The sequence below is a fragment of the Dasypus novemcinctus genome, chromosome 30, assembly GCF_030445035.2.
Source record: "Dasypus novemcinctus isolate mDasNov1 chromosome 30, mDasNov1.1.hap2, whole genome shotgun sequence".
In the NCBI taxonomy this organism is placed as follows: Eukaryota; Metazoa; Chordata; class Mammalia; order Cingulata; family Dasypodidae; genus Dasypus; species Dasypus novemcinctus.
The window spans coordinates 31,145,080-31,217,168 of record NC_080702.1 but is presented as its reverse complement, the minus strand read 5'-3'; the positions used below and the strand labels follow the sequence as shown (position 1 = coordinate 31,217,168).

General features: G+C 37.8%; 1 pseudogene; it reads right to left on the bottom strand.

Moving 5' to 3' along the window:
- Positions 1-16,359: 16,359 nt before the first annotated feature.
- On the bottom strand, positions 16,360-50,427 carry LOC101447842 (vomeronasal type-2 receptor 116-like; annotated as a pseudogene).
- Positions 50,428-72,089: the final 21,662 nt, after the last annotated feature.

Here is a 72,089-nt window from a genome sequence, read left to right as displayed (position 1 = left end):
CATTTTATTACTTCATTTATGGCTAAATTAAGTAATTTTGTTAGGCCAGGTTCGGGATGAATTTAAGAGATTTTTGGAAATTTGTAAGTGTGAATACTTACATTAAAAAATTAATCACAAATCAATATCCTCTCTACAGATTTGCAGAAACTAGAAAAAGAATTGCAAGCGAAACTTAAAGATAGTAGAAGTAGGAAATAGCATAGATTTAAGTGGAGAGAAATTAAATAGAATATAGAAAAGCAATTGAGAGAACTAATAAAATTTGTCCTTGGGAAAGATCGAAAAAAATTACAAGGATTTGTTTATATTGAAAAATTTAAAAAAAGAGAGTATGCAAATTACCAAAATCCAAAATGTATTGTGTGATGTTAATAGATATTACTGACATTAAAAAGATTATGATTGAATAATATGAATAATTGTCTGCCAACAATCTAGACAACTTAGAAGAAATGGACCAATTCTTAGAAACACAGAATTTACCTAACTTGACATCAAAGAAATAGAAGATCTCAACAAAACTATAAAAAGTAAACAGATTCAGTTAGTTATCAAACACCTTCCAAAAATAAGATCAGTTTCCATAATGAAATCTTTGAAACATTCAAAGAAGAATTACTTATAATACTTTTGAAAATATTTCAAATTGATGCCAGGTTATCTCATTAAAAATTATTCTCTGAGCCTAAAGTTAAATGATACCAAAGCTACAAAAAATCATAAAAAAGGAAAGAAAACCAAGCACCAAATCCCCTTATATATAGATATAGATTCAAAGCACTCAACACAAACTAGCATATTCAATCCAAAAGAATGTTAAAGGAAGTATCCACCATGATCAGGTGGAATTTATATCAGGATGCAAGGATGTTCAACATAAAATCAATGTAATACCACATTATCAAAATGAAGAGAAAAATACATGAATATCTCATTTGACACAGTAATGAGAAAAATAAATTCCATCACAGTTTCATAATAAAAACACTCAGAAAAATAATAAGACAAATAACTTCCTCAACATTATCAATAGCATGTCTGTAAAAACATATGTATTCTTAACCTCAATGTTAAAAGAGAGAAAGCCTTCCCCCTGATGTCTGTAAAAAGACAAGGATGCCTGCTTTCACTATTGCTATTCACTATTATACTGTAATTTAGCAAAGCAGGCCCTAAAACTAAAGTGCTTCCAAATTAAAATGGATGAAGGAAAACTGTTTTGAGTGATAATCATGATTATTTATATAGAACATGTCAAAGCTTTCACAGGAAAACTCTAGAGCTCATAAGTGAATCCAGTCAAATGCAAAATACAAGATTAACATGCATAACGTTGTCATGTTTTATACACCAACAAAGTACATTCTTAAATGGACATTTAAAAAATATCTATACAATATGGCCTCTAAAAGAGCAAAACGCCTAGGTATAGTTTTAACTAAGAAGGTTGAACAATGAATACTTCAAAAAATGCTTCAAGAAATTAGAAAAGACCTAAGTAAAGGGCAAGGCATTCTGTGTTCGTGGATAGGATGACTTATTCTTATTAAAGTGTCAGTACTACACAAAGTGTTCTATAGCTTCAATGTAATCCTCACCTAAGTTCTAGGAGCCTTTTTAGCAGAAAAGCTGATCCTGATCTATATGGATGTACACTTCAGGAGGACTCCAGTACCAACTTAGAGTTTTGCAATTATGTATTTCCTTGTCTCTTGCCTTGCAATGTCTGTGAGACATTTGAGAGGAAGCAAAATAGCTGACACTACTCTTCATGCACAGCACATATTTTAGTGTTTACCATACAGCATTGCTGCATAAATACCTGTTGAATGACTGAGGAAACAAATGGTTAAGTGAACTAAACAAATATTGCTCAATATGAGGGAGAAATGCAGTGAGACAAGAAGGAATCCTGTAGAGAGAGGAAAGCCCCATATATGAGAGCCAACTCCAGAGTACAGAGTTTGGAGGTAAGATATTTTAGAGTACTCTGAATGTCTCCCAGAATGAGTGATTGGGAAATCATTTTGGGAAACCTTTTGCAATATTAGACTCACATCTAAAGAGAGGTGACCTCCTAGGAAGGAAGGAGTTCACTGGGATAAGAGATGAACATGGAGCTCCAAAGCTGTCTCTCAAGGGTCAAAATCAGCACAAGTATTCATTGAGTTTTTCTTTCTTTGTAGAGAAGAATGTCTCAGTGGTAAGAGAGACAAAAGAGCACAGATTAATGATGCTTATGGGAATGGAATCCCTCAAGGCATGGAAACTCAGTTGTTCCCTTGCACTGTTTCAAATCTCTTTTAGTAATCTCTGGTGCAGAGAAAGGCAATTTTGTCTTCTATAGACCTTGTGGGTGGTTCAGACACACTTTTCTTCCTGGAAGGAGAACATTCATTTCCATCCATCATTCAAGGAACAATCTGCATTGCTGGACTAGATCCTGCCTTGATAATTTCTGGGTGAGTCACAGAATCTTCACAGGTGCTGGGGGGCATGTATTCAAACTCCAGGGTCCCCTTTTAATGGTAGAAACTTTAGGGACACCAAAAGGTTATGCACATAAAGAAAATTTAAAATACAATGTCCTGCCATTTTAAACAGCCTGATGTGGAGGGAGATAACAGATACAACAAACTGTCTTCATTCTCCAATGTGACTCCTCTGGTGTTAGCTCTCATTCATGGGGCTTTCCTCTCTTGGCAGCATTTTCCCTCACTTGACTACTTCTTCTTTGTCTACAGCTCTTGGAAGCATCTGTTTAACCACATTCATTCATTTTTTTAATTTCAGTCATTAACCAATATTTAGTCATCAAATACCTCATGGTAGTCACAAAATATTATTTTAGGAATAAAGTAATGAGTAAGACAGATAGTCATATATATATATATATGTCTTTCTACTGAGCCCTTTCCATGGAAATTGTAAGCAAATGCATTTGTGTTCACTGCCATGTATATATGCACATACCTGTAAATATTTCTACATGCAAACTTCTGTATCTAAATTCACCTCCATATAAGTTAATACCGATGTGTCTAACTGTAAACTATTAAAACAGTCCAGTGTCCTGCCCTTGTTTATTTGTAAACTTCCACAACACAGGGAGAATCATATTCCCCCATCTTCCCTCCATTGACTTCATTGATTGATACCAGTGTAAATGTATAGGAGTAAAAGAATTCTTAACTCATACTGAAATGGGAGACAACTGCATCAACTAGAGTACTGTATTTATGTACATTGTCCACTGACTTCATTTTACAGACTCGGTTCATATCCAATATTGTTATTTCAGTAAATGTTCCCCCATTACCTTCAGTGAGGACATTTCATGCATTTTCAGAGAGTCAGATCATTTTAGAACACTGCATATCTTGTAAATTAATTTTTATTTTCATACATTAATGTTCCCTCTTTTTGTTGTAAATTTCAATGGGTTTTGACAAATGCATGTCATGTGCCTACAATTACAGCATAATGTAGAATAGTTTCATTGCTCTAAAAATTTTCCCTGTGCCTTACTGATTCAACCCTTCTGCCCCTCCATATGCCCCTAGCAACCAGTGATCACACTTTCTTTTATATGAAGTCTCTGTAAAATTAAGGCTTTGTATGATGATTTTGCCTGAACATCTTGTGATAAATAACATGACTTCACTACTTTCTTTTTTTTCCTTCTGTCTTTTCCTTGCAGCAGTTTTAACAATGAGGAATGCCATGATTTTTCTTTTATTTCCTTATATTCTTTACCCAAAAAAAGATTGTAGACACTTTTGTTTTTATAGTCTATACCCTTTGCTAGACAGTGAAGGGCACCAATGCAGAACCCAATATGGATTCCTCCAATGAATGGATGAATTTCACTTAAAATCCATACAATGTAGAACTGGGAAATTAACTGAAAGTGGGTCAGGGATATTTAGTTAAATAGTGCTCACGGGATCCTCTAAAAGGGGATCAGTTTCATAAACAAAATCTAGAAATTAATTACTTCTCTACAAAATATGAATTATGAATATGTTAGTAAGTCTTTTTTTTCATTAATTCATTTATTTTAATTGTATTTTTTGAAGATACATAGATCACAAAAAATGATACATTAAAAAGCATGAGATTCCTATGTACCCCACCCCCACCCCCCAGTCCCCTCACATTTTTAAAAAAATGTTAGTCATGTCCTTTCTCTATTTCTGGATAGTCACACCAAGCAGATGGAGACAGGAAATGTAACACGGATTCTAGAATTTCTTCTTTGGGAGTCTCAGAGTAACCAGAATTCCAGTCCTTTGACTTTGTCTTTGGCCTCTTCTTGTCCATGTTTGTTGCCACTATCTTTGGGCATGTGTTCATCATCCTGGCCACTGTCAAAGTCTCCCACCTCTGCACACCCAGGTACTTCTTCCTCTCTAACCTGACTTTTTCTGGCATTTGTTTTATTCTTCTACCACCACGAAGATGCTGGTGAGTATCAAGAAGCACAGAAGTATGATAACCTATGAAAGATGCTCACCAAGATGTACTTGTTCATTTTCTGTGGAGGGTTGGACAATATGCTTATTAATACAATGGCCTGTGAAAGCTTCAAGGCCATCTGTCAACCCCTGCAATACATGGTCATCACTCAAACCCAGCTCTGTGTCCTCCTTATTCTGGGTTCCTGGATAGTGAGTGCCTGCATTTCTTGATAGAAAGCTTAATAGTCTTGTGACTATCATTCTGTAAACACTTGGAAATCCACCACTTTTTCTGAGTGTATAATCAGATGACCTAACTTGCCTGATCTGACACCTTCATCAATGATGTAGTGATGTTTTTTGCAGCTGGGCTGCTGGGTGGAGGACCATTGATTGGCATCATTTACTCCTATTCTAAGATTGTTCCCTTCATATGTGTAATCTCATCATTTCTGCAGGAATATAAACATTTTCCACCTGTGCATCTCATCTAAGAATTTTCTCCTTATTTTACTGTATGAGTCTAGGAGCGTATCTTAGTGCTTTTGTGCTGCATAAAGCACATGCAAGTGCAGCAGGCTCAGTGATGTATGCTGTGTTCACACCCATGTTGAACCCCTTCATCTACAGTCTTATGAATAAAGACATAAAGGGGCTTTGAAATTATTTCTGAGTGGAATGCCAAAACTTTTTCTTGGTCCTGGATTGAAGAAATGCTGTGATTTCAGGGCTCAAACCCTCAGAGATAGAAATCATGATTCTTTAAACTTTCTGATACTAAGACCTACATAAGAAGTGTCACATATAACCCTAATAAATATGTTGAAGGAAAAGGTGAAGTCATTCATTTTATTACTAAAGAAAATAGTTGCTTTTGACATCTTTATTTTACACTAATGATTTCCATTTGCAAGTTATTTTATGCAATGGAGTACAGGAATGAGTTGCGTGTTCTGTATTATGTTAATGGAAAATAAATAAGACTCTATTCCTGTAAAAAATGACTGCCTTTTTTTTTTTCTAAATTTCTTAAACATTGAAGGTACTGTTAGTGGGTAACTTGTATACTGATGCTATGATTAAATTTCTAGACTTAATTTTTACAAGAACTTTCAAATTTCATGGCAAAAGGATGACTTAAAAAAGAGTTTAGAATCCTGCTGATTTTTTCCTAGGAATGGTATATCCTGAGTCATGGCACAATTTATTCAAAAACAAACCTACATGTCCAGCCAAGAACTACTGCTTACCCATAATGGAGACTCAGAAATAATCACTTTTTCATACACTTCCTTTAAATCACCTGTAAAAGCAGTGTGATCATGAAGGCTGTTTTCAAATATCTGAAGAAATCCTAGAAATAAGAAGCTGCTGATTCTTCTGATGATATCAGTGAGCTATTACTGCACTTGTATCATCACCTGCCTGGAATTGTTCAAATACAATATCAGGGTTCCAGAAAGAGCAGTAGAAACACTTCAAGGTGTCTTGAAGCTTGCTGATATTCACCATACATTCTCTTTGCTAAAATAAATGTTAATCTATCTGAGTCAAGCTTAGATACAAAAGTAGGAGAGCTAGAGTCTTATTGAAAAAAATGAATTCTGGGAATTTTTGAAAATTGGGCCTATCTCTGCATACTTTCTACCAACATATATAAACCATGATTCAGTAAAGTTCAATTAGAACCTTTGAGACACAAGATTTCCACTTCTGCCTTAACAGCAGAGTTGAGTTCTTGATAAAGAAAGTGAGACACAAACATATATTTAATAAGCAGACATAAAATCCTCTTTCAGAATGTCATGTTTCCCTCAAATTAAAATATTACCTCCATACTCTTTATCTCATATTCATTTTTTCTCAAGCTGAAAAAACTAAGCCAGAAGAATTGGGTAAAAAACTATACCACCCCACTGCCAACAGCTTGCAGCAGTGTGTAAACATCTCTTCAAGTGCCTTTTTTTCTTATTATTTTAAGTATATGCAGAGTAGTGGGATTGCAAGGACATCCAAAGTCTGTCTTCCACAACAGCTGCCCCATCTTACATTCCCACCAGCAATGATTGAATATTCCTATTTCTTCACATCCTCTCCAACACTTGTTACATTCTGTGTTTTTTGCCCCAAATCAGCCCTTCCAATAGATGTGAATATTATATCTTTTTGGTTTTGACTTGAATTTGTGATCAACTAATGACATTGAGCATCTTTTCAGGTGCTTTCTGGACCTTTGTGTATATTCTTTGGAGAGCTGTGTGGCCCCATTTTTAATTGAACTTTTGGTTGGTAAGTTGAGGGATTTCTTTATATATTCTGGCTATTAAGCCCTTTTTGGATATGTGGTTTCTAAATATTTTCATCCAATGCATAAGATGTCATTTGATTTACATGATAAAAATACTTTGAAGCACAAATGTTATTTTCTTTTTAAATTTTGATGTGGTCCTGATACATATTTTTTCTTTTGTTCCTTATGCTTTGGGTGGAAAGTATAAGAAATCATTACCTAACATAAGGTCTTGAAGATATTTCCCCATTTCTTCTTCTAGAATTTTGATAAGTATAGCTCTTATATTTAGGTCTTTGATGCATTTGTGATTGATTTTTGTAGAAAGTGTGATGTAAGGGACTTTTTAACTAGTGATAAAACCTTGGCTAGCAGTTTTTTTTCTTTAAACACATTAATTATTTCAGGTTGCCCCATTCTTGCCTCCAAGGTTTCTGATGAGAAATTGGCATTCCATCTAATTGGGACTTCCTTGTACATAACATGTTGTTTATTTTCTTGCAGCTTTCAGTACTCTCTCCTTGTCCTAAGCATTTGATTTCATGATCACTCTATGAAGGGGTGTATTCTTATTCATATTTATCCTATTTGATGTTCTCTGGGCTTTTGCTAAGTTTAGGAAGTTCTGTGTCCATATTTCTTTGAATATCCTCTCTTTTCCTTCTGGGATTCCCACATTTTGAATATAAGTATGCTTGACAGTGCCCCTGAGATGTCGGGTTATTTTAGTTTTTAATAATTCTCATGTCTTTGTACTTCTCAGACTATCTCATTTTAAATATCTTTAAGTTCTGTGATGCTTTCTTCTGCCAGGTCCAAGCTTCCTTCTGGCATTTAAATATGTAATTTAAATGTCAAGAATTTACATTCTTGGAATATCACTAATGCATATAATTTGTATCTCTTTGCATTTTTCATCAGCTATTTATATAAAAAGGTCTTCTTTGTATTTTTCCTCTCCATCCCTTATGAGGAGGGCAGAGTAGGTTTTTCTTAAATAAGACTTAATTTCAAGATTTTTTTTTACCAAATAAAGCAAAATTTTTATAATATTTAAGCTATATGTCCTCCTAGTAATATAACAGAATGAAAATATTTATATAATCATACAATGGAAACATAAAAGTGTTTATGTAAGCAATTCAATCAAACCTATGAAAATTATTTTACATGAAGGTGCACTTGTGACCCTACTTCCTTTCCTGGCCTTGTATTTTTTTAAAGCCTTGCTCTGGGCTTTTCACACATTTGCAGCCACTATTAAATGCTTTTGACCATACCGTTCCTCAAAATATACTTGTATGTTTATGTAATTTATTCAGAAACCTTAATTCTTGTTTAGTTTTACCATTTTTAGTTTTCTGGTTTCTCATTTAAATCTGCATTAAGAATCTAGAAAAATTGGATGCAGTATTTTCTACTCACTCCTTGCATCTGTATGTAAAAGTCTGGCAAAATGGTATACGGTGCTGCTTGTAAATAATAACATTTCATATTGCCATATTTTAACAAAATTTTAAAGAGTTACCAAGGGTTTATTTCAAGAGATATTTTATATCTAACCCTGCATTATATGACTTCACATTCTATGAAAATCCAAATATAACAAATAAGATAAATTTTGCAAATGCATGTATTTTTATTGTATTTTTTTGAAAATACATATACCACAAAAAAAGTTACATTAAAAAATGTAAGAGGTTCCCACGTACCCCATACCTCATCACCACCAATCCTCCCATATCAACAACCTTCTTCATCATTGTGGCAGATCCATTTCATTTGGGGAATATATAAGATGATTTTTAATAATTCATAAATAAATTGTGATTTTTCAGAGCATTCATGCAGAAAATACAGGACTTCCCTACAGCAACCCACCTCCAGTCTCTCCCATTGGTGTGAAACATTGATTACAACTGATGATAGCACCGTTTTATAATGTCCTGTATTTTAACAGTAGTAATGAGGGAGTCTATGTTCTAGACACCTAAAAAAAATTACATGAATTACTTCGTTTAAAACACCCAATAGGGAGGCAGACTTGGCCCAGTGGTTAGGACATCCGTCTACCACATGGGAGGTCCATGGTTCAAAGCCCGGGCCTCCTTGACCCGTGTGGAGCTGGCCCACGTGCAGTGCTGATATGAACAAGGAGTGCCATGCCACGCAGGGTGTCCCTGCGTAGGGGAGCACCACGCGCAAGGAGTGCGCCCTCTAAGGAGAGCCACCCAGCGTGAAAGAAAGTGCAGCCTGCCCAGGAATGGTGCTGCACACACGGAGAGCTGACACAACAAGATGATGCAACAAAAAGAAACACAGGTTCCCTTGCCATTGACAACAACAAAAGTGGGCAAAGAAGGCGTAGCAAATAGACACAGAGAACAGACAACTGGGGTGGGGGTGGAGGGGAGATAAATAAATAAATCTTAAAAAAAAAAACCACCCAATAAAAAAATGCCTGTGAAATATTTCCCATGGTTATTATTATTAGCAGCCTATAATTTCCTTTTATTAAACATGCCATATATTAGTTATAATTCATGAAAGAACATTCTTATACTTGCACTATTAATTGTAGTCTTTTGTCTACAAAAAGGCTCACTGTGTTCCATGTTTTATCATAAAATCTTTTACTTTTTTTTTTCGAATAGCCTATGCAACCTAAAGTTTTGCCTTTTACCTATATAATTCACTGTTGTTAATTATACTCTAAATCATTATTTGCTACCAAAATGACAGCCTTTTTAACAAACAGCTCCCACTCCTCTTGTCAATTTTCCAATGGCATTCCTTGTTCTTAGCATAAAGATCAAAGCCTTAAATGAACTACACCATCAGTACAATCTGACCAGGGGCTATCTCAACTCACCTCTTCTCCCTCCTCATTAATTTCCAGCGATTTTATTTTCATCCTGTACATGACAATCTCATGGCCTATGCTTAGGATATCCCGATGTTTATAATTATCTTTTCTACTTGTCTTCCCCTTTCCCCTGCCTACTCCTAAGTGCCAGTTTCTGCCCTACTCCAGCTCATTCTCCAGGTACCTTCTCTTGTTTGTCTTTTTCCTTTATTTGCTGTAACTAGGTGTATACATTCCCCTCCATTCTCTCATTGCACCCTCAATTTCCCTTCACAGTCCAATGCCATACATCATCTTTTCAACTAGATACATGAGGACAGCTTGAGGATCTATTGTGTTCACTTATGTATATGCACAAGACACAATACTTTAAAGATACTAATATCATATATGTTGAGTAAATGAAGGAATGTATGCACTCAAAATGCATACATAACAAAATTATTACACATTACAAATTTATTCAACTAATATATTGATGTCTATTATTCACCAGGCCATGTGCGCAGAAAACATTTCCTCTGAAGATTTGGGGATTTATACTCATAATTTCACTTTTGAGAGTGATGCCTTATGATTCAATAATACTGTATTGGGAATATAATCATGTTCACTTAAATTAGATTCAAAAGAAATCTGATCGCAACTTCCATTTTAGTAATTTTTACTAAGCAAATGTATTCATTTAAAAATGTTTCAGGTGAGAGAGGTGTGCAAAAGTGGATTAAGATGATACCTAAAATGAATAAATCTGAGATCTTTACACTGGCCACCTCCACCACCCACATTCATGTGGAAAAACAACTTACTCACCCAGTCCATGCTGGGTTGAAGAGCTACTGATTTCTGCCTGCAGTTGATCACCCTACCTGTAGTGATGGGATCTTGTTCTGGTTCTTGGTGCAGAAACTAATTAATGTTTATTTATTAGCTTAGTCTATATCTCAACTGTGAGAACCTCCAGTGCTAGGAGTGTTGGAGTGCTTATCCATGCACTATCTATACTAGGAATGATTTTTCATTTCTGGGATTATTCGTTTCTATCTGAGTCCAAATCCTGCAGTTATAGAAACAGAGATGAATATCATTGATAAGTGGTTCACAAGTTCCCCAAAGGTGTCAGACAGGAAGCTTTGCTCTAAAATTATGGTGACCTTGAACATATTTGCTTATGATTTGTGACTTTAATAAGAGCCCTATTTTTTTTTAAAGTTCTGTATTTTTCCCCCCATAGAAAACATTTTGCACATTGTGGCACACATTGTACAACAGTGCTCAAAAGAATATAGTTTATCATTTTGGTATAGGCAAAATAGTACATGAAGAAAGTGATAAGACCTTTTGAACCACCTCTTCTTACTGATGATGATGATGAAGGAAAAATGAAGGGATTAATAAATAAATTTCACTCAAGAGTAGATATTGCTTACTGTTCCCACAACTAATTTGCTGTGATTTGGGGACCAGTTACCTCATCTGTAAGACAAAGGGTACAGATTACAGCATCCTTTTGCTCAGATTCAGACCAGTGTTCCTGATACTTGCTGGAAGTAAATTAAATACATAAAATATAGGAGGAAATATACTAAAATATTCCCTGTACTCAATACTTCCTGAGAATCTTAGAAGTTTACCAGATGATTTCAGATATCATTCTACTCTTTCATTTTTAATTCTCTTTATTCTCTTCCCAGAAGCACACATATGGAGATGGATAAAACAGCCAATTCATTTGAAAAAAGAAGTAATAGATCAGTCTAAAAATTATAAGCTGTTCATTGTCATCACCTGGTTCTTTTCTTCATTTTGAAAAGGAAAAGATTTCACTTTTAGCCATTCTAGTGGGTTAGAATATATTGTGGTCATCAAGGCTTTTAATATATTAAGCTAATTTATAAGTACTGTTGGTCATTTTATATGATAAATTGCAAATTTTTTTCAAGTTTTGTCCATTTCTGATGTGGGCTGTTTGGAGGTATTCAGCATATATTAATGCGTCAGGGAGTTTTCCAGGTATATGTATTAAGAATATTTTCTCCTAGACTGTGGACACTTTATTTTATACAGTGCTCTTTGTTTTGTTTTTAGCTCTTATTGCCATAAGGATTTGTTCTTAATAAAACAGACAAGTTATTTAATTTGTGGGTGTGATATAATATGATACATGCAGACATGCTCTTCAACAACATAGAGAGACAGGTAAAGCAGATACAACCCCCAGATATTGGTTCCTTTGAGGGCTAAAGAGACCCATGGGAGTTATGGTCATGGCCGATGGGGTTAACTACCAAGGCAGATGGCCCCTCTTTGGAAATGGTGTTTATGTGTGATGAATCTGGACTCAGATGGGATCTCCCTTCATAAGACTTTCATGCTAATGTGCTGGAGGTGCTGTTAATGTTGGGGTTTAAGATATATTTAGGGGATTTGAATCTCTGGACTGACAATGTGATAGCCAGGTCCTGAGCCTCAACAGACTCCAGCACCTACAATCTGATATATTGGACTTACCACACTCAGCTAAGATGGAGTTGAAGAAGGACAACCACCACACCATGGAGCCTAGAGTGATTACAACTGAAAATGGGAGGATTGCATCCAGCATCCATGTGTAATCTGAGCCTCCTCTTGACATAGAGGTGCAATGGACACAACCAATCCAATGTCCACATAGAAGAGGTGGCATTGGATTGGGAAAAGTGGACATGGTGGACGATGGGTATGGGGAAAGGCAGGAAGAGATGAGAGGTGGAGGCGTCTTTGGCACATAGAGCTGCCCTGGATGGTGCTCCAGAGGTAATCACCGGACATTGTAAATCCTCACAGGGCCCACTGGATGGAATGGAGGAGAGTATGGGCCATAATGTGAACCATTGTCTATGAGGTGCAGAGGTGCCCAAAGATGTACTTACCAAATCCAATGGATGTGTCATGATGATGGAAACGAGTGTTGTTGGGGGGGGGGGGGGGGAGAGGGGGGGTGGGGGGTGGGGTTGAATGGAACCTCACATATATATTTTTAATGTAATATTATTACAAAGTCAATAAAAAAATAAATAAAATTAAAATAAAAAATAAAAAAAAACATATTGGTATTAACACCATGGTTGGAATTTTTAAATGAAATAATGTATATGCTTTTAAAAATCGTTGACTAGCTCCCAATATCTAGGTGAGTCTTATTCCAATTCTAAAACCACAGATTTTGAGGGAATTGTTTCTTTCTCATTGTGCAGAAAATAGGTGATTGGGTGCTATCAAACAGACCTACACACCTGGCATCAGCTCTTTTGTCTTAAACTATTAGAATATTCCTTTCTACCTAGTGCAGTCCATGGGTCAAAAATGAGCATGTGACCCAATTTTAGCAATGGGAGTAAGTACATTTCAAGATTGATGGAGAAGATATAATTTATATATGCAATCAACTTCATTCTTCTGCTAAAGCAAATTTAAGTTCTGTTTTCTATTGTTTGAAACCAAAAGAGATCCAAGTTATGCAGTGACCTTATATAATTATGATAGCATGCATAAGAGCATCACAGGGTCTATCTTTATAAAGACAGTCAACAGTTAGACTGATTTTATTTTAGATATTCTGTATCTTCATCCTCTATTTGCTCACCCGTTCAGTGTTATCATCTCACTCTACCTTCATTCAGTTTCTCTATTTATCAGTTGTACTAATCTCCTTCTATTCCTCTATGTAGTCCTTTGTCCATTCCTCTCTCTTTCCATCTTTTCCTCCATTCATTAATCCATCAAATCATTCCAACTTTTTCCCTTTGACTCTCTCTCTCCATTCATCCATCCCTCTATCCAGTCATTTCTTCCATCCATTCATTTAACAAACATTTTTATTCTCATTTGTATGCTTAAAAATCCAATAAGGATAACACTAGAAAGAAAAATTATAGGCTAATGTAAATTTAAACAAATACAATAACACTTCATGCAAATTTACTCCAGTCTAATAGGAGAACATCTCAGAATGGCCCATTAAAGTTTTTCTCAATAATTCATATTAAGTCTTATTAATGAAATTTTTTAAGTTAACAGGTAAAGGAAAAAATATACACTGTGAGGAAAGTCAAAAATATATTGTCCAAATCATTATAAACATCTGAACAATCTAGAATGAAAGAAATAGTTTTTTTATCTTAAATGGTTATGATAAAACAATTTGCCATAGTCACCGTAGGTGATCATGAAATCTTTGACAAATTTTCCACTTAAGACATGAGAAATAGATGGAGTTCCATGAGGAACTCTAAGACTACACATCATATTAAACAAATAAAGAAATAAGAGAGATAAAGAATTGGAAAGAAAAGGAAAGGAGAATTTGCCTAAAGAAATATGTGAACCAAGAAGTAAGAGAAATAGTGCTTTTTGTATACAATATGAATAACCTTTGAAAATGTAGCAGAGATAAAAAAGACCTTCATATTACATACAACAAATAGGAGAATTTATTACCCTTATATGTATTTATATATATATGCAAAATACACATATATACCTAAATTATCAATGAATGGTGATGAGTAGAGGAGAGAATGGAAAGAGATAGCCAAACCCTGAGAGAGAAAACTTGCCCGTTGCAAATATATGAGCTTTCCCCAAATTAATCAATAACTTAAATATATTTCCAACCCAAATCTAATAGTATTTTAATATAGCTTCTGACAAGCCATTTCCAAAGGTCAAATGAAAGAAAATAAACAAAAACAGTCTTAGGTACCAACACCATTCCTCCTTACTTAAGGAGTTGTTTTTTCCCATCATGATTTCCTGGAGGAGTAGGCTGGAGAATGGATGCAGATGGGCAAACAGAAAGTATACAGCACAGTACTTAATTAATTTTAGTGCTTGTCCTTCCTCTTCCAGTTGCATTTTTTCTCATAAAGCAGTATTTATGTAAATTTGAAAAATTAATCCATAAGACTTTTTCAAAGAACCTCACTTCAAAAGGCAGTCATCAATTTGTTGGATCCACATAGCACTTTATATTAGATAAGCATGACAGGTGGTATTATATTGAAGTTTAGGAGATTAAGAGAATTTTCAAAGACCAAATAGGGTCTAGGCTTATAAAACAGGCCCGTTACATTTATGTGAAATCTCAGAGATACAGATCTTGAAAAAGGCTATTTGAAAATGAACAATCTGAGTAAGATGAAAGGATCTTGAACATCATCATTACCACTGTATTTCCATTGGGCAGAAAGTTGCATCTCCAAAAATGAATTTGATTTTATTTACAAGACTTCTTACCCTACATTACCTCTTTCCTTCCTTCCTTCCTTCCTTCCTTCCTTCCTTCCTTCCTTCCTTCCTTCCTTCCTTCCTTCCTTCCTTCCTTCTTTCCTTCCTTCCTTCCTTCCTTCCCTCATTCATTCCTTCCCTCCTTCCTTCCTTCCTTCCCTCCTTCATTCCTTCCCTCCATCCTTCCTTTCATCCTTCTTTCCTTCCTTCCTTTCTTACTTCCTTCCCTCCTTCCTTCCTTCCTCCCTCCCTCCCACCCTCCCTCTCTCCCTTCTTTTCTCACTTTCTTTCTGACTTTCTCTTTCCTCCTTCTCTCTCCATTTCTTTCCTCAATATTTACATACTTGGCTAATAAAAGAGAAAGAGAAATTCAACACAATGGGGTGGAAAATGATTCAAATCCTTTGATCTACTTGCTAAGGCTGAGAATAAAATTTGATTCTTAGTTAATTGATACTAGAAAGTAATTCAATTCTCAATAATTGCAAAAGAAGAATATGTTATTTTCTCAGAAAAAAAAGTCAGATATTCTTAGAAATCATCTCTAAAATATGTTCTCAATTAGGACCTCTAATTTAAGTAAGATTCTGAATTGCAAAGTGAATCATAAGTTTTACAACTAATAAAATGGAATAATATGCCATGATTATTTCTTGAAATCAGAGTAAACCATTAAACACACTGCATTTCAGAACCTAATGCTCAGCCCATAAAGCTTTCTGCATTCTCTATATGATCAAACCTGGAATCTACAGAAGCTAGAAAGGAGAACACAAATCCCATTTCTTTTAGATCATTCCTCCCTACAATCAGCATTTCTGCCAGACACGCTTTTGAGTCGCTTAGACATATTGAGGTTATTCTCTCCAACAAATCCAGAAATGGTGCAGTAATTATGAAGGAAATGTACTATCAATTATAAAATGCAAGTGGTAATCATACTGAGCATAGTAAAATGTTGTGGTATTTGTTCAAGAGGGGAAAAGTCAAATAAATACATTAGGAAGTTCAGAAAAATGAGTTGTTTATATATAAGAATCTATTATTCTTAAAATCTGGTCATGGAAAACTGGGAGATAATAAGGAATAGTCCATAAATGGTATTGGATCACTAAGACTACCATAAAGAGATGAAAGAAAGGAAATGTTGATAGTGTTTATAAGGGAAATTAGGAAAACAGAAGTGCAAAACAAAGTGGGAGAATATGTGTAAATTAGGTAATTACACACAAAATGAATGCAAAGTACCCATCTTCATGAGTGTATTTGATATGAGGAAACAAAAATATAATTTAAAGTTAAAAATGTAGATGGCTGAAAGAGGTGTTCCTGAACACTTTGAGAGAATGTAGGAAATTCATGTGTTAATTGAGGATAAATTACATTATATTTTTATCTAATACCTGAATGCAAGCATGGAATAGATTTTCATCAGTCCCCCTATATGTTTTAGGAACCAAATGAGATAAAACTTAAGAAGACTTATTTCCCCCAGAATGTGTTTTATTCCATAACCCATGGTGAGTGTTCCTATCTGGCCTTAAGAAAATAATATAGCACTTTGGAGCAAAGATGCAGCCTAGTAATCCAGCATTGGAAGCCAAGATGGAGAAGATCTCCACAGCTGCCATGACCTTCCCCTTGGTGCTGTGGTAGACAGGGAGGAAAGTGACCCAAACACTGCAGAACACCAACATGCTGAAGGTCAAGAACTTGGCTTCATTGAAGGTGTCAGGCAGGTTCCTGGCCAGGAAAGCTACAATGAAGCTCACAAAAGCCAGGCAGCCCAGGTATCCCAGGACACAGTAGAAGGCAATGGCTGAGCCCTTATTGCACTCGATGATGATATAACCAGGCTCAGAGTGTGCATCTTTATCAACAAATGGGGGAGAGGTTCCCAGCCAGATGCCACAGAGTGTCATCTGGATCAGGGAGCAAATGGGAATAACAACGTTAGGTGCCCCTGAAACCAGCCACTGCCTCATTCTTCTCCCTGGAGCAGTGACTTTGAATGCCAGAACCACAGTGATTGTTTTAGCCAAAACAGTGGACACAGCCACAGTAAACACAATTCCAAATGTGATTTGTTGGAGGATGCAGATGGCTGTGTTTGGGCAACCAATGAAGAGTAAGGAGCAGAGGAAGCAGAGCTTGAGGGAGATGAGGAGGATGTAGCTGAGGATCCTGTTATTGGCCTTGACTATGGGAGTTTCTCGGTATTTCACAAAGACCCCAAGAATAGCAGCAGTGAGAAAAGAGAAGCAAAGAGCTGTGCAGACCAGAGCCATCCCCAAAGGGTCTCCATAAGCCAGGAAGGTCACAGCTTTTTGGAGGCAGTGATTTCTCTCACTGTTTGCATGCTCATGATCTGCACACTTCACACACTCATCCATATCTGGTGAGAAAAGCAATGTGTCATCAGCTCATGTTCAGTAATTTTAACTTATTTATAAGTCCCTAAAAGAAACACATTGGGTAATTTTATCCATTTTTGTCAACTTGCATTGACTTCAAGAAAGTGTGTGTTATAATCTGTTTATTTTTCTCCCCTCAAACTTTCTCTTAGAGCTCTGACCTTCTTTCGACATTCAGACCTTCAATTGGAAGGAGTTGCTCTTTTCATTCAATGTTGAGTTTTCGTTCAGTTCTTTTAAAACTTGTACACTGGTGGATAACATATACTCATAAGGGCATCTTTAGACATCCAGTACAAATATGATGTTCCATTACTGGGCCATAAAGCTACTTAAATATTCATCTTTGTAAATAATGCCATCCACTTTTCCAACTAGTTACACTAGTTTAAACTCCAGCAATCAACATTCTTTCTAGTTCTACCATGTTCTCTTAGACCCTTGACGTGGATGTTGTTTAATTTTTGCTATTATGGGGGATGCTTGGAGCTTTTTCACTATGAATTTTGTTTGGAATTTCTTGGAGAGTAATTAATCTGAACACGAGCTCATATGTTCATTGCACATTTCAAGATGTTTTTGAGGAAAGAGATTGTGCTCAAGCCATGCCCTTTTTATTGCTGTATTTTCTGTCTCTCTTGTGCTTTAGTAAAAGCACTCTATATATGCTAGGAATGATTTCTCACTGGCTAGATCTATTTTACAGATTTTATCCAACTTAAGTTGTTCCCTTCTATTTCTAATTTGGTAAACAATGGTTTTGCTATTTATTTTTAAATATTGAATGGATGCTCACTTTTATTCAATGTTTTCCTGAATTTTTTTTGAAATGATGGTTTCTCCTTTTCGAGGTGCTCATGTACCAATTTATTTTGCATAAAATAAACTTCATCACAATAAGTTCTTTATGTTATATAGCTGGATTTGGATTGCAGCTTTTCTTAACGGCAAATGTGAGTTTAGTGTAAAGAGAAAAATTGACCTAAATATTTTATTTCTTACAGCAATGTTATCAGACTTTGGTACCAATGTTAAGCTCTTCTAGTATAATTAAATGTGCATTTTTCCACATTTTCCTAATATCTGGAAAAGTTTGAGTAGATAAGGATTCTTTTTTCCTTGAAAGTTTGGATGCATTTTTCAGTGAATTCATTGGTCCCCCAATTTTTTTAGTAGATATGTCATTTTAAATTATGGTTTAATATCCTAAGTAGATATGAATATTTTCAGATTTTCCATTTTTCTTGGGACACTAAACCTTTATTTTTGGGGAAATTTGAGAATTTCATTTAAATTTTCAAATATATTGAAATGAAGTTATTTTTACTATCCTTTATGATTTAATATTTCTGTACATACATCCCACTTTTAAGTCTTTTCACTATTTATTATGCAACTTTTCTTAATCATTATCTATCAATTTATCATTATCTAACAATGTGTCTTTCATTAGATTTAGCTTTGAGTTTTATTCTTTCATATTTGTCTTTTATTACATTTTCTTTTTATACTTATTATTTTCAGTCTTCCACTATCTTTATGTTTACTCTAATGTTATTATTTTAGCCCGTGATACTTAAACATCAGATTTTTTTACATTTAAATATGCATACTAATAATACATACATAGGTATATAAAATTTAACATTAAACATCATTCTCTGAGGATACCTTTAGCCTTATCATATAAGACATGAAATGTGGCAATTTTAATTTTAAACATTTCAAAAATCCTATCATACTATTTACTTTAAACCATGGGTTATTTAATAGTGTATTTCTTAATCTCCAAATGTGTGGGAATTGACTTTGTAGATATACTATTCTTTTACATGTGCACATGGAGCATTTACTCAAACTTGCTTATAACCAATGTGTACATGAATCATTTTCCCAAGTTGACTAAATCCAGGTTATATCATTAGAACAACATGTTTCAAAAAGCTGAAACAACAGTAACCATTTCAGGGAATTAAATTGCATACTAATCACCAAAAGAAACTTAGAAATTTACCACCATAGAAGTGATTCTATAACTTAATATCATGAAGATGAATAATTTCAAGATGTTAATTATATTACGAAAAGAATATTAAAGACTATTCTACATCATATCTCAAACCCCATCCTCAATATTCTGTGTGATCCTGTCACATTGAAACTCTTTTCGGGTACTCTGAATCTCTGAATATTATATGCAGTGGTGGTTTCCTTTTCTTCATTTATAATAATTTGGCCAAGATTTTATTCCTCCCTTCACACATATTTATATAATACTAAGTTCCTACCTCTCTGAAGAACCCATGAGACCCATCCTCTCAATGCAGGTACGGGTCAATAGGTTCCTGTTCAAACATTTACTGCGTGCTTTAAGCATGGACCAAAAAAGTCTATGTTTTTCTCCCCAATTACCTGGGAACTTGAGGAGAGTGGAAACCAAAACTCCTCTTTAAGGGTACGTTAGATCATCCTCATTTTGTACACAATAGAAATAAATATTTCTAAAATCATTCCCAAACATTCTGAGCAGCTGCTCTGTGTCATGAACAGTTTTAGGCACAGAAACTGAGGAAGGTCTAAACACATTACTTAAATATAATCTAAGCAAGCTTTCACTCAATACGGAAATCAGGTACTTGTAACACCATGTACTAAATTCCAAGAGAGGGAGGAAAGGTGTATTAATTTGGTGGCATCAACAAAAGGGATTCCTAGAGACTATTTGGCCTTACATGTGTCTGAACAATGACTCAAATAAGCTAGTTCTGGGCAGAGAATTGGTGTCATTTCAAAGGGAAATATTTTTTATTGTAAAAATGAAATTACTATACAAAGGAAGGAAGAATTTTGTCTCTGTAGTTGTCCTCCAGATTCTTTCTAATACCTTGTATGAATTGGGGATATAAAGGAGATTTGGGGACTTTTTGTGGGTATAAACTTACCTGTCTCATTGGAAATCTCATTCTCTGGGCAGGGGATGCAAAGAAAACAACAGGCAGCCTTTCCCTCCTGAAAGGTTTTCCTGAATCCAGGAGAACACTTCTCACTGCATACAGATTTGGGAGTCTGGGAAGAAATCAGATACATGCTCTTAACAGTGAACATTTAATTCACCAGTATTTAGAAGGTTGAAGTATTGGAGCACCAACAAATTTAAATTTCAAATACCTAAGTCAAATTAATTGATAAGATATCAGGTTTATTACATGATATGAAATATAATAACTTAGATATGTATCTTTAAATAAATATTTTCTTTTTCCATCTTTAGGACTGTAGGTGAGAAAATTTATCAAGTGAAAAGGTAACTGGTTAAACTAATAATTTGGTTATTTACTCAGCAGCAAGGAGGGTAGACAGTCTCTGTGTTGGTTAGGTTAATGTGTTAACATGGTCAGTGTTTGGTCAAGTAAACTCTGGGCTAATTGTTATAAAGGATATTTATGGACATTAGTCATCATGTAATAAACTGCATAAATGGCTGGTTACATGTACAATCGACCAGGGAGATTTCTGTCAGCAATGAATGAGGTTTTATACAATCAGATGACTAACTTAAAACAGGAATTGATTTCAGGATTTGGAGAGAATTTCCCAGCTCCTGTTTGGACAGGCAACGTCTCCTGGGAACTGATCAAGGGCCTTCATGGGACCTTCATTGGAGCCCCTGTTTTCAGCCTGCCTGCAGAATCTGGACTAGGCCATCCCCGTGGTCACATGAGAGAACTTTATTAAATCTCTTTCTATTCACAGATATCTCCTGTTGATTCTGTTTCCTTAGAGAAACTTGACCATTACAACCTCCATGACAAGATTTTTGATATTTTATTGTAATACTATGCATGGTAATTGGGTCCTACCCACCTCTGAAAATGCTGTGGCCCATTCTATCACCTCCTCAGATATAGACAATTGTTGATCCCATGGCACACCTGAGTCGAAATGTCCTACTTTAACTTTAAGTCCAAAACCTTCTGGAAAATTCCAAAAGTTGAGAATGTCATAACTGGCTTCCAATTTCCTTTCATCATCAAAATACACTGGGTCACCAGCAGGATTGTTAAATTGGACGTTCTTCAGAAATGGGTGCAGCTAAAAGAGACACACCTGTGAGGAACTGTGTCCTCTGATCAAGGACAGATCACCAAGGTCGGAACATCCCTGATTCTCTGTCATCCCTACTTCCTAAGGCAATTTTATTATTAACATTCAATTAAGTAAAAAAAAAAAAAAGAAACCTTAAGGAGAACTAAAATTTCATAGCATAAAATATTAAGTTTCAGGGGAAAACTTCAAGTACAATGAGATCAAAACAATCTGTGAGTGTGGGATACAGACAAACCTTATTAGAAGAATCATATCTAAACACTCTCAATTGCTAACTGAATTCTCCCCAAGCAAGGTCATCAATATCTGAAGAGCTTGCAGAATTAAATGATATAATTTATATACAGTATCTAACAAAGTGCCTAAAGCTAATTCAAAAACTAGTTTGTCCCTGCTGTCATGCAATTGTTCAATGGAAGAGGTCTAGGTATTTTATATTAAAACTTTAAGTGGGCAGAAAGTTGAGGGCCTTAGTAACAAGAAGCATTGCCATTGACTAATAACTCCTTCCCTCCCTGCCATTGGCACCTTCCTGTTCGTTACCATTTCTGCATAGGGCTAGATTTACCTCCTAGACAGTGAACAAGCAAATCATCTCTTGCACTTTTCAAGAGACAGCCCTAAAATTCCTGACTTGAGCATATGCTGCATTCCAAGAAATTTATGATTATGACATGTTGTGAAACACACATGCTATTCAATGGAAGAGGTATTACCTGTCAAGGGTAATCCACCAGTCCAAATCCATTTTCCACTGACTGTATTTCTACTCGTTGAAGAAGAATTTCATGAAGGCTCTGAGCCACAGCATACACTGCATTATAAACATTATAACTTCCTTCATTCATGTCCTTGTCAAATAGCCACCAAGGCAACAACTCCAAGGAGGCATTGGGAGGACAATTCTCCAGAGTGTTACAGTCAGATTCAGAAACCAAGCAATCAAAAGAGACGTACCACAATTTAGTGAGGTAAAAGTCTTCCGGGTATTTTGAAGGTTTAACTGTCTGGAAGAAAGTTTTGAAACCAGGCATATCAGCAGTGTGGTGTGAAAAAATGAGGGCCCCATGGAGTGAGTCAAGTAAAAAGTTTCTCTCACTGGTGGTAAAATCCCACTGTGAGGTTGTAACCCAAACTTTCCCTAAAACTAAGAGTCTCCATCTCCAAAAGCTCAATCCCATTAGGGAGTCGGAATCACCGTAAATGACAGTCACATTCACTGCTGATTTTCTGATGTGGAAATGATATTGCCAGTGTTTTGAAGAATATGCCCTCTCAGTGACAGGGATCGTTTCCAAGAAGGCTGCACAGACTCCATTTTTGTCCATTTCTGCCCTCAAGTCCCAAAGAAACTTCACACCTCTCTTGTCTTCTGAGATGACTAGTCCCACCCAGTTCCAGCTGAAATGGAGCATCACTGAGACCATTGCAAGGGCCAGAGTTGTGTCCTTAGGGGCCATCTGATAAAGAGATGACCGCTTGCCATCATCACTCAGTTGTGGGTCATAGAGGCCAAAAGCAAGCTAAAGGTAGGCGTGAAAGAGCCGGTATGAGAAAGAAGATTGGTCAGAAGCACAAAATCAGCCCTGATGAATATTAAACAATGTATTATTTTTTATTAAATTGTCTTTTGTTTTTAAGATACATAGATCACATAGAATGTTACCTTAAAAAATATGAGATTCCCTCATACCCAACACCCCAATCCACCACTACTCCTACATCAACAACATCTTTCATCAGTGTAGCACATTCACTGCATTTGGTGAATACATTTCGGAGTATTGCTGCACCATGTGGATTAGAGTCTACATTGTAGTTTACGCTCTCCCCCCAGTACATTCAGTGGTTACGGCAAGATATTAATGTCCAGCCTCTGTCCCTGCAATATAATTTTGGGCAACCCCAAGTCCCCAAAATGCCCCTACATCCCATCTCTCTTCCACTCTCCCTGCCCTCAGCAACTATAGTGCCCACATTTTCCAGATCAATGCTACGTTTCTTCCATCACTAGTAAGAATATTTCTGTAGTAGAATACCAGTAAGTTCACCCTAATCCATATTTTACCTCTCCATCCTGTGGACCCTGGATTGGTAAAATCCACTCCACTTCTATATCAGGAGGGCACTCAGATCTCACATGGTTGATGGATGTGATTCTCCTACTTTGAGTTGTAGGCACTCTTTAATTCCTAGTTGTGGTGGTTGACCAACTTCAACCTCCCTGTTAGCTGACCTGGGTAAGTAGATACAACTCCAGGTACTGGTGCTCCTGAGGGCTATAGAGACACACAGGACTATGATCATGGCAGCTGACTCTGGAGTTCAGTGCCTTGCCAGTGGACCCTATTTTGGAATTTGTGTTCCTCAGTGTGATGGAGGTGGACTCAGATGTGACCTTTCTACACATGCCTCTTCTGTCACTTTTACTGCACCTGTGGTTGGCACTGGGGTTGGTGTATATCCAGGAGACTTGAACCTCAAGAAAGACCAAATTGCAGCTGGGCCCTGAGCCTCAGCAGAGTTGTAAATCCTACTCACTGGTTCATTAAACAATGTTTTAAACAGGAGAAAGGAAATATTTGCTCTTCTTACTTTCTAATAATCTCCCAATCCCTGAGAGCATATTGGAAGCTACTTGACCAGTCTCAATGGTCTAGGAAACTCCTTTGGCTCTTACTCACTTGGTTTCACATATGTTCTAGAAAATGATATGTGAACATCCCATCATGTCACTGTGTACTGGCTGTACCCTTTGAGACATGAGTAAATACAATTCCTTCATTTGACCTTTTCTTTTAAGGTCCCTGAAATTAGCAAAGGAAACATTAATTTATCTTCCCTCCCATCTAATGAGGCTCACCTGTGGAATTTTGTAGAGTTCCAGCAGTGTCCCAATCTGGGCAGAAACTGCCCATGTTGTTCCTGTCAGGGCTGCTACAGACTTGCTCTCTTTCCTACAGGTGTAATTAGGAATGTCCTTGCCCAGCCCTGATTGCCATATGATGGGATTCTCCAATGTCCTCTGTTCACTGTGTAGTGAATTGTACAGATCAAATCCCAAAGTAATGTTGGGTAAAAGATGGGGGTTCCTGTTGATCTCTTCAATAGCAAAAACCAAGGCCAGAACATACTGGTAGTTCTTGGTCTGAAACCTGTATGGAATGCAAAGTTATATTTAGGCAGAAGACTCAAATCATGATTCTATTCAAAGTCAATAAAATGACCAAATTAAGGATGAACGCAAAAATGGACTCATTCTAGATTAGTGCTTCTGAAGCCTTGGAAATCAGCTAATCCTAAAAGAGTTAAAAGACATTTGAAGGTTATGACTGAATTTTGCATCTTTGGAAGAAGATGATACTGTTTACAAAGGAAAGTGTAATGAGTGAAAAAATTCATAAAGAATTTTTAATTTATTCTTTATATCAGGAAACAAGAATTATTTTTTCACATTAACACATTATTAAATGGTTTATATAATAGCAGGATAATTGTCATGAGTTTAGAATAATTCCAACTGAAGGGTATATCTCTTCAAAAGTTCAGGTCCACAGCATAAGCAGAATTGGATGAGAGAGGCAGAGGGGCGTAACATCTGTTTGGTGAGAAGTGTCCACAAGAAGACTGATAATCAATTAGCCTTAGATTCTACCCCATCAAGTTGTGGACATGCCCTCTTCCAATGGTGACATACTGGGAAGAATGTCAGAGCACCGAATAGGAAGAATCATGCAAGGCAGGAATATATGGGAGAAGAAAACTGATGAAGTGGAAGGTGATCCTTACCTATACCTAACAGGACTGGAAACACTGTAGTGTACTAAAGGGAAAGGTGTCATGATGTCTAGGAAGTCTCTTAAGCATTTCTTAAACAAAATATTACAATCCTAATAACATTAACAATTAATCTCAGATCTTCCTTTGTACTCCCTTCATATGACCCTTACTCTTTTCATCTTGTTGATTTGTGCACAGTTCCACTTCCTTTATTAATAGCCCCTTTTGCAGGACAAATGAAATTCCTTTCATATTTTTACCTGGCAACTGAATTTCCAAGAAGAACAAAAGTCTCCTGCATCCATTACAAACAGTCTTTTTCACAGGCTTGATTAACACACTAATAGCTATCGCTTACTGTACATTTCAACAGTTGGACACAGGTTTCCACATATGCTCAATCAATCAAACTTGTCAAATTTTTCAAACATAATTTATGTTTAGTAGATATATGTTGTCATTTTAGAGAGAAATATTGAAATTTTTCACTATGATGCCTTGTTTATACCTTGTTTCATTATTTGTTTGAGGATATTATATATTTATAATAATTGCTATTTGTTTGTGAAGATTTGAACCTTTTTTTATTATGAATGTACCTACCGCTCAATTCCTAAGGATGCATTTTATCCTCATCCAGATATACATATACTTACCTCTGGTTAATTGTGGATTTAACTTTTGTAATCTAGGGTATCTTTAGAGCTACACACTTTGGCTTTCAAGTTTTCATTTTTCTTTATATGTGTCTTATAAACACATTTGACAAGGAAGTAGGATGGTATAGTCCCTATGGAAAAAAAATGAATTATCTAGTAGGAATCTCTTCCACAATATAGAAAAAGAAGGAGCACCATAGCCGTGACAAATCCCAAGCAGAAAATAATATGAAATAATCGTAAAAAAGTACTATTAGCGAATTAGGTAACAGTTTATCAGTCTTCACTTTTCTGCAATGATAAAAAAGTACACACTCAATAAGTAGATGAAGCATTAAAGAACATTGAAGCATCTAACTGAATGTATTTGTTTAGGAGAAGAGTATTTTCTTAATATTATTAAACACAAAACAAAAATGCACTTAAATTGAGAATTTAGACTTTGCTTAATGCAAAGATAGTGAATCAAAATTGGAGGTGGCTGAAGGTCAGGCATGGAAGGATTACCCCCACACAGGGGCTGATCTGCACAGTCTAATACTCTCCCCATTCAGGATCTGAATGAGCCAAAACCATTAGCCAAGTTTGCTGATGCAGAATGTCATATGCGTCATGTATTGTGGGATGCCCTGTGCTTGAAGAATCCCTGAACAAAAAGCATTACCTTTAAAATCAAGGGCAGGATGAGGTCTGTTAATTCCAGGATTGCCTTGTACCTTACTGGCATTGACAGCGTATTACTTAATGCAAGAAAATAACAGGCAAAAAAGAATGGAAAGAAAGGAGCAAACCACAATCTTGCTGGAAGCAAGAGGTTCACATGGGAAACCCAAGAGAAAATGTGAAAAGTATTTGTAATTGATAAGGAAGTAGTCAATCATATATAGACAATTCTTAACAATGTTTAAATATAATATCAATAATTTATTAAGCTTTATAGGAAACAGATATGGTAGCAGATGATTAATAAAAAATTCTTAATATTAATAATGGTATAATATTGGACAATTTCATTTATATATTTTAATACAAGTAAAAATTAATATAATTCATAATTGATATTATTAAGACATATTTTAACAATAAATGCACTGTAAATTTACCTGTAAATCAATTTGTCTGTTACCTGTGAACAAGACCACAAAGCTCTACTGAGGAATGTAAATGTATAACAAACAGGGAAGTGGGTCTAATTCAGTGGTTGAGCACAAGCTTTCCATGTAAGAGGTCCCACACACAATCCCTCGTACATCCCCCAAAATATTACACCTACGTCAATAGTCTACAAATATTCTATGAAAGTTTAGTAGTATTATTATTGAATTAATGAAGTTTTCTAATAATGATTGAAGTAATGAGTGCAGAAATATGTGATGATAACAAATATCATTGATTGCACACTTTTGATGAATTGTATGCTTCATGAATATGTATCAATAAAATTGATTGTTTAAAAAAAAGTTAGCACAATTAGTAGATTCCCAGTTACCAGGGCTCAGAGGATGAGGTGAAGGAGAAGGTGGAATTATTTTTTAGTGGGCATGGATATATTCTTAGAGATGATGTACACATTTGGGTAATGGATGTTGGTGACGGCAGCACAATAATCATTTGGAATATTTGAGTGGTATATAAAACTATTTTTAAAAATCATTGAGACATTTATAAAGTTAATGTTAATACAGTTTGAGGTTTCTGGAAATATGGTAAGTTCAGGAAATTATTGAAATAATTGAGAACACTAAGGGGAGAATATAACAGAGAAACCAATAATTGCAATATTTAATTAGGCACATTATTTTAAACAAAATGGGAATGGCATTGGAAGACATGGATATATCAACAGGACAGAACAGAAAATAGAGAACCAATCTGTGTTTAAGTGACTATTTCACGCATTATCAAGCTGGTCTTGGAATAATGAACTGTTTCATTAGTGATGAAAGTATATAATTTTGGAATATAAAACGAAGTAATCTACTACATACTTGAGGCAAAATCTTTCCAGTTCTCAAAGGAACCACAAAGTAGTAGAATAAGCACATCTATTTATCAACCTGTAGATTAGGGAGACATGGCCAGAAAGGCACTCAAAATAAAAGAAAATATACCTAAATTTTACTTTAACTGAAATTTCATGTTGTTTTATATTTAAAGATATGTTATGGAAAAATATTTAAAGCTAGCAACAACATAATGATGAAATGAATTTTTAATGAAAATGCTCTTGTTAATTCCACTAACAACAATATTCTTAAAAAGTGAGAAGCCCTAGATGTGAATAAAAAAATGGCCAAAGCCCTGAAAGGCAAATCGCCACCCCTGAGGTGGTTTGAGTGGATAGCAGAGTGTAAGAAGAAAAGCAGTTAGTGCCTCCTCTTCTGTCAGGCATTACACCACTCTTTCCCTCAGCCTTATAGGGTTCTTTAAGCAAGTTGGGACAGATGAGAAAATCTGGCCTTCTACCCCAGGAAATTCAGCTCAAAATGTCCCTGAATGAGCCAAGCTCTACTCCTGCATTAAAAGGCAGCAATCAGCAGCATCCTTCAGAATGAGGTGTGCGCATCAGTCATTGATGACAATGGGATAAATATATTTTGGAAAATTATGGAGAGGAAATAAGCAGGGAAGCATTGGAGGAGTATTAAAGAATGGAAGAGATAGGCAGACAATATCCAGAAATGTAAAGACAGAAAATTTAGTTGCAAAGTCCTTCGAAGGAGAAAGAGGTCCCAAATTTCTAACCCTTCCATCCCCTGTCAAAATTTTGTGGAACTGCTTGCAAATTATATGCTTCAGGCACTTTCAAAAAGCATTAACACACCATTTTACTGAGTGAAGTCCCCTCTTCTCACATGAGCAGAAACTATCTGCTGGAATCTCCTCAATTTCTTTTTATCAATTTTTTTGAAACATGATCCCTTGAATTGTCACTTTATCAATTCATTAATTACACCATCAGATATAGAACTGGCAGTCACAGAAATCTAAAAACGGAGGTAGTTTAAATGCCCCCATGAATCAGAATCAAGCTGCAGTTGAAAATAGCTCACAAAGCATTCATCTCTTATACCTGGTCAGGCAGCCTGTTCGAGGAGGTATGAATGAAGCATGAGAGGTGATGATACAGAGATATTTCAAACAGTAGCCAGATGCCGACAGTAAGAAGTCTGACCATGCATGGGGGACACAGATACCTGGGTCATTTTGGTAAGAATATTAGTGACTATCCTCATGGGGAAAGAATAATTAGCAAACCCTTGTTTGGGGAACAGACATTTACCTGAAACCTTTTAGCCAAACTCTAATGCCAAAGGATAGGTCTTCTAAGACATAACACTTGATCCACTGCTTGTGGCAGCAGAGTCAGGAGGAAAGGCAAGGAGAGTGGAGCTTTTTGGAGAGGGCTGTCTCACTTGGATTTCAGCACTGGAAAAGGGAAAGTCATGGAAACTGAAAGAAAGAAAAATAGAATATTCTCATTCCCCTTTCAAAGAAAAAATAGCAGTGGGAAGAAACAAAATAAATTACTCACATTCTGGGATATGGGTAGCAGGTGCGAATGGGAGGGCAGGTAATGTGGAGAATGTTGATCGAGCCATCAGCAAATTGCCTAGGCAGCATTCAACCAAATAACAATGCAGAAAATGAATGAAAAATCACTTACTGCTGTAAATAGACTTCCTTTGTAGGCTGGGTGATCCCATCATTTGTTAGAAATGTATAAAGGGGGAAAAAGCCACCTATAATCAGATCTCCATCCTTAAATACACTGGGTTTCATTCTGATGAAGCAGGTAGGATCAGTTAATCGCCATGCAGAGAGGGGAAGCTGAAGGAGCAGGAAAATAAAAATCAGTGGGTACATCGCAGAAGTGTCTCCATGAATCACAGCCAAAGCTTTACATGTGTGCAAAGTATTCATCAGGCAGAGCTGAAATAGAACCTGTAGCCACAAACAGATATGTGTATAGATATAGATATAGATATAGATATAGATATAGATATATAGATAGATATACCCATATGTGTGTGTGTGTGTGTGTGTGTGTGTGTGTGTGTGTGTGCAGGATATTATTATGACCTGGAAAGGGGAATCTGATTTCTCCAATGACCTCTTTTTGCTAAGCTTTTCCATATCTTCAAAAACAATAGGGTGAACTGAACATATTTTGCCCTTAGGCTCTGCATCTGAGGTCCTGTGCCCAGGTGAAAATCAATGGTTGAAAACATGTTTGGATTATCCTCTTCACCCATAGGTGCTATGATTTCATCAATAAGGCTCCAGGGGCCACCTCCTCTCCAGGAAGTTTTAGCCTAAACCTTGTCAGTGCAGCAGGTATAGTCAATGAACTAGTGTCGATCCCATCAGAAAAATGCTGTGTCATGAAGGACTTATGCTGGTCAAGTTTTAGGAAGAGCATCCTGGGATCATGGACTCCAGAGTCCGTAGAGATGGGCATCCTAGAATACATAGGTCCCAGTGTAGCCACACAACATATACTATATGGCAGACCCAAGTCTGCCTGCCTTTCATTTGATCAGTGTCACCCACATGGCAATGTGTCTGTGCCTGGATAAGAGACAGTCATGCTAAAATCAAAACTCACAAACCAGTACCTTAAGAACAATGTAGAAATAAATGTGCATTTTGAATTACTAAAATTGACACATGTATTTACACCTCAGTCCTTATAAACCATCTTAAACCCATAGATCAGCAAGTTATACTGATCCATTCCTCCTACGTCCTGATTGATTTCCTCTAATATTTGCATTTTTGTGGGAGCATGGCCTTATATTGGAAACTCTTGTCTTTTCTCAACATAAGACAGAGAAAAGTAGCTGGAAAGCACCCCACATACTCTACCACATTGAAGATCTATGGCACATGCAAAAACTATAGATTTCTATTATCCTGGTATTAAAAAGGGGGGGGGGGTATGGGAACTGACTTTAAAGGGAATTTAAAGATGTGCCCATTAGGTGGGCACATCACTTACAAGTGAATCAATGGTAAAGGCGAGGAGTTCTAAGTTGTGGGAATACACATAAATTTATGGCCTACCACACTCAAGTTTACCTTCTCTGACTAGAGATAGTTAATGACCCCTTAGGCTATGGTTGCTAGAGCTCTTGTAACCCCAGAAACAAACAGACAACAAGGACTTATTCTTTTCCTTTCAGGTAGGAGTGAAGGTCACATGTCACTGTGCTCCACTGTGGCTATTTTGCAGTCTTAGATGCTGGTAAGTTCCTTTCAATATTTGAGGATATATAGGGATGAATATTATTCCAAAGATTAATGGGAAGTTTTTGGTCCAAGGGTTCAAAATTGGCAGAAAGAGCTATCAAAATGTAAATGCAGTCATATCCAGGTGGCCCTGCCCTGGTGATATTGAGGAAAAATATCCCCTTTTCCAATACATGATGGACTAAAGAAGACCTACCTTGTAATATAATTTTTCCCTTCTTAATTCCTGGCTTTGTAACAGAAATTTCTACCATTCTAGTTTTCCAAGAAATTGTTGTTTGATTCTAGTTATGATAAGGAGGCTAATGTGGAATAGTGTGGGGTCAGGAATTGAGACTCCAACTTTTGACGTGGGACTTTGGAAAATGTTTATGAATGTAGAGCAATGCATTTGCTCAGAAAGGTGATAAGTCTAGAATCGGAGAGGAAGGTGAAAGTGTTGAAATTTTCTGAATTAGGTATAAATACAGTTTTCAATGAGCTTGTAGTTTTTTAACTTTATCTTTAAAGAAGTTTTAGAGTATAGCAATGTTAGAGCAAAACCATAGGGGCTATCAATGGCTCTTCTACCTCCCCCATTCATATTTTCCCCTATGAATAACATCTTTCATTAGTGTGGAACACTTGTGTCAATTGGTGAATGTATATTGAAGAATTGCTACAAACCACAGGCTATAGTCAGCATTATGGCTTACACTTTGCGCCATGCAATTTTATGGGTTTTGTCATTTATAATGGCTTGTATCTGTCATTGCAAATTCATGCAGAACAATTCCAATGTCTCCAAATTGACCAATATTGCACCTATTCTTCCCTCTCTCTCCCTTCAGAACCTCTGGTGACAATTCTCTTTATATCACTGTTACAAGATGTTCATAATAGGGGAAAATGTGAGAGAGGGAAGGGTTGGAAGAAATGGGAATTTCCTATATTTTCAAAGAGAATTTTCTGTAACCTAAAAGTTCATTGAAAATAAAATGAAAAAAAAATAAGACACTGGGGGACCACACAGAACAAAATATAAACATACGTAAAAGATAACAGTATATTCTATTTATAAGACAGTTTTACAAAACATAAATACAAATATAATGAAAGAATTAAAAAGAAGAGTAGCTGTGTATGACGGGAAGCATAGAGAGATGGAGAGGTCATGATTTTGCTTTTTGTTTTTATTTTTTATTATTATTGGAATAATGAGAGTGCTTAAGAATGAATGAAGTAATGGATGTGCAAATATGTGACATTAAATACCATTGATTGTACACTTTGAATGAATTTAAGTTTTATTAATACATGACAATACAATTGATTTGTTTAAAAAAATAACAGTTCACAGAGGACTGAGATTATAATTTAAAAAACTATACTTGAATATTTATGAAAATCCTTCTTCTGTGTTAAAGGTTCATAAGAGTTCATTGATGCACACAGGAGTGAATCCTCAATGGAGAGAGAAGAAGTTTTAATACTTAAGATAGCATATTAATATTCCAGTGCACATGAGGAAAATTATTAATAATAAAGTTAGTTTGGCAGCCAACAAATGGGAAATTAGTTCACTTAGGAAAAATATAACTAATGTGAATTTAAACATGAATCTAAATGAAATATAAGTAAGCTCATTATGGAGGCATGTGATAGAGGTGTATGCCTTTTATTTCATATGATTTGTTTCTTTTCACACATAACATTCTTTGCTTCTTTGAGTTATGATTGGGGACATTTATGGGACTTGGAGTTGTCCTAAATGATATTGCATGGGCAGGTGCTGTTCATTATGCATCCTGCCATAACCCACTAATTGGACTGGGAGAGAGTGTAAACCACAATGTAAACTATTATCCATGCAGTGCAGCAATGCTATGAAATGTATTCTCCAAATGCAATGAATGTGCCACAATGATGAAGTTGTTGATGTGGGAAGAGTAAGTTAGGCTGGGGTGTGTGTTATATGGGAACCTCATATACTTCTTTCCCTTTTTTATTTATTTTTATTTTTAATGTTATATTAAAAAATATAAGTGGTTCCCGTATACCCCAACCTTCACCCCAATCCTCTGACTTCAACAACCCCCTCAACCACCGTGGCACACTCATTGCACTTTGCAAACGCACCCTGGAGCACCACCGCACCACATCGATAACAGTCCACATTGTGGTTTACACTCTCCCACAGTCTACACAGTGTGTTGTAGCAGGATGTATAATGTCCAGCATCTCTCCCTGCAACATCATTCAGGGCAACTAGAAGTCCTGAAAATGCCCCCACATCACATCACTTCTTCCCTCAACCCCCTGCAACTACCATGGCTGCTTTCTCCAGATCAGTGCTACAATTTCTTCCATTACTAATCACAATATTTCCATAGTAGAATATCATTAATTCCACTCTAACCCATATTTTATTCCTCCATCCTGTGGACCCTGCGATGGTGATGTCCACTCTACCCCAGTATCAAGAAGGTCTTAGATTCCACATGGATGCTGGATGCATTTCTCCTGCTTGCAGTTGTAGGCACTCTCAGTTACCCTGTTTGGTGGTTGAACATCTTCACCTCCCTGTTAACTGGCCTGTGTAAGTCCAATAAAGCAGAGGGTAGGAGTTGCAAGACTCTGGATTTACAGAGGCTCAGGGCCCAGCTGGCACATGGACAGTCCAGAGGTTCAAGTCTTCTGAGGATAAACCAACCCTAGCACGAACTATCGGTTAAGTAAAAGTAACAGAAGAGACATGTGTAGAAAGGCAACATTTTTTTGTGTTGTATGTTTATTCAAAAAAAACAATTAAAAATAATTTTAAAAGGCATATACAATTCATGAACAAATAAATATGATAAAGAAAAAGTAGAGAGCATGAAAATAATGAATATTCTGGTCAAAATAAATTATCGAATTAAAATATGAAGAGCAAAATCTTTACCTGAGCTGAACATACTCATCAGATGTTTGACAATTGAGACATATTTCTGTGGAAATTATCAAGACCTCACAATAGAGTATGAAAGAGATGAAAAATTTTAAGAAAATAAGATTTACAGATTTTCTCTAGAGTAGTTCCAGCACTAAAAATGTTTGAGCCGGAAGAAGCAGAGTGAATAACTGAAAATCCACATTTGAAGAAATAATGTAGGAGAAATTTCCAAAACATATGATAGAATTTTTTTCCATTTAAAATATAGCCAATGTGTGATAGGTAGAGCCAATAAGAATCAAGCCACCCATGAATACATTGTGGTGAGTTTGTAGACTATGAAGGATTTATTAGTTTCTCCAGGAACCATAAAGATCAGATTACTGACAAAGTGCCAAAGTATAACACAATAAAACAAACAAGAAAATATTAGCATTGAATTCAGGATTTATTGAATTTCCAGAAACACTTGTGAAGGTACTGTAGAAGAAAATTATCATGTGATGCTGTTTCTCTTAATTGTTAGAAGTAACACATTCCTGGGCTTTGTCACTTTTCTGGCACTAATCCTTTTTATTCCTTGAAGTGGCGGTCAATGCATCATCCTATTTTGCTTTGCCTTAATTCTTGTTCCTTTCCCTCCCCTGTTGGATTCCAAATATGCTGCTTCAAAATAGTTTGTTTTTGCCTTCTATTTGAGATAAAACCCTGAAGTAGCTGCCAAACACCAGCCAGTATTCCTCTACACAAAACTTCCAATAATTCAGATCACTTCTCTTTCCTTTTACTTTTCTACTAGGGTCTGTGATCATTCTGCTTTAAACCGCACATGGATACCAGATGAAGGTCATGATTTAATGACTTCCAGAGGAAATACATGCCTCCTAGGCCAGCATTAAAAGACCTTCAAGATCTGGTCCAGCCTAGTGACTCTTTTCCTCTGCATGAACCCAAGTCTTAATAAAAATGGTGTCTCTACCCCTGGTACTTAAGCCAGTTCTTGAGTCAACCCTGGGCCTAATTTATACACTCAACCTCATATTAATATAGCCTGTGCATAAATTCAAACTTATTCTATATTCAAGTATGCCTAGTTCCCTGGAAAGCCAACTGAAAAGAATAAACTCTAGAGGTTTTGGATATTCAGGGAGGTGTTAATTATAGATTAACTGGAATATGGAGGGTTCATGCTAAAAGCTTACCTGGAATGTGGAGAATATGTGTTAATTGAAGTTCACCTGGAGGATATAACCTATATGATACTCAGATAAAACACTTGAAGAAACTAACAAAAATTCCTTTTGCATATAAGCACCATTTGACTCCCCACTCCTACATCCTCTGTATAAAAAGAACACAAAATTCTTATTCAGGGCTCAGTTTTTATTAGGACAAGTGTATTCCAAGTTTGGCAAGTTGTAACACATCTTTCTTCTCAGAATTCTTGCCTCCTGTCCTTCAATATCATGCACACCCGACTTCTCTCTACTACAACATCTCTGGGGGCTCATCTTGGATACACTGAGAAGGTCAGAGGCAGCAACAGTTGTTTGACCCCCAGGACATCTCTGAGTAGCCTGGGAGAGCTCAGGTGAACCCTGCCCTGGGTGTCCCTGAACTCTCCTTTAGTTTCAAAAGAGGTTGGGACTCCACTAGAGCACTCCTGGAGAACCGAGAGACACTGGAGAGTTCAAGGGACCTTGAGAATGAAGCAAAGAGTTCTGCACACCAGAAATGTCAGACACGCAGGGGCAAAACCCAGGAAAAGCATCATTCTGAAAAAAATAGGACAGGAATCTGATCAGCTCTCGAGAGGAGACCCCAGTACTCCTTAGGAAAAGAGAGGAAGCCATCTTCTCTAGGTCCAAGAAAAGAAAGGGATGGTTGGGTGTGTGTGATTGTGGAGGCTGAGGGAGATGCAGAAACACACTTCTGGAGGGCCATCACAGAGTCCTGATCCATGGTTCTGTGGTGAACTCATCTAGTCAAGGGTGGTTTGGATGGCCTCCCTGCAAGGGGACCCTCTTCTGAGTTGGGGATTTATACCGACCTGCTAAGGCTAAGAGGTACCATAAGTTCCTGAGAGGCCGGTAGCTGGAAATGGATGAAGCTTTAGGCTGAGTGAGTGTTGTGCAGCATGGGCACAAGGTGGAAACATGGGAAACACACAAAGTAGGATCACATTAGGTTGTATGCTAAAAAACTTTCCCCGAGTATTCCATAGAGAAGTATTTATCATAAAGTTCCAGCCAGGAAAGCTTAAAATACTTTCTGAATTAGAATGGCCAACTTTTGGCATGGACTGGCTCCAGGAGGGCACTTTTGACCCCCAGATCATCCATAAAGTTCACAACACAGTAACCAGAAAACCAGGGCACCCTGACCAGTTCCCCTACATTGATGCCTGGCAATATGTTATAAGTCAAAATCCACTCTGGTTAGGGAAGGTACAAATAAAGAAGCCAGGATTTGCCTAATACAAAAACCCAGAAGAGCTGTCCCAGGGACCAAGCCAAAAAAGCACTGTGCAAAGTTTCCAGAGGAAGTATGCCCCAAATCCAGTGCCAACCCACCCATTCTAGAAGGGCCAAATGAAAATTACCTCCTGCCACCCTATGCAATTGCTCCTACATGGGCCATGATAAGGAACGAGGTGAGCCAATTTCCCTAAGTAATGCTCCCCTGTTGTCATCTGTGCTCAGAAGTGCATCCCCCACACCATTCCCACAGGTGCCTTTATCGCCACCCACACCAGGGAATGCACCTACACCATCCCCACAGCTGCCTTTATTGCAATCTGCATCAGGAGGTGCACCCACTCCATCATCACAGCTGTCTTTGTCATCATCTGCACTGAGAAATGCAGCACAGCTGCCCACACAGACATTTGTCCCTGGCAGCCCAGTGCTGACCATCAGTCAGGAAGGAGTCCCTGAAAAACAACAACTCAGATCATGGGGAGCCTCAGAGGAAGGAGGAGCAGGGAGAAGGTCATTCCTACTCCGTGAAGCCCAAACTCAAGTTTATTATGATGCAGATGGCCAGATTCAAGGGGGAAACCATATATATGTGTACCAGCTCTGGACTACAATGGACTAATTTAACTGGAAAAGCCATACCCCACCATACTTGGAGAAGCCTCAGTTCAGGGCTGACCTTGTCCAGTCCATCAAACCCACCTGTGCTGATTGTAAACAACTCATTATGACCTTACTTAACTTTGAACAAAGAATGTGGGTCACACAAGGGGCTATAACCTGCCTCAAAGAGCACCCACCTGAGGGAACCTTGGACAGTGACCAAAATGCCCACACCCAGTTCCCAGTCAAGGACCACCAATGGGATCCCAATCACACGACTGGCCTCAACTGACTAGAAACTTTCCATAGGACATAGTTGAAGTTTTTAGAGCTGGGAGTCAAAAAGCAGTAAACATGGCAAAAACCACTGAAGTCCTACAAACTTTCAATGAAAGTCTGGCTCAAATCTATGAGAGACTGTGGTAGGCATTTTGTGTCTACACAGCCTTTAACCCAGATGCTCCCAAAAGCCAAAAAATGGTCAATGCAACATTTGTGGCACAATCACTGGCTGCCATCCCAGAAAGCTACAAAAGTTGGATGGCTTCACTGGAAAGAATATATCTGAGTTCTTGGAAATAGCCACCAAGGTTTGCATCCACCGTGATGTAGAGACCAGGAGGGAAGTGAACCGGAAGATGAAAAAAAGTAGGCTTTCTCCCAGCAACAATCGTCAATGGATGCAATCCTGTGTCAAGCGAAATAAACTGGGAAACCCCTACCTCAAGAAGAGAGAGGCGCCCACCCCTAGGGTGAAATCACTGTGCATACTGTGGGGAGGGGGTCATTGGTAGCAGGAATGTCCTAGCTGGCCACTCTACCACATTGTTGAAAAATAAGCAGCCAAAGCGTTAGCCAGGAGAGCTAGGGGAATGTCACAAACTAAATATTCAGTTAGCAAAAATTCAGAAGGAAGACCTGCAAATCACTTCAATGGACTTGCAGGAATACAAGACTCTGATTGTGATTATTAGGACAGACCACGCTCCTATTTTCTCTGCCCCACAGAGCCTATGGTTGGAGTCCAAATTGGGGGTTTCTCCATACATATGATGGTCAACCCTGGGACTGAGCACTCTGTAATGCCCAACCTAGTCCAGGCATTATAAAAAAGACAAGCCACTATCATAGGGGCAATTGGTAAAAGTTCCCAGCAACCATTTCTCCATACCAGGACCTGCAACATTGGGGGTTAGGACATCATTCATGAATTCTTATATCTCCCAGAGTGCCCCCTCCTGTGTTGAGACTTGCTGTCTAAACTACAGGCTCAAATTATCTTTAATGCCATGGGGCAATCCACAGTAACACTGGACCACCAAACCCTCCAAAAATAGTGCTAACCCACCCTCTGCAGGAGGAATGAGACTGTTTGGCCTCAGGGAAGCTCGCCAATCTATGGCCACACAGCTCCCCTTCAAAGATGTGTCCAAAACATGGGCAGAGGGCAACCCAAAGTGGATGGCACATGACATTCCTCCAATTATTATTGAAACAAAGCCCACACACAGTCCAATTAGCATAAAGCAATATCCAGTTTCACCTGAAGGGCAAGAAAAAGTCTGGTACATGTTTAGAGATTGCTGAATGAAGGCATCCTAAGACCATGCCAATCTCCATGGAATACTCCACTCTTCCCAGTTAAAAAGGCTGATGGGGATTACTGCCCAGTCCAGGACTTGTGAGCAGTCAACTCAGCAGTAATAACTCTATATCTTGCAGTCCCTAATCCATACACTCTCCCCAGCTTGATATGCTCAAAGGAAATCTACTTTTGATGACTGAATCTTGAAGATGCCTTCTTCTGCATTCAGATAGTGCTCCAGAGTCAAATGATTTTCATCTTTACCTGGGACAATCTGAACTCCAGCAAAAACCAGCACCTAAGTTGCACACAACTCCCTCAGGTATTTTAAAATGCACCCACTATTTTTGGACAAGCCCTGGACAGTGATCTCAAATCCTTTAAACCAGAAGGCCATAATTGTTTTCTCCTCCAATATGTAGATGACCTCATCCTTGGAAGTGCCATCTACGAAGACTGTGCTGGTGGAACCCATGTCTTTTTAAAACATCTGCAACAAAAGGGCTATCAGGTGTCCAAGAAAAAAGCCCAAATCTGCCTACCTCAGGTCAAATATCTAGGTTATAAAAGAGTGCAGCGGCTCCATGAATGGGGACTTGAAAGAAAGTAATCAATCTGTTGCCTCCCTGAACGCAACAACCACCAAAAGTTGTAAGAATTCCTTGGAGTAACCGGATTCTGCCGCATTTGGATCCTCAAATTTGGGATCCTCACATGCCCTTTATATGAAGCCAAAAGAGGGGGCGATAATGACTACCTGCTCTCACTAATCCCACAGAAGGATGCTTTCAATGCTCTTAAACAAGCTCTGATGGAAGCACCGAGCATTGGACTTCCAGATCTCAGAAAACCTTTCTACATATATGTTCATAATCACCGAAGTATTGCACTAGTACTCACTCAATACTCGGGTTCCTGGCAAAGACCTGTAGGTTATCTATCCAAACAACTGGACACTGGAGCCCAAGGATGGCCCTCATGCCTGCAAGCTTAGCAGCTGCAGCAATACTAACACTAGAAGTCATAAAATTAACTCTTGGGCAACCTATACATTTTGTTTCCACATGCATTAATCACAAACTTATAAGCCAAAGGAACACACTGGCTGACCAACAGTGGCCTGATTAAATATCAAACCCTATTTTGTGAAAATCTATCCATCCAATTGGAACTTGTAAAAGCCCTGAACTCTGCTATTCTGCTACACATCAAGCCGGGAATTCCAACCGAAAACTGTTTGCAAACATTGCAAGAAGTTTATTTCAGCCAGCTGGACATTCAAGACCAGCCACTACCAAATGCCAACATGGAGTACTTCATGGATGGGAGTAGTTTTACTCACAGCAGTGATCAGTAAGTGGGATATGCTGTAATAACATCTGAGACCACAGTAGAGGCCCAGCTTCTCCCGTGTAACACATCAGCACAAAAAGCCAAAATAATTGCCCTTACCTGAGCCCTACAACTTGTGGCTGTGATTCCAAATATGCCTTTCTTACCCTGCATGTACCCAGGTCAAATTCAAGTTCTGAAAATGTCCCCACATCATATCTCTTCTTCTTCTCCCTACCCTCAGCAGCTACCATGGCCACTTTCTCCACATCGATGCTACAATTTCTTACATTACTAATCACAATAGTTCCATAGTACAATATCAGTAAGTCCACTCTAGCCCAGACTCTATTCCTCCATCCTGTGGACCCTGGGATGTTTATGTTTACTCCACTTCTATATCAGGAGGGTTCTTAGATTCCACATATATGATGGATGCAATTTTCCTGTTTGCAGTTGCAGACACTCTTATAAGTGCCTACTTACCACGGTAAGTCCAATAAACCAGAGGGTAGGCTTTGCAAGTCTGAATAATTTTCTTATGTTAAGCAATCATGCATCCTGGAATAAATACCACATGCTCATGAAGGATAATTCTTTTTATCATCTGTTGAATTTGATAAGCTAGCTTTTTTTGAGGGTTTTTGCATCTTTATTCAAATGGGAAATTGTCCCTTGGTTTTCTTTACTTGTGAGATCTTAAAGTAGCTTTGGGTTCACAATAACTTTAGCCTTTAGAATAAATTATGAAGAGATCCCGATTTAGAAGAGTTTGTGAAGTATTGGAAATAATTCGTCTTTGTTTGTTTTTTTATTTATTTTATTATTGATTCTGTAAAAATATTACATTAAAAAAATATATGAGGACCCATTCAACCCCCCCATCCTCACCCCACCACTCCCCCCCCCCCCCCAGCAACACTCATCCCATCATCATGACACATCCATTGCATTTGGTAAATACATCTCTGGGCACCTCTGCACCTCATGGTCAATGGTCCACATCATTGCCCATACTCTCCCCCATTACATCCAGTGGGCCCTGTGAGGATTTACAATGTCCAGTGATTGCCCCTGAAGCACCATCCAGGGCAACTCCAAGTCTCAAAGACGCCTCCACATCTCGTCTCTTCCTGCCATTCTCCATACCCATTAGCCACCATGTCCACTTTTCCCACTCCAATGCCACCTTTTCTCTGTGGACATTGGATTGGTTGTGTCCATTGCACCTCTATGTCAAGAGGAGGCTCAGATTCCACATGGATACTGGATGCAATCCTCCCGCTTTCAGTTGTAGGCACTCTAGGCTCCATGGTGTGGTGGTTGTCCTTCTTCAACTCCATCTTAGCTGAGTGAGATGAGTCCAATAAATCAGATTGTAGGTGCTGGAGTCTGTTGAGGCTCAGGACCTGGCTATCACCTTTTCAGTCCAGAGATTCAGATCCCCTAAATATATCTTAAACCCCAACACCAAATACAACTCCAGCACAGTAGCATGAAAGTCTTATGAAGAGAGATCCCATCTGAGTCCAGATTCATCACGCATAAACACCAGCTCCAAAGAAGGGCCATCTGACATGGCAGTTAACCCCATCTGCCATGACAATAGCACCCATGGATCTCTTTAGCCCTCAAAGGAACCAATACCTGGGGGTTGTATCTACTTTATCTGTCTCTTAGTCTCTGCTCAGTTGTGCATAGGGGCAATCCTTTTGACAGCCTCCAGACTCTTTTTTTTTAGAGACTCGTAGCCATATAAATTCATTTCTCCTTTCCATTTCCCCCTTACATTAGGTCAAACAGCATTTTAAAGACATGTTATTTTATGTAGACAGAGATATTCTGCTGATCTGCATTGAACTTTCCTTTCCAGGTCATTTTCCAGTTGCATCATCAGTTGGTAGCTGATAGTGATCCCTCGGTGCCAGGGAGGCTCATCCCCGGGTGTCATGTCCCACACTGGGGTGAAGGCATTGCATTTACATGCTGAGTTTGGCTTCGAGACTGGCCACATTTGAGTAACATGAAGGCTGTCAGGAGGAAATTCCCTGGCACAATGCTGCTCTAGGCCTTGTTCTTATTTCAAGCATATCAGCTCACAAGCATAGTCATTAGGGTCAGGGGCTCACTGTTGGACACTCATTCCTTCCCGGTCCTTGCTGCTGCACCTGGGAGACTGTTGCTGCTCCCGTAGGGACCATGAGAGAGCACCACCGGCCAGGAAGCCAGTACCCCCCCCCAGCTGTAGTTTTTAATTGTTGCCACTATGAGTATATCCAAACATTACCATGCACCCTGGACATATGTCCTGTATAGCTCCCTGTCAGCCATATATCATCTGTCAATAGTATCCTATACCAGTATTCCTCCATTGCCATCGTTGAACCACTCTGTGATCCAGAACTTCCTGAAAATTGAAGCCCAATATAATGTCAGGATCCCTTCGTAGCAAAATGGCATATAGTGATGGGTTTAAAGGTTAGATATAGAATACGTGTTGACTTAGAAAAAATTCTACATCCTATCTTTTTCTTCCCCCCCCAATTATTGAACTTCTCTTAACAAGAGCCCTAGACCACAGCAATTCATATATATAATATACAGCACTCCCACACATCCATCACAAAACCTTTTCCCTTCCACAGTGATACTCTTACACCCTATTCACATCATATTTACTTAAATTGATGTACAGAGTCTGAGACAATAGCTTTCAAACAAGGTGACATCTGTGCTTACATTGTGGTGCATACTTTAGGATACACAGTTTTCTAATTTTTTAGTTATCCTATGTTTTACATTATGGTTTACATTATCAGTCTGTTGTCTCCTATATGTTATGGTGTAATATTACATGTTTTATATCCATCCTTGTGTACTCTCGCGAAACTCCTCTCTTACCCGCCATTTACCTTGGTTCCACACATTTAACATCCATTTTCCCATCCACCTTGGTGCCCATGGTGACAGCCAACCTCCATTTCCCGAGAAGCCATGTCCAGAGATAGTTGGAATAGTGTTCAGGGCCTAACTTGCTCAACTGTCCCAATGCCCTGGGAGCCACCCTTTCTCTCGAGAGATACAGTTCCCTCTATTTGATGGCATTAGTCCTCCGCAGGATGTGGGATTTCTATGTATATGATGTTTTTTACCTCTTGTTCCTGAGTTCAGATATATGGTTGCCAAATATTTTCTCACTACTTGGGTCTCTACCCAATGGTGCCACCCACTCTGGCAAAATGAGCATTCAGACATTCCCCAGGAGCCCGTCCCACATTGGACCATCCCCTCTGAGCATTCTAAATAGGTAACCCTCTTAATTATATTTTGGTATGATTTTCTCACCATTTTACTCTCCACCAACACCTGACACTCTCCTATGTTCATATGCTACCCCTCTCTCCCCCCACTTTTGGGCAATATTACCCATCCGCCCATCCCCAGCCACCCTCAAACCCACAAAGCCCCTCCAAAAGGCAACCCCTTGCCCCCATTTTATCTCTTCTTTGTGTTCATACTTACCACCAGCTCGTCATAAATTCCACCCCTGCAGACGTCGGCTCACTTCCTTCCTCCACCCCCGATTTCCTGTAAGCCTATCGTTCAGTCTCTTGCTTTCTGAGGCAGCTTGCTTATTTCATATCATTGAGGTCATGTAGTATTTGTCCTTCAATGCCTGGGTTGCTTCACTCAACATAAGGTTCTCAAGATTCATCCATGTTATCACGTGTGTTAGTAGTGTATTTGTTCTTATAGCCGAGTAGTATTTCATTGCGTGTGTATACCACATTTTATTGATCCACTCATCTGTTGATGGGCATTTGGGTTGATTCCAACTTTTGGTAATAGTGAACAATGCTGCTATGAACATTGGTGTACATATATCGGTTTGTGTCCTTGTTTTCAGTTCTGCTGGGAATATACCCAGCAGTGGTATTGCTGGGTCATATGGCAAATCTATGGCTAGTTTTTTGAGAAACAGCCATACTGTCCTCCAGAATGGTTGGCTCCTTCTTCATTCCCACCAGCAGTGGATGAGTGTTCCCTTTTCTTCACATCCTCTCCAGCATTTGTATTCTTCTTTTTTTTTTCATAGCTGCCAATCTAATGGGTGTAAGATGATATCTCATTGTAGTTTTGATTTGTATTTCCTTGATAGCTAGAAATTTGGAGCATTTTTTCATGTGCTTTTTAGCCATTTGTATTTCACCTTTGGAGAAGTGTCTGTTTAAATCTTTTTCCCATTTTTTAAATGGGTTGTTTATCTTTTTATTTTCAAGATATAGGAGTTCTTTATATATGTAAGTTATAAGTTTCTTATCAGATATATGGTTGCCAAATATTTTCTCCCACTGTGTGGGCTCCCTTTTTACTTTCTTGACAAACTCCTTTGAGGTGCAGAAGGCTTTAATTTTGAGGAAGTCCCATTTATCTATTAGTTCTTTTGCTGCTCGTGCTTTTGGTGTGATATTCATGAATCCATTTCCTATTACAAGGTCCTGTAGATGTTTCCCTACACTGCTTTCTAAGGTTTTTATGGTCTTGGCTCTCATATTTAGGTCTTTGATCCATCTTGAGTTGATCTTTGTACAAGGTGTGAGACGGTAATCCTCTTTCATTCTTCTACATATGGATATCCAGTTCTCCAGACACCATTTGTTGAATAGGCCACTCTCTCCCAGTTGAGAGGGTTTGGTGGCTTTATTGAATATTATGTGGCTATATATGTGAGGTTCTATATCAGTGCTTTCAATTCAATTCCATTGGTCTGTGTGTCTGTCCTTATGCCAATACCATGCTGTTTTCACGACCATAGCTTTGTAGTATGTTTTGAAGTCAGGTAGTGTGATTCCTCCAATTTCATTTTTCTTTTTCAGTATGTCTTTGGCTATTCGGGGCCTCTTTCCTTTCCAAATAAATTTCGTAGTTAGTTTTTCTAGTTCCCTAAAGAAGGCTCTGTTGATTTTTATTGGGATTGCATTGAATGTGTAGATCAGTTTTGGTAGGATAGACATCTTAATAATATTCAGTCTTCCTATCCATGAACAAGAAATATTCTTCCATTTACTTAGGTCTTCTTTGATTTCCTTGAAAAGTCTTGTATAGTTCTCAGTGTATAAGTTTTTTACCTCTTTAGTTAAATTTATTCCTAAGTATTAGATTTTTTTACTTACTATTGTGAATGGTATTTGTTTCTTGATTTCCTCCTGATCTTGCTCATTATTGGTGTACAGAAATGCTACTGATTTTTGCGCATTGATCTTATAACCTGCGACTTTACTAAACTCATTTATGAGTTCTAGAAGCTTTGTTGTAGATCTCTCAGGATTTTCTATGTATAGGATCATGTCATCTACAAATAATGAAATTTTGACTTCTTCCTTTCCAATTTGAATGCCTTTTATATCTGGTTCTTGCCTCAGTGTTCGACCAAGTACTTCTAAGGCAATGTTAAATAGGAGTGGAGACAATGGGCATCCTTGTCTTGTTCCTGAGTTTAGAGGGAAGGATTTTAGGATTTCTCCATTGTAAACAATGTTGGCTGTGGGTTTTTCATATATACTATTTATCATGTTCAAAAAATTTCCTTGTATTCCGATCTTTTCAAGTGTTTTTATCAAGAAAGGATGCTGTATTTAGTCAAATGCTTTTTCTGCATCTATAGATATAATCACATGATTTTTTTCCTTCAGTTTATATGGTGTATTACATTGATTGATTTTCTTATGTTGAACCATCCTTGCATACCTGGAATAAATCACACTTGGTCGTGGTGTATAATTCATTTAATGTGTTATTGAATACGATTAGAAAGTATTTTGTTAAGTATTTTTGCATCTAAGTTCATTAGAGAAATCGGTCTGTAATTTTCCTTTATTGTGGTGTCTTTGTTTGGCTTTCGTACTAGGGTAATTTTGGCATCATAGAAGGAGTTTGACAATGTTCCTTCTGTTTCGATTTTTTTTAAATAGTTTCAGCAGGATTGGTGTTAGCTCTTTCCGGAATGTTTTGTAGAATTCACCTGTGAAGCCCTCTGGCCCTGGGCTCTGCTTAGTTGGGAGATTTTTAATGACTGAATCTATCTCTCTGCTTGTGATTGGTTTGTTAAGATCATCAATTTCTTCTTTCATCAATATGGGTTGCTTATGTGTTTCTAGGAATTTATCCATTTCCTCTAAATTGTCATTTTTGTTGGAATATAGTTTTTCAAAGTATCCTCTTATGATAGTCCTTATTTCTGTGGGGTCAGTGGTGATATCGTCTTTCTCATTTCTTATTTTGTGTATTTTCATCTTCTCTCTTTTTTTTCTTTGTTAGTCTCACTAAAGGTTTGTCAATTTTGTTGATCTTCTCAGAAAACCAGCTCTTGGTCTTGTTTATCTTTTCAAGTGCTTTCTTATTTTCTCTTTCATTTAGTTCTGCTCTTATCTTTGTTATTTCCCTCCTTCTTCTTCCTGTTGGTTTACTTTGTTGTTGTTTTGCTAATTCCTTCAAATGTGCAGTTAGTTCTTCAATTTTTGCTCTTTCTTCTTTTTTGACATATGAGTTTATGGCTAAAATTTACCTCTCAGTACTGCTTTTGCTGCATCCCATAAATTTTCATATGCTGTGTTATCATTCTCATTTGTTTCAAGGTAGTCAATGATTTCTTTTCAGACTTCCTCTTTCACCCATTGTTTTTCTAAGAGTGTGCTGTTTAATTTCCAAATCATGGTGTGAAATCTTGGCCTCTGTCCCTTGCAAATTTCCAGCTTGACTCCACTGTGGTCAGAGATAATGTTTTGTATGATTTCAATCTTTCTGAATTCATTCAGCCTTTCTTTGTGGCCTAGCATATGGTCTATCTTTGAGAATGATCCATGTGCACTTGAGAAAAATGTATATCCTGCTGTGTTTGGGTGTAATGATCTATATATGTCTATTAGATCCAGTTCCTCTAATATACTGTTCAAATGTTTTGTTTCTTTAGTGCTTCTCTTTTGAAATATTCTGTCCAGAGTTGTAAGTGGTGTATTAAAATCCCCCACTATAATTGTAGATGCATCTATTGTTTCACTTAGTTTTTCCAGCGTTTGCCTCACGTATTTAGAGGCGCCCTTGTTAGGATCATAAATATTTATTATTGTTCGATCTTCTTGACAGATTTTCCCTTTCACTAAAATGTAGTATCCTTCTTTGTCTCTCACAATTGTTTCACATTTAAAGTCTATTTTGTCCGATATTAATATAGCTACTTCTGCCTTTTTTTTGGTTATTGTTTGCTTGTATGATTGTTTTCCAGCCATTCACTTTCAACCTCCATGAGTCTCTGGGTCTAAGATGTGTTTCTTGTAGACAGCATACGGATGGGTCATATTTCCTTATCCAATGTCGCAGTCTGAATCTTTTGATAGGTGAGTTTAATCCATTGACATTCAGTGTTATTACTCTCAAGGAATTGTTTGTGTTAGCCATATTTTGATTGTATTTGTGTTTGTCATATTTTGTATTTTTTCCCTCTATTTTTGTCTTTTTTTGTTGCTCTTATACTCTCCTCCAACTCTGCCTGTCCTGTTTTTTCCATTCTTTCTACAGAACTCCCTTTAGAATTTCTTGAAGGGGAGGTTTCTTGTTGAGATACTCTTTCAGTTTCTGTTTATCTGCGAATATTTTGAATTCTCCATCATGTCTGAATGCTAGTTTAGCTGGATAGAGTATTCTTGGTTGGAAATTTTTTCCTTTAGTACCTTGACTATGTCATTCCACTGCCTTCTTGCCTCCATCGTTTCAGATGAGAAATCAGCACTTAATCTTATGGAGCTTCCCTTGTATGTGATGGTTTTCTTTTCTCTTGCTGCTTTTAGGATTTTCTTTTTGTCTTGAGCATTGGATAATTTGACAAGTATATGTCTTGGGGTGGGCCTGTTGGGGTTTATGACTAGTGGAGTGCTCTGTGCTTCTTGGTCTTGTACATCTGTCTCTTTCAGTAGATTTGGGAAGTTTTCAGCCATTATTTCCTGCAACACTCCTTTTGACCCCTTTCCGTTCTCTTCTCCTTCTGGAATGCCTATAATACGTATGTTTGAGCGTTTTGCATTGTCATTCAGGTCTCTGAGTCCTAGCTGGATTTTTTTCTATCTTTTTATTGACTCCTTCCATTGTCTGATTTCTGATGTACTGTCTTCCACGTCACTAATTCTCTGCTCTGCCTCTTCTAGTCTGCTGATATTGGCTGCAAGTGTATTTTTGATTTCTTGAACTGTGGTGTTCATTCCCATCATATCTGTTATCTTTTTGCATATGTCTGCAATTTCCCCTCCAAGTGTTGTCTTCATTTTGTTAACCTCTTTCATTACATCATCAAATTTGTCGGTCATAAATGTTCTGAGATCTTTCATTGCTTGTGCGAAGTTCTGTTCCCCTTCCTGATTTTTAGTTTGTTGATTGGATTCAGCCATGTTTTCCTGATTACTGGTTTGATTTGTAGTTTTTTGTTGCTGTCTGGTCATCATTTTATCTTGATGGGTTTATTCAGTTCCTTAGCTTCTTTGTCTACTCTTGGAGATTAGTTAGCTGTTGTTTTTGTGTAAGTGTTATATCTTCTCTTTGTCACTTTTTTCTTCTTATTCTAATTTCTTGTTGCTGGTTAAGTTCACTTTAGAGGAAAGTGTTAATGCCAGGGAAAGACAATTGTGTAAGCAAGGAAAACATGTAAAGTAGTATTGGTGATATATGTTAACAAAGCAAGAATATGAGATCTGGGAGGGTGGAGGTTAGATTCGTGTAAATTGTGTAGAGTTATAGCAGTAGGCAGAGTACCTATTATGAGGTAGATGACAGAATATGGGAGGAATATGGTATGCGCTAAAAGGCCATTGTTTTCGTGAGAGAGGGAAAGAGAAAAGAAAGGTCATAGTTTCAAGAGTGGATAACAGACAGAACAAAAACAGAGGTATTAGAAATTAAGAGTTAGACACTTTGTGGATCAAAGAAAGGGAGGTGAGAGGTGGAATATAGCAGAGACAGTAGATGATGGCGGATATCAAGATATAGGGGAAAGGGGATTGTGTTGGTAGCCTAAGTCAGTTCACACAGAAATGAGGCAGTGGAGGATGTGAAAACCCAGCAAATGTGAGGTGTTCCCTGCAGCACTTATTGTATAATTGAGTTAAAATGAAATATGTAGAAAAAAAAATTTATAAACCCTAAATAACTGAATAAAAAAAAGACTTTACGGGATACACTGGGAGAAAAGACTAGGAGATAATGCAATAGTAGCAATCAGGACATTAAAAATAAATAAAAAAATAAGGTAAAATGAAAATAAAAACAAAACAAAATGAAACAATAAAGAAAAAACGCAAACGTTGAAGGCTAGGGCATTCAGGGATCTCAGATGGACCTCAGGGCGTGATGGGTTCAGGGGTGGAAAGTCTGAGTTATTGAAGACTCAAGAGGTGTGAGGCTCAGTTATGGGCCACCAGAATTTAGGGGATTCAGACCTGGCAACGTCAAATCTGGTCAACAGGAAGCCTAGGAGCCCTGCAGTGTAACACAGCCCTCAGGGAACCCCGCAGCTGGGTGTCAGCCCTAAAGGAGAAGTCAGATCCGCAAACTCTATATTATGTCTGAACCCTGCAATTCACTTACTCAGTAGGGTATTTTTTTAGTAGGTAAATCGACAATTCAGCTTTTGGACAGCTCCCACCCTGTGATTCCAAAAAATGGCCAGTTGAGGGTGCCTCTACACCGCTGTAAATTTCCTGAAGCAGATCCGAAGCCCGCTGTGGGTTGGGTTCCAGTTGGAAATACCGAAAACGGATTCCAAAACCGGAATTCCCAAGCTTCATGAAATATTCCCCTATCGACTTCCTGACGTGTCCCCCTCCCTCACCGCACCCTGAAACTACATCCCAATTACTAAGAATCTAATTTCATTGCATATCGGCAGCCGGGCCTGGGGGGTGGGGCTCCAGGCAGAAGCGCTATTATTTGTGTCCGCAATCAAAAACTCCCCCGCTTCACAAAACACTGTCTGTCTCCCCAAATTGATTTGCAAAGGCGTCCGTTACTTCAACCTCCCAACAGCCCAACCAGGATTCGTGAATTCCCTAGCACCACAGAGCTGCCAAAAGCGCAGCCGGAGTGCCGATACCGTGGTTCCCCCGCCCCCTCCAAGGAGTGAGCAACCTGTCAGCCCGGTCTCACCTCTGGGCAATAGAAGCCAAATTATATCTTATACACCAATCCTCTCCATTACCTTTCCACCAAATCGATGTCCAGACACTTCCTGCCCTGCAAAAATCCTGAAAAAGCCCGGCCTCGGAGAATCTCCAGCGGCGCCCAGCCTCTTTTTCCCACGAGAGACCGCAAGGCAAGTTCACTCAGCCACCATCTTGGCCCCTCTCTCTTCTTTGAATATTTGATAGAATTCATCTTTGAAGCTGGCTGATCCTGGACTTTTCTTTTACGGAATGTTTTTACTTACTGATGCAATCCCTTAACTTGTTATAAGTCTGTGGAGACCTATTTCTTCTTGAGTATGTTTACATAAGTTGTATGTTGATAGGAAGTTGTACATTTCTTTTTCTAGATTATTCCCATACCATTTTCTAAGCTTTCACTTATAATCCTTTAATATCTGCAATTTCTAGCAATGTCCTCAGTTTCAATTTAGATTTTATTAATTTGCCTCTTCCCTTTTTCTTTTTCAATGTATCTAACACTTTGAAATTTTATTGATCTCTCCCAAGAACCAACTTTTTATTTTATTTGATCTCTCAATTGTTTTTCCATTTCATGTGTCTCCACTCAAGTATTTCTTATTTCCTTCCATCTACAAGCTTTAGGTTCTGTATTCCCTTCTTTTCATAGTTCCCCCAGATCTGTAGAAAGACTAATGACTGTTCTTTTCTATTTTTAAATGTAGACACTGATAGCTATAAATTTCCTTTCAACTTTTAAATCCACCCCTAGAATGACCTAACATAAGGAATTCATCACCTGAAAAATAAATAATAGTAAGGATCTTGATGGGTAGAGGAGTTCATATGCCAGCTGCAGTTCTAGTGAACTGTCAACACTGAAGTCCTTGAGATTCTATATTAGTGAAGTGGGTTCATAAAGGGTTGAAGTCCAAAGTTCTCCTATGTAAAATCTCTGAAAAGTACATTTCACTGTGGGAATGACTCAAAATCAGGGTCTGATCATGTGGGATGATAAATTAAAAAATAAGATGAATTCAAACTTTGCCAAAGCACATGAAGTGGGTACTAAATAATAGGCAGATCACATTTTTTATCAAGATTAGACACTAGCTCACAGCAATTATTAATCTCAAAATGCCACTCTGGTTTTCAAGTCAAAGCAATGGATGGCTCTGGAGTCAGGTGATGAAGGGGGTATTGGCCTTTTTCTAGTTCACAGAGAACACAGTAGGTTATATAAAAAACTCTGGTATTATTTCGTAATATCAGGGAAAACTAATGGTTGGCAGTGGACAAAATTAACACATGACTCTGCTAAATCAATTTTAATGAAACATATCCATAAAACATAAAATCCCTCTAAAATTTACAATGGACTTTGGTATAATTACAGAGTTGTGCATTCATCACTTCAATCAATTTTAGTGATTTTTCATTTCTCCAAAAAGAAAAATATCTATAAACAACTACAAAAAAACACACAAAAGAATCAAGCAAAAGAACACACAAAAAGCCTACCCCTTGGTAGTCACCTCTCAATCATGTTATCCATCTCCTGCCATACATAATTGCTATTCTATTTCTGTCACTAGATTTTATTTGAATTTTCATTTTGTTTAGACCAAATGTAACAATAGGTAGTAATTTATGCCTACATTCTTTCACTTATCATTAATTATTATTAATATAAAATATATTATTATACTTTACAGTCCATAGGTTTTTTATTCTGTTTTTCCCCAAATCATCCTGATACAAACATCTCAGAACATCAACATATATTTTTTACATTTCATAGAAAACATCCTTATATATGCACTACTAGCAATATTAATTTTTCACAAGAAGGTTCTCTATGCTACAAAGTTCTAAGTTTTATATTTTCTTCAATTGACATAATTGACCTTGGAATTCCCTTTCAAACACTACTTTACTCATATACCAGGACTGCTAATTACAAACACTATGATGTGCTTTCACCATTTTTATGCATTTCCAAATGTTAACAAATACACTTTTACCAAGTCTGCACATATTAAAACTCACCTTTCAAATATATAAACTCATTCTATTTTCTAATGACTTATATTCTATTTTTTAACTCCATGAATTTGCTCTTTAGGCTCAGTTCATAATATCAAACTCATACAATGTTTCAGTTTTTGTGTCTGACTTGCTTTACTCTGCATTATGTTCCCTTGGTTCCTCTAGGCTGTAATATGCTTCAGGATTTCTTTCTTTTCAGAGTTGAATAATACTCCATCAGGTGTATATACCACAATATTTTTATGAGTTGCTTACCATAATTGTGAATAATGATGCTATGAACACTGCAGTGCAGATATATGTTCATATCCTAGCTCTCGGTTCCTCTGGGTATAAACCTGTGGGGAGCCGCCCGGAGCTACGTGCATTTGCGGTCTCCAGTAACATGGCGGTTTTCATAAGTACGCCTACTCCACCCCTGTGCTTCCGCCTTCTTCTTCCCCTTTCCCCAGTTTCATGGGCAAAAAGTGTCGCACCTGCGCAACAAGATGTTGAAGCCATGACCAGCATTGAAGACTCGCATCCTATAGCAAGTGGTGTAACAGCATTTTATTGCCTTATATGGAAGAGCCGCTTCATCAGGCTATCACCCCCTGCTAATATCCTCCCCTCAGTATATATTCTGATGCTCTGCCCTCAATAAATGGAGACTTGATCAGAATCCTGTCTTGTCTCCATTTCTCTCACCTCTTGTCCCCCAATTCCCACTCCCTCTTTCAGGTGCCAGATCGTTTGACCTGCAGGCCGGGTCATTAACCTAGTAATGGCAATGTCAGGTCACATGGCAGATCTATATCTGACCTCCTTAAAAACTTGCAAGTGGAATTACAGAGCAGCTGTGCCATGCTACAGTTCCATCAATAGTGAATAAGCATTCTTATCTCTCCAAATTCTCTCCAACACTGGTGGAATCCTTTTTTTTTTTAAATCAAGACTTTCTATTAAGTGTGAAATGACAACTTGTTGTAGTTTTGATCAGCATTTCAAAAAAACTAGTGATACTGAACATTTTCTCATGTTTTATCACTACTGGATCTCTTCTTTAGAAAACTGTCCATTTAAGTCATTTGCCCCCTTTTTAAAATTTGTGTCCATTTATCTTTTTATTGTTGAGCTGTCAGACGTTTTTATATGTCATGGATATTAAAGCCTTGTCATAAGTGTGGCTTCCAAATATTTTCTCACATTAAGCAGGCTGACTTTTGACCTCCCTCACAAAGTCCTTCAGGTGCAAACATGTTTAGTTTTGAGGAAGACTCATTTATTTATATTTTCTCTCATTGCTCAGCTTGGGGAGAAAGGGTTAAGAGAATGTCACATACCTAAAGACTTGAACATGTTTCCCTATATTATCTTCAGGAAATTTCCTGAACTTTATATTTAGATATTTCATTCATTTTGAGTTGATTCTTGTGTGGGGAGTGATTTAGGGTTCCTGTTTCATTATTTTGGTTAGTAATAGTCATTTCTTCCATGACCATTTGCTGGAGAACCTGTTCTCTCTTAGTAACATGAACTTGGTAGGATTATCAAAAATCAGTTGAACATAAAGCAGGGAGCCTATTTCTGAATGATCAATTCTATTCCAGTGATCATTTTTTCTGTCTTTATGCCAATGCCATGCTGTTCTGACCCCTGTAGCCTTGTGATGCAATTCATCATCAAGAAGCATGAGCCCTCCTACTTCATTCTTCTGTTTTAGGAAGTCCCTGGCTCTTCGGGGCCACTGTTCCTTCTAAATAAATTTGGTAATTGACTTTTATATTTATTTAAAGTATGCTGTTGCAATTTTTTAATATGATTATGTTGAAACTATAAATCAGTTTTGGTAGAATTGATATCTTCATGGTATTTATCCTCTAATCCATGAACAAAGAACATACTACTAATTGCTAAGGTCTTCTTTGATTTCTTTTCACATTGCCTTTTTTTAGATTTATTTATTTTTATTTATTTCTCTCTCCTTTCTTTCCATTGTCTGCTCTCTGTGCTCATTAAGTATGTGCTCTTCTGTGTCTGCTTGCATTTTTGTCAGGCAGCACCAGGAATCTGTGTCTCTTTCTGTTGTATCATTTTGCTGTGTCTGCTCTCCATCTGCGTGGTGCCACTCGTGGGGGGTAGGGGGCAGCCTTTTTATCACGTGGGGCTGTTCTCCTTGTGAAGTGCACTCTTTGCATATGGGGCTCTCATACATGGCACAATACTCCTTACCCACAGCAGCGTTCACAAGGGCCAGCTTACCACATGGAACAGGAGACCCTGGGTATCAAACCCTCGACCCTCCATATGGTAGGTGGACACTCTAACAGTTGAGCAATGTCCGATTCCCTCACATTGCCTTTTATGACAATGAAATGAGGACTATTATTGTAGGAATCACCAAGAGAATTTTCCAGAAAACTTCCTGCCTATCAAAAAATTGTTACACAGCAAAACTGCACCTCTGGAATAAAAATGTGATTAGTGATATTATCAGGGTTTGAATAATCAGGTATTAGTATAGCCTAACCTAACATTTGCTGAATGTGCAGGAGAAGGCACATGTGGCTTATGCAATATGAATTGTTGCAAACATAATCAGATACTAAGTCACGTTCCGTATGTGATCTCTTTCTGGAACCAACTAACAGAAATTCTAGCAACAATTGTAAAGACTTTGATATAACAGATTTTTTCAACAAATTCATATAGTAAATGACCTATAGCTTTCATCTGGCTGATATTGCAGTTTGTATTCATTTCTCCAACACGTACTATAATTCTAAATGTATCAATTACCTGTAGTAAATATTTTACTGCTGAAATTTAAGGCTGAAGATTTCCACTCCAATACTGTATTAGGGAATAAAACTTAAAATTCAAATTATTCAAAAGAAATTACATAAAAAGAGGTGTTATGATGGACAAAAATTAAAGGGAAATAATTCTGGAAATTAGATCTATAGCAGATTATCTTTCTATGCATGAATAAAAGTATCTAGATTTATCTCTCTCAGTATTTGATTTCTGTTAATCATGAGAAAATTTCTAATTTGGAGGCAAATGATCCTTTTATAAAGAGAACTTTTCTCAGCAGGAGAGATTGTTTAAGGTCTGCTTATATACTTGTTTCTAAGACTGTAGATTAAGGGATTCAGCATGGGAGCGTTCACACAATATGTCAGTGAGGGTATTGTACTTGCCCTTGAGTTTTGGGTAGCAGCAGAACTAAGATACACTCCAAAACATGTATCATAAAATAAGGTGACTACTGAGAAATGAGACCCACAAGTAGAAAATACTTTATTCTGGCCACCAAATGATGAAATTCTCAAAATGAAAGAGAGAACTTTAGAGTAAGAGAAAAGGATCCTTATGAGTTGGATAACATCAAGAAATCCAGCTGCAAAATACCTCACTTGGTCATTGCGGAAACGGTCAAAATAAGCACATTGGAATACTTGATTAAGTTCACAGAAAAAGTGGGGGATTTCCAAATCTTCAGAAAGAGACAATCTTAAAACTATTAATCAATGGAAAAGAGAGTCCATAACTCTGAATAATAGGCATGCCAGCAGCAGGAGGTCACAGAGACAGCGGTTCATGGTGACTGTGTAGTGCAGGGGGTGACAGATAAAAATACATCTGGTGGAGGTAGTTTTTATAAGCCATGATTTTTCTTTCTCTCTTGATATTCAGCAGCATTTTGGGGACAATAAAGGAGGTGATGATATCTGTAAAAAACAGGTGAGACAGGAAGAAATATGTGGACACGTGGAGGTGGGAGTCTGAGATGGTGTCCAAGATGACGAGCAGGTTCTCCATGAAGGTGACCAGGTACATGGGCAGGAGGCGCTGCACTTCAGTGTCTTCTGAGAGGTCTGGGAAGATAAATTCTGAAGCATTTGTTTGGCCTTCTGGCTCCATGTAGCTAATGAAACGGCTGGAAAAGGGACCAAAGCAATGCAAATTTAGCCACAATCAGTGGTCTCCAAATTATCATAAATGCTCTGATTTGTAAACACATTTTGCTAATAATTTCTTCTGATAGCTAGTAGGAAGATTAGATAGATAGATAGATAGATAGATAGATAGATAGATAGATAGATAGATAGATAGATAGATAGATAGATAGATGATAGACAGATAGATAGATAGATAGATAGGTAGATAGATAGATAGATAGATAGATAGATAGATAGATAGGTGGCTAGATAGAGAGATAGATGTATATTGGGAAAAATTAGTAGAGTATTGCTCAAAACTAAAAGTGAAATATCATGCATGACACTTTGTTAATTAGCAATGTTTTACTGGTCAGCAATTTTCATATTTCAGAAGGCATAATGAGAACTAAAGTAGTGGGCATATTTGGGGAATGTCTCTAACAGATAAGAACAAATGCGTTCGGGGAATATTGTGCTCCTCCCTGGGAAGGTTGGCCATATCTTGGGGATGAAGCATAAACCTTGGAATGTGCTCCCTGGGAGTGTTGTGTTCTTCCCTGAGGAGACTGGCCACTTCCTTGGGAATTGATGGAGTACTTTCAAGTTGGTATCCATATTATCCAGTTCATTAATTATGACCTCAGTAAAGGAGTTAATCTCTGATGGAGCAGGTTGAAGTCCCACCCAGGGAGAGCATGCTCTGCACAGGTGTTATTTCCAATCAAGACATTGGCATTGGCTGCTGCTTCTGGTCTTCCTAGCTGTGAGCTGGATGGTGGTGAGTTTGCACATACAACTATTCTATTTTATGTCATTTTGTGACTCTGATCAATATTGCTTTAATCATCCAAATGATTATATAATTCTTGTTTCTCACACTAATTATCAGTAAAGTCTTTTTAAGCTAGATGTTTGTTTGTTTATTTACTTATTTATGTATTTATTTATACTGCATCCAATTGGGAATTTGGCCAGAGGTGGGCTAGGTATGTCAATGTGTCCCCCAGTTTGGTGAGCTTAGGAATGTTTGTATGCATATCGTGAGGGACTGGGATATTGCAGTTAAACCCTTGTTTATAGAAAATTCTTCACTTATTTTGTATACTTTCAATGAACAAAGATTCACTATATAGATCTAGCCATATATATTTACATTTCATCCAAACAGGACTCTGGTCACAAGTGGGCCAAGTATGTCATTGTGTCTCCCAGTTTGGTGAGCTTATAACTATATGTATGTATGTCATAAAGAATTATGATGTAGCAGTTGCACCCCTATTTGTAGACAATCCTTTCCTCATTTTATATTCTTCCAATTATTAATAGAATGTTAATAAAATAAATATATGTCTTTGTATTGCTTTCATATTGTTGAGTTATTATATCAAAGAGTTATTATATCAAAGTGTTAGCAAAGCTCTTCCTCTGTCACATCAGTTCCCTTCTATTTTGGCTCTCATTGAGCTTGAGGTCTGTTCTCCTCCTAGGATTTGATCTTAACCTGGTTTCCAGGTACTAGGTGAGGGAAGGTTACACATAGACCACCTTAAAGGACAAAGCTGAAGTGCATCCTAGCAACCTCATTTGCTGTTTCTGTTGTAGTAGGAAAAAACACTTAGTTTTGTAGGTCTGCCATTGCTCCCCAGGGTATGGAGTGGGCAGGTTTAGGAATAAGAGCTAAGAAGGAGCCCTGGGTTAAACATGTCTTTCACCTGGTGTGGGGTGAAGACTGTGAGAGGTCACCCCTGAATTAATTTGGTGGTCTTACTAATTAAAGGATTTTTCCCCCTACTGCTCTCAGGCAAGGTGGCTATTCCTCTATCTTACAAGCATGTTTATTAACTACTTAGAAAATGAAGATTACTAGAACATTTAACATATTCAATTTCCCCTTGCATATTATTTAGAATAGACAAAATATTATCATAATCATCAAGTATATAAGTACAATACTTAATATTATTTAATGCACAACATAATGCCTAAGTTTCTCTTCGAGTTGCATTTTTTTATTTTTTGTTTTTTATTTACTTATTTTTAATTCATTTTTAATATAATATTAAAAAATATGAGGTCCCAATATACCCCACAACCCCCTCACCCCACTATTCCCCCCATAGCAACATTCTCCTCCGTCATCATGAAACATTCTTTGCATTTGTTGAATACGTATCTGAGCATCGCTGCACCTCATGGTCAATGGTACACATCATCGCCCACACTCTCCCACGTTCCATCCAGTGGGCCATGGGAGGATCTACAATGTCCAGTAATTGTCCCTGCAGCACCACCCAGGACAACTCCAAGTCACGAAAATGCTTCCACATATCATCTCTTCCTCGCATTCCCCACACCCAGCAACCACCATGGCCACTTTTTCCTCACCAATGTCACATTTTCTTCAATTACTAACCACAATATTTCATGAATAGAATATCAGTAAGTCCACTCTAATGCATATTCTATTCTTCCATCCTGTGGATCTTGGGTTGGTTGTGTCCATTCCACATCTATGTCAAGAGGGGGCTTAGATTCCACATGGATGCTGTTTGCAATCCTCCTGCTTTAAGTTGTAGGCACTCTTGGCTCCATTCTGTGGTGGTTGACATTCTTCAACTCCATGTTAGCTAAGTGGGGTAAGTTCAATAAACCAGAGTGTAGGAGCTGATGTCTGTTGAGGTCCAGGGCCCGGCTATCATATGGTCAGTACAGAGATTCAGATCCCCTGAGTATATGTCAAACCCCAGCACCAACTACAATTCTGGTAAAGAAACAGGAAAGGCTTGTAAAAAGAGATCACATCTGAGGCCAGCTCCATCACACAGAAACACCAACTCCAAAGAAGGGCCAACTGACATGGCAATGAACTCCATCTGCCATGGCCATAAATCCTGTGGGTCTCTGTAGCCCTCAGAAGAACCAATAACTGGGGTTGTATCTACTTTATCTGTCTCTGGGACTCTGCTCAGGAGTGCATAAGGGCAACCCCTCTGTTAACCTCCTGAATTTTTTTAGGGACTTATAGCCACATAAACTCATTTGTCCTTCCATTTCCCCCTTGATTTAGGTCAAAAAGCATTTTTAACTCCTGTTATTATATGTAGATAGAGATATTCTCCTGGTCCAAATAAAAATTGAACCTTTTATTCAAGGTCATTTTCTAGTTATGTCATCAGCTGGTACTTGGTAGTGATCCCTCGGCGCAGGGAGGCTCATCCCCAGGAGTCATGTCCCAAGCTGGGGGAAAGGCAATGCATTACATGCTGAGTTTCACTTCGAGACTGGCCACATTTGAGCAAAACAGAGGCTCTCAGGAGGGAACTCTTAGGCACATTGCTACTCTAGGCCTTGTTCTTATTTCAGGTGCGGTGCACAGGCTCACAAGCATATCCATTAGTATCAGGGGCTCATTGTTGAACCTTCATTCTTTTTTGGTCTTTGCCATTGCACTTGGGGGATTATTGTTGTTCCTTTAGGGACTGTGATAGAGCTCCCCTGGTTAGGATCTCAGAACTCCCTCAGTTGTTGTTTTTAATTGTTTCCACTATGAAAATTTCCAAACATTTTTATGTACCCTGGATATATGCCCTGTAGAACTCCCTGCCAACCATGTGTCCCCTGTCAATAACATCCCCCACCTATATTCCTCCACTGCCATTGTTGAACCTCTCTGTGATCCAAAACCTCCTGAAAGGTGAAGCCCAATATATTGCCAGGTTCCCTTAATAGTAAAATGGAATATAGTGATGAGTTTAAAGGTTAGATATAGAATACATATTAATTTGGAAAAATTCTACATCCCTTTTTTCTTTCTTTTTTCTAATTATTAATCTTATCTTCACAAGAGTCTTAAATCACAGTAATTCATGTATACAATATACAGTACTCCCACATATCCAACATAAAACCTTTTCCCTTCCACAGCAATAATCTTTTAACATATTCATACCATATTTACTGAAACTGATGTACAGATATTGAGACAATAGCTTTCAAACAAGGTAACATTTGTTTACTTTTTGGTTTATATTTTAGACTATATAATATTCTAAATTTTTAGTTATGTTTTACATTATGATTTACATTTTAGCTTATCAGCCCCTATATATTTTTGGTGTAATTTTACATGTCTTATATCCATCCTTGCGTACTCTTGTGAAACACTTCCTTTTGCCCTCACAGTTACATTGGTTCCATCTATTCAATACCTATTTCCCCCTCCCTTTAGGGCCCACAGTGACAGTTAATGTTCATTTCTTGAAGAGCCATGTTCAGAGATACTTGGACCAGTGTTGAGGGTTTGACATGCTCACAAGTGCCTGAATGCCCTGGGAGCCACCATTTCTCTTGAGATATACAGTTCCCTCTATTTGATGGCCTCAGTCCTCCCCAAGATGTGGGTATACCTTTACTCTCATTATATGGTCTCTACCCATGATATAACCAACTCTGGCAAAATGAGCATTCACATATTCCCTAGGGGTCTGTCCTGAGTCAGATTAACCCCTTTAAGTATCTTAACAGGCAACTTTCCTTATTATATTTTTGAAAAGGTTTTCTCAGCATTATACTCTCAACCAAATACCTGACAATCTCTGTTTGTATGTTGCCCCACCCTCCCCCTAATTTCTTGGGCAATATTACCCATCCTCCCATCCCTAGTCCCCTCAAGCCTGCAGAGCCCCAATTAAAGGTGACCCTATTCACCCATTTTATCCCTTCCTTGTATGCATACTTACCTCCAGCTTATCATAGATTTCACCCTTGTAAATGTCGCCTTACATTCTTCCTCTAACCACCCCCCCCAGATTTACTGTAAGCCTATCATCCAGTCTCTAGTCTCTGAGGCAGCTTGGTTTACTTATTTCATATCATTGAGGTCATGTAGTATCTGTCCTTCAATGCCTGGGTTGCTTCACTCAAAATAAGGTTCTCAAGATTCATCCATGTTATCATGTGTGTTTGTATTGTATTTGTTCTTAAAGCTGAGTAGTATTCCATTGTATGTATATACTGCATTTTATTGATCCATTCATCTGCTGTTGGGCATTTGGGTTAATTCCAACTTTTGGCGATAGTGAATAGTGCTGCTATGAACATTGTTGTGCACATATCAGTTTGTGTCCTTGTTTTCATTTCTGGTGGGTATATACCCAGAAGTGGAATTGCTGGGTCATATGGCAAATCTATGGTTAGTTTTTTGAGAAACTGCCAAACTGTCCTCCAGAATGGTTGGATCCTCCTTCATTCCTACCAGCAGTGGATGAGTGTTCCCATTCCTCCACATCCTCTCCAGCATTTGTAGTCTTCTGTTTCTTATCATAGGTGCCAATCTAATGGGAGTGACATGGTATTTCATTGTAGTTTTGATTTGCATTTCCCTGATAGCTAGAGATTTGGAGCATTTTTTCATGTGCTTTTTAGACATTTTATTTCTTTGGAGAGGTGTCTGTTTAATTCTTTTTTTCCATTTTTAAAATGGGTTGTTTGTCTTTTTATTTTCAAGATACAGGATTTCTTTATATATGCAAGTTATAAGTCTCTTATCCGATATATGGTTACCAAATATTTTCTGCCATTGTGTAGGCTCCCTTTTTACTTTCTTGACAAACTCCTTTGAGGTGCAGAAGCTTTAATTTTGAGGACGTCCCATTGATCTATTTGTCTTTTGCTTCTCGTGCTTTTGGTGAGATGTTCATGAAGCCATTTTCTATTACAAGGTCTTGTATATGCTTCACTATACTGCTTTCCAAAGTCTTCATGGTCTTGGCTCTTATATTTAGGTCTTTGATCCATCTTGAGTACTGAATGTGTAGATCAGTTTTGGTAGGATAAACATCTTAATAATATTTAGTCTTCCTATCCATGAACAGGGAATATTATTCCATTTATTTAGGTCTTATTTGATTTCCTTGAACAGTTTTGTGTAGTTTTCTCTGTATAAATTTTTTACATCTTTAGTTAAATTTATTCCTAGTTATTTAAATTTTTATTGACTATTGTAAATGGTATTTGTTTCTTGATTTCCTCCTGAGCTTGCTCATTATTGTTGTAAAGAAATGGTACTGATTTTTGTGTGTTGTTCTTATACCCTGTGACATTACTAAACTCATTTATGAGTTCTAGAAGTTTTGTTGTAGACCTCTCCGGGTTTCCTATGTATAGCATCATGTCATCTGCAAATAATGTAATTTTGACTTCTTCCTTTCCAATTTGAATGCCTTTTATATATGGTTCTTGCCTCAGTGCTCGAGCAAGTACTTATAAGGCAATGTTAAATAGAAGGGGAGAGAGCGGACATCCTGGCCTTGTTCCTGATCTTAGAGGGAAGGATTTTAGGATTTCACCATTGTAAACGGTGTTGGCTGTGGGTTTTTCATATATACTCTTTATCATGTTCAAAAAATTTCCTTGTATTCCACCTTTTAGAGTGTTTTTATCAAGAAAGTGTGCTATATTTTCTCAAATGCATTTTTCTGCATCTATAGATATAATCATGTGATTTTTTTCCTTCAATCTGTTTATTTGGTGTATTACATTGATTGATTTTCTTATATTGAACCATCCTTGCTTATCTGGAATGAATCCTACTTGGTCATGAGGTATAATTCATTTAATGTGTTGTTGAGTATGGTAGCAAGTATTTTGTTGAGTGTTTTTGCGTCTAGGTTCATTAGAGAAATTGGTCTGGAATTTTCCTTTCTTGTGGTGTCTTTGTTTGGCTTTGGTACTAGGTTAATGTTGGGGTCATAGAATGAGTTCGGTAATGTTCCTTATGTTTTGAATTTTGGAAGAGTTTTAGCAGGATTGGTGTTAGTTCTTTCTGGAATGATTTGTAGAATTCACCTGCAAAGCCATCTGGCCCTGGGCTCTGCTTAGTTGGGAAGTTTTTAAAGACTGATTCTATCTCTTTAATTGTGATTTTTTTTGTTTATGTGTTTCTAGGAATTTGTCCATTTCCTCTGAATTGTCATTTTTGTGGGAATATAGTTTTGCAAAGTATCCTCTTATGATAGTCTTTATTTGTGGGGTCAGTGGTGATATCTCCTTTTTCATTTCTTATTTTGTGTATTTGCAACTTCTCTCTTTTTTTTTTTTTTTTGTCAGTCTCACTAAGGGTTTTTCCATTTTATTGATCTTCACAAAGAACCAGCTCTTGGTCTTGTTTATCTTTTCAAGTGCTTTCTTATTTTCTATTTCATTTAGTTCTGCTCTCATCTTTTTATGTCTTTCTTTCTTCTTCCTGTGGGATTATTTTTCTGTTTTTTTACTAATTCTTCCAAATGTGCAATTAGTTCTTCAATTTTTGCTCTTTATTCTTTTTTGATGTATGAGTTTAAGGCTATAAATTTCCCTCTCAGTACTGCTTTTGCTGCATTCCATAAGTTTTGGTATGTGGTGTTATCATTATCATTAGTTTCAAGATAGTTATTAATTTCTTTTGAGATTTCCACTTTGACCGACTGTTTTTCTAAGAGTGTGCTGTTTGATTTCCATATCTTGGTGTGAAATCTGGGCCTGTGGACCTTGCAGATTTCCAGCTTCACTCCACTGTGGTGAGAGATATTATTTTGTATGATTCTGATCTTTCTGAATTCATTGAGCCTTTCTTTGTGGCCTAGCATATGTTCTATCTTGGAGAATGATCCATGTGCGCTTGAGAAAAATGTATGTCCTCTCTATTCGGGTGTAATAATCTGTATATGTCTATTTGATTCAGCTCATCTAAGATAATGTTCAAATATTTTGTTTCTTTAATGATTCTCTTTTGAGATGTTCTGTCCAAAGTTGATATTGGTATATAAAAATCATCCACCTAATTGTGGAGGCATCTATTATTTCACTTAGTTTTTCCAGTGTTTACCTTGTGTATTTGGATGAGCCTTGATAGGAGCATAAATATTTATGATTATTTGTCCTTCTTGAGAGTTTGCCCTTTTCACTAATGTGTAGTATCCTTCTTTGTCTCTCACAATTGTTTTGCATTTAAAGTCTATTTTGTCTGATATTAATATAACTAGTCCTGCCTTTTTTTGGTTATTGTTTGCTTGTAAGATTGTTTTCCAATCATTCACTTTCAACCTCCATGCATCCCTGGATCTAAGATGTGTTTCTTGTAGACAGCATATAGATGGGTCATATTTCCTTATCCAGTGTTCCAGTCTGAATCTTTTGATAGGTGAGTTTAATCCATTGACATTCAGTGTGTTTACTTTCAAGGAATTATGGTAGCCATATATTGATTGGACTTGCATTTGTCATATTTTATTTTTTCCTTCTGTTTTTGTCATTTTTGTTGCTCTTACACTCTCCTTCAAGTCTGCCTCTCCTGTTTTTTCCTTTCTTCCTGCAGAACTCTCTTTGTATTTCTTGAAGGGGAGGTTTCTTGTGGCATACTCTTTCAATTTCTGTTTATCTGTGAATATTTTGAACTCTCCCTTATTTCTGAATGCTAGTTTAGCTGGGTAGAGTATTCTTGGTTGGAAATTTTTTTCCTTTAGTACCTTTACTATATTATATCACTGCCTATATTATATCATTGTTTCAGATGAGTAACCAACACTTAATCTTATGAGGCTCCCTTGTAATAGATGGTTTTCTTTTCTCTTGTTGCTTTTAGAATTTTCTCTTTGTCTTGAGTGTTGGATAATTTGACAAGTATATATCTTGGGGTGGGCCAGTTGGGGTTTATGATGTTTGGGGTGCATTGTGCTTCCTGGATATTTACATCCATCACTCTCAGTAGATTTGGGAAGTTTTCGGCCATTATTCCTGCAACATCCCTTCTGTCCCCTTTCCCTTCTCTTCTCCTTCTGTGATGCCTATAATACGTATGTTCATGCATTCTGCATTGTCATTCAGGTCCTTGAGTCCTAGCTGGATTTTTTCTATCTTTTTATTGACCAATTCTACTCTCTGTTTGATTTCTGATGTACTGTCTTCCATGCTGCTAATTCTCTCCTCTGCCTCTTCTAATCTGCTGCTATTTGCTGCGAGTGTATTTTTTATTTCTTGAACTGTGGTGTTCATTCCCATCAAATCTGTTATCTTTTTGCGTATGTCTGCAATTTTCTCTCCAAGTGTTTTCTTCATATTATTAAACTCTTACTCTACTTCATTAAGTTGGTCTCTATTATATGTTTTGAGATCTTTAATTACTTGTCCAATGTTCTCCTTTTCTTTCTGGTTTTTAGTTTGTATTTGGCCATCTTTTCCTGATTATTGGTTTGATTTGTAGTTTTTGGTTTCTGCCTGGTCATCATTTTATCTTGACCAGTTTAATCTGTTCCTTAGCTTCTTTGTGTAGTCTTTGTGATTTATTAGTTTTTGTTCTTGCATAAGTTTTATGTCTTCTCTTTGTCACTTTGTTCTTCTTATTCTAATTTCTTATTGCTGGCTGAGTTCACTTTGAAGGAATATATTAGGGCCAGGGAAAGGAAATTGTGTAAGAAAAGAAAATGTGTAAAGTAGTATTGGTAGTAAATGTTAGCAGAGCAGCAATGTGATACATGGGATTTCTGGCTGAGTTCACTTTGAAGGAATATATTAGGGCCAGGGAAAGGAAAGGAAATTGTGTAAGAAAAGAAAATGTGTAAAGTAGTATTGGTAGTAAATGTTAGCAGAGCAGCAATGTGATACATGGGAGAATGGATATTAGATTCATGTAAGTTGTGGAGTGTTATAGCAGTAAGTAGAGCAGCTATAATGAGATAGTCAACTGAATATAGAGAGGAATATAGTATGAATTAAAAAGCCAGTATTTTCATAAGAGAGGGAAAAAAAAAAAGAAAGACAATAATATCCAGTGGATAAAAGAAGGAAAACAGAAGAAAGGTATTGGAAATTGAAAGTTGGACAGTTTGGGGACCAAAGAAAAGGAGGTGGACTGTAATAGAGACAGAAAATGATGGAGGATATCAAGACGTGGGTGAAAGGGGATAGTGTAGGTGGCCAAAATCAATCACACAAAAATGAGGAAATGGAGGATGAGGAAACACAGCAAATGTGAGCCACTCCCTGCAGCACCTATTGTATAAATAAAACAAAATAAGAAGAAAAAAAAGAGAAGAAAAAAAGGGGAGTGGGCCAAGCAAATGAGGGAAACAAGCAAGAAAAAAAAGAAGAAAGAAATAAATCCTAAATAAATGAAAAAGGACCTTGGGGGATACAATGGGAGAAAACACTAGGAGATAATGCAATATTAGCAACCAAGACAAGAAAAAAAGAAAAAAAGGTAAAAAAACCACACAAATGTCAAGGGCTAGAACAGTCAAGGTCCTCAGATGGACCTCAGGGCATGGTAGATTCAGGCGTGGGAAATCTGTGATATTGCAAACTCAAGAGGTGTGAGTCTCTGGGGTGTGGGCCACCAGGGTTTAGGGGACACAGACCTGGGAACCATGCATCCAGTTAACAGGTAGCCTGGGAGCGCTGCAGTGTAACACAGCCTTCAGGGTTCCCTGAAGCTCAGCGCCAGCCCTAGGGGGAGGGGTCATGCCCACAAACTCTCACCTCTGTGTCAGAAACCCAAAATTCCACCTCTCACAAGAGTCTATTTTTTTTTTTTTGGTTTACATTATGGTTTATATTTTAGACTTTTCAATTTTCTAAATTTTTATTTACTTTTTAATCTATAGATTTTTATACATTTTTGGTGAGATTTAAAATACCTTATATTCATCATTGCATGATCTCATGGAACACTTACATTGCCCCCAGTTACCCTGCTTCCATCTATTCTTTTTTTTTTAAGTTTTTTATATCAATTTTATTTTATTTTATTTTCAAATTCTATTCAATTTATTCATTTTTTTTAAAAGATATTACATTAAAAAAATTTGAGGTCCCCGTTTGCCCCCACCGCCTCCACTCCACCACTTCCCCCACAATAACACTCTCCCCCATCATCATGTCACATCCATTGTGTCTGGTGAGTACATCTCTGGGCATTGCTGCACCCCATGTCCCATGTTCCACACCTCTGTCATTGTCTCACCAAGTTGACTTCAGGACACCTCCCTCCCTGCAAGCCCCTGAAACAGCCTGCTGGGGGCACCACTCTACTACAAACAATTCAGGGACCACCACGGATGGGATGCCAGCCCTAGGTGGAGGGGCTCCAGCTGCAAGCTCTGATCTCCGTGTCAGAAACCCAAAATTCCACATCTTGCAAAAATCTCTCCTGTCTCGGTCTCACCAAATTGGCTTCCAGACACCTCCTGCCCTGCAATCCTCCAAAACAGCCTGCTGGGGGCGCCAGTGTAATACAAATAGTTCAAGGACCACTGGAGATCGGCCACCAGCCCTAGTGGGAGGGGATATACCTGGAAGCTCTGATCTCCATGTCAGAAACCCAAAATTCCACATCTTGCAAGAATCACCTAAATCTCTGTTTCACCAAATCGACTTCCAGACATCTCCCACACTGCAAGCCCCCTAATAGCTCGCTCAGGGCTTGGGAACTCCCCAGCATGGTAAAGCCTCCAAGAATCACCACTGCCGGCCTGCCAGACCCAGGGGGAAGCGTCCCACACACAACCCCAATCTCTGTGAAAGAGACCCAAAATTATACCTTTTACAATAATTTTCTCTGTCACTGTCCCACTAAAGCATTGTCCAGACACCTCCTGCCCTGCAAACACCCAAAACAGCCCAGTCCAGCAAAATTCCAACCCTATTCAGCCACCTCTTTATAAGAGAAATTATAAGCTGCACTCACTCAGACACCATCTTGCTCCACCATCTGAGCTGCAATTTTTAATTGCATGTTAGTTCTTTTTAAGAACTAAGCTCCAGGTTTGCAATATTGTAGATGTTATCTTTCCATAGGAGCAGGCTATATGCTGATTTTGTTTAAGTTCTACTTACATCACTCTGGAAATCAGTGTTCCACTTGGTATGTCCTTAACGCAGCCAGCAAGCTGCAGCACCATTAACCCTAGAGAGAACCTAGGAAGGTGGACTACATTATTTTACCAGCCTGCTGCATCATTTGGTTGGCACTATGAGACAGTGCCAGGTTGCAGGCAATATCCATTGTGTATTTGACCATGTTGAGCCACCACTGGCTACTGCAGAAGTATGAGACTGTAATGTATTTTCCATCCACTTCAGGAGCACAACCAGAGATTTAGTAGATAACTTTAAGTTTCTCAGAGATCAGTGAACAACCTAGCCAATAACTCCAATGGAGAGGCAAAATGTAGTTTATTGAAGACCTGGTTTGAATGTACAGGACTTTAATAATGCTGAGGTTTCTTTTGATTTTTACATATTTAAATTTTCTTTAAAAGCATTTTTATATTATTTATTTTCTTATGATTTTTGTGAACTTTTCTTAAAAACATCCCATCTAATATATACCTTATCATTTTAGTCTTTACCACTACTTTAATATGCAGACTTTCTCAGTTATTTTATGAAAACTGAAGATTCTCAATGGTTCCAACATGTTTCCATATTATTAAATTACTTTTTGCATTAATATCAATTAAGCTTTTAATAAATGGTTAATCCTGGGTCCCAGGTAGAGAGAAAGGGGCTGGAGAGTAGTAAAGCAGGCTGATTTACCGACTACAATTCCACTTTATAGATAATAAGTTACCAGGTTTTACTTGTTGCCATAATGGCAGGGGATAAATGGCAAAAGCAGGGTGAAGATGGCAGGAAAAGGCACTGGGACAGAGTGAATGCAAGAAAATGCAAAGAGATCTTTATTCTCGATTTTTAAACCATTAATTATTCTGTCCCTTTGCTACTAGCAGGGGAGGAGTTCCAGCTATTTACTGTTTTGATTAATTACCCCACTCATCAATCCCCCAGGATGGCCAAAAGATAAAGTCCTTGGGAAGTATCAGTGGTTTCCTGGCTTCTGAAGGAAATCTTGATTGTGGTTCTTGCAGCAGCCATCTTCAGGATATTGATGTCAACATGGAGTCTTTGCCAGGTCCAAATCTACCTATTGATATCCTATTTTACTAGCCAGCTTTGATTACCTTAAATTCCATTTAGCAAACATGGAATTTACTTTATCCATTTAAAGAGGACAGACCTACATTTATTTAACTTAATTTCTCTAGACATGAATTTACAACTTACATCATGTTTTATTTGTTTTAATTATAATTTAGAAACTGTCCTTAGCTTTCAAGGATTTTTTTTTCTCTTATTGAAATTCAGTAATAAGATTATTAACCACCTTTATTTTAAGGCTGCTAAAATGTTTAAATTTAGGAATCACAGGGTAACTATGATTTTTAATTCCCCACATCAGAAGATTGAGTTTTAATCTATCACACTGTCTTTTCCCCACAGCTCTTTCAAAGAAAATGCCTAGGGAGTAGTGCAGATTAGAGAGTCTAAGAAAATCTTTTTCCTTTTCCTATAGTTTCTATATCCAGTTTTCTATATTCCCTCTCCATCCTGCTTAGCTTAATTTGGGATCTAGGAATACTTTTTCACATGTATAACTGCATATTTGATATTTCAATTCAAATAGAGCTCCTCTAAGAATTTTCATTTGTAACTTTGATATTACCATCCCAATATATGAAGATATATATTGAACACATATACAGACACAAGTAGAGTTTTAAAAAGACATGAAGCAGGCTAGTAAGATAGGGAATCAATAGATGGATCTGGAACTTGGCATGAAGTCGCTGTGGACATGACAAACCACAAGATGGCTGCTGGAAGACACTTGGCAAGATTCTGCCACATCAAAGACTTCCTCTGCAAGCCAGAAGCAGACCCAGATACTACCCAAGGATGTTATCATTGGGTCCTCATGTGAGATTGATGGGAGAAATGAGCATTCAAAATGGTAAACAGTTGAACTCCTCCTGTGCCATAAGCCAGGGGTGGGATAATTGACAGTTCAAAATTGAGCATGAAGCTTTCGCCCTCTCCACTGTGCCCAAACTCTGGCTGCCTTCTCCCCATCTTGGATCACTATGCAAGTAAGCCTGGGGATTTATAACCTACAAAGCAGGATTGCAGTCTTTAAATCAGCCCTCCTCATCACTTTTTAGGCTTTGCCTCTCTACCTGGGAACCCTGAACTGTTATTTTCTCCCATTTCTCTTCCTTCCCTACCTGAATAAATTACTGGACTAGCTCACCTGACCTGCTCTTGCAATTCATTTCTGCAGCATAGTCAAGAACCTAAAGAAAATCTGGTGACATATTTGGTGAGACCATCCAGGAGTTTATTGCTGCGTGAAACTATAGCCTGAAGCTTGTTTGAAGCCTTCCTTTTTTTTTTTTTTTTCATTTTAAATGGGTTAGCCTATGAGCCCCCATTGGATGAAATCCCAGAAGGGAAGGGGCTGGGACATTGGAACTCACTGTGTCTATGCCACAAGCCTGGGCTTGTTACATCTGACCCCAGCGGGGTGGTCTGGGGTACAAAACAGGAGCACACTGTGCTACGATGCTCTTTTAAGTAATTTTAGCAGCTGTCGACTCTGCCCTTGGGACTGGCGACCATTGTCTTCTCCTACTCTCTACCCTAGGTGGTGCACAGCAGTAATGGGGAGCCAGGGGCTTCTGGGGCCCACACCTTTGCAGGCCTGTCCAGTGGCAGGCAGTGCCAAAATGGATGCTGTGGAAGTTCCCTTTCCCCAGGGTGGTCACAAGCCAGGATACTCTTGCTTGTTTAACCTTAACCCATGTTTTTACCTTCCCACTTCTTGCTACTGAATTTCTCTTTACAGATTTTTGTTAGATGCTTTGGAATGTCTTAAAAACAGTGAAACTGGGAAGCAACCTTTGCTAGAAAGGAAGCCATTGCCTCAAGGCACCAAGGCCTATTAGATAGCACCATTAATCTCTAATCACTTAATGACCGTTATTTTATTTTATATTTTAATTGTATTTTTGAGAATACATAGATCACAAAAATGTTACATTAAAAAATATGAGATTTCCATATACCCCACATCCACTGAACCCACTCCTCCCACATCAACCACCTCTTTCATCATTGAGAGATATTCATTTCATTTGATAAACACATTTTGGAGTACTGCTGCAATGCTTGGAGAATGTTTACATTGTAGTATACACTGTCTCCCAGGACATTCAGTGGGTTATGGCAGAATATAATGTTCAGCATCTGACCATGAATATCATTTAGGACAAATCCAAGTCCAGAAAATGCCCACACATCACATCTATTCTTTCCACTCCTTCCGTTCAGCAACTACTTTGGCCACAGTCTCCACATCAATGATATAATTTCTTCCATTGCTAAAGTCATAATTTTTCTATAGTGGAACATCAGTAAGTCCTTTCTTATATATTTTATTCCTCCACCCAGTGGACCATGGGATGCTGACCTCCACTCCACCTCTATATTGAGAAGGAGCTAAAATCCCACATGGTTGATGGATGCAAATCTCCTGCTTTCAGTTTTAGGCACTCTTGGTTAACTGGTGTTGTGGTTGAATATCTTCACCTCCTTGTTAGCTGACCTGCATAAGACCAATGAACTGGAGACTAGGAGGTGCAGCACTGCTGAAGCTCAGGGCTCAGCTGGCACACGACCAGTCCAAAGATTCAAGTCTCCTGAGTATACACCAACTCCAGTGCCAACCACAGTTTCTGTAAGAGTAACAGAAGAGGCATGTATAGAAAGATCACATCGGAGTCCTTCTCCATCACACTCAGGAGCACAAATTCCAGATTATGGCCCACTGACAAGGCACTGAACTCCAGAGCCAACTGCCATGATCATAGAACCTATGTATCACCATAGCCTCCAGGAGCACCAGTACCTGGGGTTGTATCCGCTTTGTCAGTGTCTGAGATTCTGCTGAGTCATGCATAAGTGTAACCCTTCTGATATCCTCCCAACTCTCTTTTGAAGACTCTTAGCAATATAAACTTATTTGTCTTTACCATTTCCCCATTTTATT